The 68297-nt window shown below is 44.2% G+C and overlaps 3 protein-coding genes across 3 annotated transcripts; 2 read left to right on the top strand and 1 right to left on the bottom strand.

Annotated features, from left to right (window-relative positions):
* Positions 1-28481: 28481 nt before the first annotated feature.
* On the top strand, positions 28482-30922 carry LOC124685017 (calcium-dependent protein kinase 26-like). The gene is made up of 3 exons (XM_047219289.1): positions 28482-29085; positions 29183-29479; positions 30093-30922. Exons 1-3 carry the CDS (start codon positions 28521-28523, stop codon positions 30761-30763), a joined length of 1533 nt encoding a protein of 510 aa, XP_047075245.1. The 5' UTR covers positions 28482-28520; the 3' UTR covers positions 30764-30922.
* A 448-nt stretch (positions 30923-31370) lies between these two features.
* LOC124685016 lies at positions 31371-42370 on the top strand. The gene is made up of 16 exons (XM_047219288.1): positions 31371-31478; positions 31550-31637; positions 31710-31884; positions 31986-32091; positions 32193-32272; positions 32475-32507; positions 32934-33066; positions 38430-38541; positions 38709-38789; positions 39098-39162; positions 39871-39927; positions 40405-40476; positions 41064-41312; positions 41743-41855; positions 41983-42075; positions 42223-42370. The coding sequence occupies exons 1-16, from the start codon at positions 31413-31415 to the stop codon at positions 42368-42370; spliced, it is 1671 nt and encodes a 556-aa protein (XP_047075244.1). The 5' UTR covers positions 31371-31412.
* Positions 42371-44312: 1942 nt separating this feature from the next.
* LOC124668541 (dehydration-responsive element-binding protein 1C-like) lies at positions 44313-45038 on the bottom strand. Its single transcript, XM_047205664.1, has one exon. It carries the CDS (start codon positions 45036-45038, stop codon positions 44313-44315), a length of 726 nt encoding a protein of 241 aa, XP_047061620.1.
* Between the last annotated feature and the right edge of the window lie 23259 nt (positions 45039-68297).

The following is a 68297-nucleotide window of genomic DNA, read 5'->3' as shown; positions in this document are numbered from 1 at the left end:
ACTGCCGGAGAATCATCTCCCCGGAGGACTCTACACCGCCATGAGGTCGCCTCCCGGAGTGATGGTGAGTAATGCCACAGCTATGGGTACATAGCGGTAGCTAGATGGCTGTCTTCTCCCCCATTGTGCTATCATTGTCGGATCTTGTAGGCACCTATCATGATCAAGATCATCTATATGTAACTCTATATGTTGCGTTTGTGGGGATCTGATGGATAGAGAATACCATGTTATGTGTTGATTATTACCCGAAATTGCTAAAACCGTCGAAACCGCTTGTGATAAAACTCGCTGAAATTTTTTCCAACCTTGGAAACAATGGTCCCATTGCTGTAGCTCATAATGATTTAGATTTTGATGATTGCCACATCTCTGAAGTTATAAAGTTCTTACAAAAACTTGCTAAAAGTCCTAATGCTAGTGCTATAAATTTAGCCTTTACAAAACATATTACAAATGCTCTCATAAAAGCTAGAGAAGAGAAACTAAAACTTGAAACTTCTATTCCTAGAAAGTTAGAAGATGGTTGGGAGCCCATCATTAAAATGAAATTCAATGACTTTGAATGTAATGCTTTATGTGATCTTGGTGCAAGTATTTCGTTATGCCTAAAAAGATTTATGATATGCTTGACTTGCCACCATTGAAGAATTGTTATTTGGATGTTAATCTTGCCGATAATGTTAAAAAGAAACCTTTGGGGAGGATTGATAATGTGCACATTACGGTTAACAATAACCTTGTCCCCGTTGATTTTGTTGTTTTGGATATCGAATGCAATGCATCTTGTCCTATTGTGTTGGGAAGACCTTTTCTTCGAACCGTTGGTGCTGTTATTGATATGAGGGAAGGTAATATTAAATATCAATTTCCTCTCAAGAAAGGTATGGAACACTTCCCTAGAAAGAGAATGAAGTTGCCTTTTGATTCTATTATTAGAACAAGTTATGATGTTGATGCTTCTACTCTTGATGTTACTTGATTTGCACTTTCGCGCCTAGCCGAAAGGCGTTAAAGAAAAGCGCTTATGGGAGACAACCCATGTTTTTACTACAGCAATTTTTTTGTTTTGTTGAGTCTTGGAAGTTGTTTACTACTGTAGCAACCTCTCCTTATCATGTTTTTGTGCCAAGTAAAGTTTCTATGTCAAAGTTGATGTTATATTTGGGATCGCTGCGCAGAAACAGCATTGCTGTCTGTCACGAATCTGGGCACAGGCCTCTGAAGAAAATTCGAAAAAATCTGCCAATTTACGAGCGTGATCCTCAGATATGTACGCAACTTTCATTAGTTATGAGTTTTTCCATTTGAGCAAGTCTGGTGTCAGCTTTAAATTCGTCTTTACGGACTGTTCTGTTTTTGACAGATTCTGCCTTTTATTTCGCATTGCCTCTTTTGCTATGTTGGATTCATTTCTTTGATCCATTAATGTCCAGTAGCTTTATGCAATGTCCAGAAGTGTAAAGAATGATTGTGCCACCTCTGAACATGTGAATTATTAATTGTGCACTAACCCTCTAATGAGTTTGCTTGAAGTTTGGTGTGAAGGAAGTTTTCAAGGGTCAAGAGAGGAGAATGATATACTATGATCAAGAGGAGTGAAAGCTCTAAGCTTGGGGATGCCCCGTGGTTCACCCCTGCATATTTTAAGAAGACTCAAGCGTCTAAGCTTGGGGATGCCCAAGGCATCCCCTTCTTCATCGACAACATCATCGAGTTCCTCCCCCGAAACTATATTTTTATTCAGTCACATCTTGTGTTCTTTACTTGGAGCGTCGGTTTGTTTTTGTTTGAATAAAATGGATCCTAGCATTCACTTTGTGGGAGAGAGACACGCTCCGCTGTTGCATATGGACAAATATGTCCTTAGGCTTTACTCATAATGTTCAAGGCGAAGTTTCTTCTTCGTTAAATTGTTATATGGTTGGAATTGGAAAATGCTACATGTAGTAATTCTAAAATGTCTTGGATAATGAGATACTTGGCAATTGTTGTGCTCATGTTTAAGCTCTTGCATCATATGCTTTGCACCCATTAATGAAGAAATACATAGAGCTTGCTAAAATTTGATTTGCATATTTGGTCTCTCTAAGGTCTAGATAATATCTAGTATTGAGTTTTGAACAACAAGGAAGACGGTGTAGAGTCTTATAACGTTTACAATATGTCTTTTATGTGAGTTTTGCTGCACCTGTTCATCCTTGAGTTTGCTTCAAATAACCTTGCTAGCCTAAACCTTGTATCGAGAGGGAATACTTCTCATGCATCCAAAATCCTTGAGCCAACCACTATGCCATTTGTGTCCACCATACCTACCTACTACATGGTATTTCTCCGCCATTCCAAAGTAAATTGCTTGAGTGCTACCTTTAAAATTCCATCATTCACCTTTGCAATATATAGCTCATGGGACAAAATAGCCTTAAAAACTATCGTAGTATTGAATATGTACTTATGCACTTTATCTTATATTAAGTTGCTTGTTGTGCGATAACCATGCTTCGGGGAACGCCATCAACTATTGTTGAATATCATGTGAGTTGCTATGCATGTCCGTCTTGTCCGAAGGATCTATCATTTTAGTGGTTGGAGCATGCAAAATTGTTAGAGAAGAACATTGGGCCGCTAACTAAAGCCATGAATCATGGTTGAAGTTTCGAGTTTTGGACATATATCCTCAATCTCATATGAGAATAATAATCATTGTTACATGCTTACGCATTTAAGAGGAGTCCATTATCTCGTTGTCCATGTTGTCCCGGTATGGATGTCTAAGTTGAGAATAATCAAAAGCGAGAAATCCAAAATGCGAGCTTTCTCCTTAGACCTTTGTACAGGCGGCATGGAGGTACCCCTTTGTGACACTTGGTTGAAACATGGCATGCAAAGATCCGGTAGTCCAAGCTAAGTAGGACGAGGTGCGGACACTATTAGTATACTATGCATGAGGCTTGCAACTTGTAAGATATAATTTACATAACTCATATGCTTTATTACTACCGTTGACAAAATTGTTTCATGTTTTCAAAATAAAAGCTCTAGCACAAATACAGCAATCGATGCTTTCCTCTTGAAGGACCTTTCTTTTACTTTTATTGTTGAGTCAGTTTACCTATCTCCCTCCACCTAAGAAGCAAACACTTGTGTGAACTGTGCATTGATTCCTACATACTTGCATATTGCACTTGTTATATTACTTTATGTTGACAATATTCATGAGATATACATGTTATAAGTTGAAAGCAACCGCTGAAACTTAATCTTCCTTTGTGTTGCTTCAACACCTTTACTTTGATTTATTGCTTTATGAGTTAACTCTTATGCAAGACTTATTGACGCTTGTCTTGAAGTACTATTCATGAAAAGTCTTTGCTATATGATTCACTTGTTTACTCATGTCATTACTTTTGTTTTGATCGCTGCATTCATTACATATGTTTACAAATAGTATGATCAAGATTATGATGGCATGTCACTTCGAAATTATCTTTGTTATCGTTTTACCCGCTCGGGACGAGCGTAACTAAGCTTGGGGATGCTGATACGTCTCCAACGTATCGATAATTTCTTATGTTCCATGCTACTTTATTGATGATACCTACATGTTTTATGCACATTATATGTCATATTTATGCATTTTACTGGAACTAACCTATTAACAAGATGCCGAAGAGCCGATTCTGTTTTCTGCTTGTTTTTGGTTTCAGAAATCCTAGTAAGGAAATATTCTCGAATTGGACGAAATCTTCGCCCGTGGTCCTATTTTTGCACGGAGCTTCCAGAAGACCGAAGAGGGAAGGAAGTAGGGCCACGAGGTGGCCACACCATAGGGCGGCGCGGCCCAGGCCCTGGCCGCGCCGGCCTGTGGTGTGGGCCCCTCGCGCCGCCTCCTGACCTACCCTTTCGCCTACTTAAAGCCCCCGTCGCGAAACCCCCGAGTACCGAGAGCCACGATACGGAAAACCTTCCAGAGACGCCGCCGCCGTGAATCCCATCTCGGGGGATTCAGGAGATCGCCTCCGGCACCCTGCCGGAGAGGGGATTCATCTCCCGGAGGACTCTTCATCGCCATGGTCGCCTCCGGAGTGATGAGTGAGTAGTTCACCCTGGACCATGGGTCCATAGCAGTAGCTAGATGGTCGTCTTCTCCTTGTTGTGCTTCATTGTTGGATCTTGTGAGCTGCCTAACATGATCAAGATCATCTATCCGTAATACTATATGTTGTGTTTGTCGGGATCCGATGGATAGAGAATACTATGTTATGGTGATTATCAATCTATTGTTTATGTGTTGTTTATGATCTTGCATGCTCTCCGTTATTAGTAGAGGCTCGGCCAAGTTTTTGCTCTTAACTCCAAGAGGGAGTATTTATGCTCGATAGTGGGTTCATGCCTTCATTGACACACGGGACGGTGACAGAAAGTTCTAAGGTTGTGATGTGCTTGTTGCCACTAGGGATAAAACATTGATTCTATGTCTAAGGATGTAGTTGTCGATTACATTACGCACCATACTTAATGCAATTGTCTGCTGCTTAGCAACTTAATACTGAATGGGGTTCGGATGATAACTCTGAAGGTGGACTTTTTAGGCATAGATGCGGTTGGATGGCGGTCTATGTACTTTGTCGTAATGCCCAATTAAATCTCACTATATTTATCATATCATGTACATGCATTGTTATGCCCTTCTCTATTTGTCAATTGCCCGACTGTAATTTGTTCACCCAACATGCTTTTATCTTATGGGAGAGACACCTCTAGTGAACTGTGGACCCCGGTCCTATTCTTTACATAGCATACAATCTACTGCAATTGTGTTTTACTATTTTCTTGCAAACAATCATCTTCCACTCGATACGCTTAATCCTTTGTTACGGCAAGCCGGTGAGATTGACAACCTCACTGTTTCGTTGGGGCAAAGTACTTTGGTTTTGTTGTGCAGATTCCACGTTGGCGCCGGAATCCATGTTGTTGCGCCGCATCACATTTCGCCACCATCAACCTTCAACGTGCTTCTTGGCTCCTCCTGGTTCGATAAACCTTGGTTTCTTTCTGAGGGAAAACTTGCCACTGTGCGCATCATACCTTCCTCTTGGGGTTCCCAACGGACGTGTACATTTACGCGCATCAGCTACCCGCCACGACCTTCCGGCTGATTCTCTCAAGAGGAGATTCAAGACGCTCGTGAAGATAGGCCGGGGTCAACCGATCCCGGAATTGATCAAGGATATCTACACAAACGACCAGTGTCCTCCGGTAAGCTCTGATCCCTTCGTTACTTCAAACTTCACAAGTTTTTGAATGTTGACTAACATATAATATCTTTCCCTCCAGCTCGCTACTTTGGCGGAGGAAAACTTGCGCGCCGTACTTCGCGTCCCCGTCAGTGGCGACACGACGGAGGAGGTTCCGGATGACGAAGAGGAGGAAGAGGAGCAGGCACCCCGCAAGGCAGCCCGCCGAACTTCGAAGCGTCCCCGCGCCAAAGCTTCCGGCTCTGAAGCCGGAGCCAGCGGCGAGGCCTCCGCCAAAAAGCCCAAGACCATCAAGCCCCCTCCGCTAGACTCAAGGAAAGCGGAGCGGGAACGTTTGAAGATGCTTGCCACAGCAGGCAAACGCTCGCGCCCCATCATCCCCGGCGCCCCGTAAGTTTCCGAGTATGGCACGTATCTACTTTCGTGCAAGTGTTTCTTATGCGAATGTCTTTTACTTGTTCGCAGAATTCCGACTACCGCTGCCACTCGGACCACCAGCCAAGAGCCCATCACAAAATATATGAAAAAGTCTCCGGCTGTTGGTCCTACAACTCCAGCTCCGCCAAGCGCTTCCCACACTGCTCCACCGCCATCTCCTCCTCAGGCGGAACAATCTCCCCCTCCTGCCGCAAACACTCCACCGGAAGTAATTCCGGTCAGCAGCGAAAAGGTGGGCGGAGAGGATCCTAAGGCCAAAGGCCCTGCCCGAGAAGAAATAGAAATTCAAGGCCAAGGAGAGGCTGAAGTTACTTCCTCCGAGAAGGTCGGAGCCGGTGCTGGCGACGTCGTCGTTTTTCCGAAAAACTTTGGAGATCCGGCTGACCTCACTTCCACCCCCAAGGCATATGCTACCAAATTTTTCAACAAGCTAAATGAAGCGGAGAAGTGGGAACTTGAACAAGACCTGCTCAACGTCATGTTGAACAACGCCTGGGGGAAACCGGATGCCGCAACGTCGGAGATCCAAGAGTTTAAGAAGGACGTCGGCCAGTTCTTCGACAAACTTATCTGCAAACAAAAGGTACTTCCCAGTAGCCCCCAAGCATGTAGGCGGAAACTAGGTATTAGTTATCGCTTAGATGCTTTAGAGTAAAGCCACTTTTGGAAAGATTTTTTAAATTGTCGCAGTAGCCCCCAAGCATGATGTCGGAAGGATTCCGGCAATGATGGTTCAAAGGACCCCACTATTTGTAGGCGGAATTTTTACTCCTGCTCTGATCATTTTTTACAGGAACAGCAGGCGCTGCACTATGAGCTGCACAAGAACATTGCCCTGCAGCGCCGCGTTACCTTGGGTCAGGCGGAAAATATCCGGACCCTTAAGGATGAAAATGCAGAACTGAACAAACACCTGGCGGACGCCCAAGGTTGGTTTCCGCCCTTTCTTGTTATTAATTCACGTTCCGACTTTGAACTGTATTTGACTTGAATCCTTATAGGCGCATCTTCTTCCCTGGCTACGACCTCCTCCGAACTTGAGAACCTGCGCTCCTCATACCAAGAGTTGGAGACGAAACTGATGGAGGCGGAGCAAAAGAAGGAGCAGGCTGAAAAGCAACTGGCGGAGAAAAACTCCGAGCTCATCAGGGAGAAGGGCGAATTCCTGTTAAAGCGCAATGCTGATAGCGAGACCATCAAGAGGCAGCAAAAAGAACTCAACGGACTCCGGAAATTCATGGAAACCGCGGAGCACCATTGGGACTTGCTGGCGGAAAACATCCTGGGTACTTATACTCGGAGTTTCGTATCTTGATGTATAATTTTTTGTGCTCAACTTGAATGTTTATTCTTGTATTTTTGTGCAGAGCCGCTTGGATACTCTGAAAGACGCCGGAATAAATTTCCCCGGGACGATGTTCTTTCTCTTGCTGGCGATGATTGCAATGATCTTATATCCGCCTCACGGAAGATATGCCACAACTTGTCGTTGAAGAAGAGCCGCACCTGCGGTCTGCGCAAACTGGTCAAGAAAATGGACATTCTTCCGGAGCTGGTGACGGATCTGCAAGCTTCATCAGCCCGAGGCGCGGCTGCCATGACTTTGACTATGTGCTTGGCGCATAACCCGGAGATGGATCTTGACCGGGTAACTACTGGTGTTCCTCCGACAGCAGATGTCGGTGCACTGCTAGATGCAGTAAGTGGCTATGACACCCGCATTGCGCGGAGGATCCGTCACGAAGAATTCTACGACAAGGTGGTTCTCCCAGCGGACGAGCCCCTTGAAGCCGAACTTCAAAAAGAGCGTGACGCGGAAGCCCAACCTGCGGAATCCGGAACTCAGTTTACCTGGACCAGCTCCAAGGATGCTCCCCAAGAGGAACCCAAGTCCAGCGCTGCAACTTCTGAAGAAGAAGAAGAGAGCGAGGAAGATGTATCGTCTCCGGCTGAGGACGCCAAGGGGAAAGATCCAGAGGGCAATGCTTCTCCGTCCAAGGCGGAGTGAAAACTTTTATGTCCTGCGGGAGAAAATAATGCATCATTTTGGCCCCAGCGAGGGTTTGTAATATAACTTCAATTCTTAAGTAGTTAGGGACGAAACAAGCATGCATGCGTGGGCGGAAAATACTTATCCTGCTATCCGTTTTAAGATTATTTGCATGTGTTGTTTCTTGAAAGCAAGTGCTGGTTTTATAATTTCCGGCTTGCCCACTTGACCTTCCACGAGCCGGAAAACCCGTGCCGGAAACGCTCGCCAGCGGCGACGAAGCCCAATGGCGATCCGTCAATAACCGCGGAAACAAGCCCCCAGCCCAAGTGCCGGAAATCGCTACCAGGAATCCATGGGTTTGCAACAGAAAAATTTTCGCCAGAAAACTTAAGCTTACGTCCTAAAGGACGATTTTGAAAATCACAACTTTCATACACGCCTAGGCGGAAAGATCCAGCTCTGTGGTTTTAGTCGGAAAAAACATACACGATCCAGAAATGAAAAATTAAAGGAGGTAAAAGACTCTAAGAGTGAACCAAAAGCTTTATTTCATTGATCATGTATCATAGATATTACAAGGTATGTAATGCGTAAAGCGCTAAGTGTGGACCTCGTCCTCCGGCAACTTTCGATCAATAAGATAATCCAGAAACGGCTGAGTCCAGGCCGGAATGATTGCCATCACTTCCTTAGCCGGAGAAACTGCCAGGTCGGGATTTTCCGGGTTTGCACCCTTCACTGAGGGTACTCGTAGATGCTCGAGGAAAATTCCAGGCGGAATTGGTTTCCTGCCGGATCCGAGCTTGGACAGCATGTCTGCTGCTGTGTTATCGTCTCTCCTGACGTACTTGACTTCGTATCCGAGGAAGCACTTGGCGATCTCGTCCACTTCGTCTCTGTAAGCCGCCATGACGGAGTTTCTGGCGTTCCAGGTTCCGGCTACTTGTTGTGCCACCAGGTCGGAATCTCCGCAGCATATGATGCGTTTGATCCCAATTTCCTTCGCGATGCGCAGACCATGTAGTAGAGCCTCGTATTCCGCCATATTGTTGGTAGCTTCGAAGTGAATCTGCAGAACGTACTGCAGTTCTTCTCCGGTAGGTGACTTCAGGGTAACTCCAGCCCCCGAGCCTTGATGTTGCTTGGATCCGTCAAAGTGCATGACCCAGGCTTCAGGTTCCGGCACAGGTGTGCCCTCCGGTGCTTCAGTCCAATCTGCGATGAAATCCGCTAGAACTTGAGACTTGATTGCAGTTCGAGCTTCGTAGTTGATGTCAAAGGCCGATAATTCAATGCCCCATTTTGCTACGCGCCCTGTTGATGTCTACGGGTGCTTCTATTCTTGTAGACAGTGTTGGGCCTCCAAGAGCAGAGGTTTGTTGAACAGCAGCAAGTTTCCCTTAAGTGCATTACCCAAGGTTTATCGAACTCAGGGAGGAAGAGGTCAAAGATATCCCTCTCATGCAACCCTGCAACCACAAAGCAAGAAGTCTCTTGTGTCCCCAACACACCTAATAGGTGCACTAGTTCGGCGAAGAGATAATGAAATACAAGTGGTATGAATGAATACGAGCAGTAGTACGGCGCCGAAAAATAGCTCGCCGGCGTGCGGTTGATGGTAGTAATATTGCGAGGAAGTAAACATGCGGTAGTAACGCAGCGAGTAGTAATTCGAGTAAAACGAGTAAACAAGCAGCGATAGCGATATTTAGGAACAAGGCCTAGGGATTAGACTTTCACTAGTGGACACTCTCAACATTGATCACATAACGGAATAGATAAATGCATACTCTACACTCTCTTGTTGGATGATGAACACATTGCGTAGGATTACACGAACCCTCAATGCCGGAGTTAACAAGCTCCACAATTCAATGTTCATATTTAAATAACCTTAGAGTGCATGAAAGATCGAAACGACTAAACCAAGTACTAACATAGCATGCACACTGTCACCTTCATGCTTATGTAGGAGGAATAATACACATCAATACTATCATAGCAATAGTTAACTTCGCAATCTACAAGAGATCATGATCATAGCATAAACCAAGTACTAACACGGATGCACACACTCGTCACCATTACATCGTGCGGGAGGAATAAAACTACTTTAATAACATTGCTAGAGTAGCACATAGATAAATTGTGATACAAAACACATTGCAATCATAAAGAGATATAAATAAGCACTTCACTATGCCATTCATAACGGTGAATAAGTATTCACGTGAAATATAGCCTAAGAGACCCACACGGTGCACACACTCTGTCACCTTTACACACGTGGGACAAGGAGTCTCCGGAGATCACATAAGTAAAACTCACTTGACTAGCATAATGACATCTAGATTACAAGCATCATCATATGAATCTCAATCATGTAAGGCAGCTCATGAGATTATTGTATTGAAGTACATAGGAGAGAGATGAACCACATAGCTACGGTACAGCCCCGAGCCTCGATGGAGAACTACTCCCTCCTCATGGGAGCAGCAGCGGTGATGAAGATGGCGGTGGAGATGGCAGCGGTGTCGATGGAGAAGCCTTCCGGGGGCACTTCCCGTCCGGCGAGGTGTCGGAACAGAGACTCCTGTCCCCCAGATCTTGGCTTCGCGATGGCGGCGGCTCTGGAAGGTTTCGCGTACCGTGGCTTCCTCCGTCGGTGTTTTTAGGTCAGGGACGATTAAATAGGCGAAGAGATGGAGTCGGAGGGGCCACGGGGTGCCCACACCACAGGGGGGCGCGCCCCCCCTGGGCCGCGCCGGGGTGTGGTGTGGGGCCCCCCTGGCTCCCCTCTCGTCCTTCTCCGGTGCTCTGGAAGCTTCCGGGAATTATAAGGTCCTCGGTCTTGATTTCGTCCGATTCCGAAAATATTTCTTTACTAGGATTTCGAAACCAAAAACAGCAGAAAACAGACAGCGGCCTTTCGGCATCTCGTCAATAGGTTAGTTCCGGAAAATGCACAAATATGACATAAAGTGTGCATAAAACATGTAGGTATCATCAATAAAGTAGCATGGAACATAAGAAATTATCGATACGTTGGAGACGTATCGGCATCCCTAAGCTTAGTTACTGCTCGTCCCGAGCGAGGTAAAACGATAACAAAGATAATTTCTGAAGTGACATGCCATCATAATCTTGATCATACTATTTGTAAACATATGTAATGAATGCAGCGATCAAAACAATGGTAATGATATGAGTAAACAACTGAATCATAAAGCAAAGGCTTTTCATGAATAGTACTTCAAGACAAGCATAGATAAGTCTTGCATAAGAGTTAACTCATAAAGCAATAAATCAAAGTAAAGGTATTGAAGCAACACAAAGGAAGATTAAGTTTCAGCGGTTGCTTTCAACTTATAACATGTATATCTCATGGATAGTGTCAACATAGAGCAATATAACAAATGCAATATGCAAGTATGTAGGAATCAATGCACAGTTCACACAAGTGTTTGCTTCTTGAGGTGGAGAGAGATAGGTAAACTGACTCAACAATAAAAGTAAAAGAATGGTCCTTCGAAGAGGAAAGCATCGATTGCTATATTTGTGCTAGAGCTTTTATTTTGAAAACATGAAGAGAGCATAAAAGTAAAGTTTTGAGAGGTGTTTGTTGTTGTCAACGAATGGTAGTGGGCACTCTAACCCCCTTGCCAGACAAACCTTCAAAGAGCGGCTCCCATTTTATTTTATTTTTGGGTGGCACTCCTTCCAACCTTTCTTTCACAAACCATGGCTAACCGAATCCTCGGGTGCTCGCCAACAATCTCATACCATGAAGGAGTGCCTTTTTATTTTAGTTTTAGTATGATGACACTCCTCCCCACCTTTGCTTTCTCAAGCCATGGCTAACCGAATCCTTCGGGTGTCGTCCAACAATCACATACCATGGAGGAGTGTCTATTTTTGTTAATTAATTTGGGATTGGGAATCCCATTGCCAGCTCTTTTTGCAAAATTATTGGATAAGCGGATGAAGCCACTAGTCCATTGGTGAAAGTTGCCCAACAAGATTGAAAGATAAACACCACATACTTCCTCATGAGCTATAAAACATTGACACAAATCAGAGGTGATAAATTTTGAATTGTTTAAAGGTAGCACTCAAGCAATTTACTTTGGAATGGCGGAGAAATACCATGTAGTAGGTAGGTATGGTGGACACAAATGGCATAGTGGTTGGCTCAAGGATTTGGATGCATGAGAAGTATTCCCTCTCGATACAAGGCTTAGGCTAGCAAGGTTTATTTGAAACAAACACAAGGATGAACCGGTGCAGCAAAACTCACATAAAAGACATATTGTAAACATTATAAGACTCTACACCGTCTTCCTTGTTGTTCAAACTCAATACTAGAAATTATCTAGACCTTAGAGAGACCAATTATGCAAATCAAATTTTAGCAAGCTCTATGTATTTCTTCATTAATGGGTGCAAAGTATATGATGCAAGAGCTTAAACATGAGCACAACAATTGCCAAGTATCACATTATCCAAGACATTTTTTAGAATTACTACATGTAGCATTTTCCAATTCCAACCATATAACAATTTAACGAAGAAGAAACTTCGCCTTGAACATTATGAGTAAAGCCTAAGGACATATTTGTCCATATGCAACAGACGGAGCGTGTATCTCTCCCACAAAGTGAATGCTAGGATCCATTTTATTCAAACAAAAACAAAAACAAAAACAAACCGACGCTCCAAGTAAAGAACACAAGATGTGACTCGAATAAAAATATAGTTTCGGGGGAGGAACTCGATGATGTTGTCGATGAAGAAGGGGATGCCTTGGGCATCCCCAAGCTTAGACGCTTGAGTCTTCTTAAAATATGCAGGGATGAACCACGGGGCATCCCCAAGCTTAGAGCTTTCACTCCTCTTGATCATAGTATATCATACTCCTCTCTTGACCCTTGAAAACTTCCTTCACACCAAACTTCAAGCAAACTCATTAGAGGGTTAGTGCACAATTAATAATTCACACATTCGGAGGTGACACAAACATTCTTTTCACTTCCGGACATTGCATAAAGCTCATCTGGACATTAGTGGATCAAAGAAATTCATCCAACATAGCAAAAGAGGCAATGCGAAATAAAAGGCGAGAATCTGTCAAAAACAGAACAGTCCGTAAAGACAAATTTTAAAATGGCACCAGACTTGCTCAAATGGAAAAACTCAAAACTAATGAAAGTTGCATACATATCTGAGGATCACGCTCGTAAATTGGCAGATTTTTTCGAATTTCTACAGAGGCCTGTGCCCAGATTCGTGACAGACAGCAATGCTGTTTCGCGCAGACGATCCCAAATATAACATCAACTTTAACATAGAAACTTTACTTGGCACAAAAACATGATAAGGAGAGGTTGCTACAGTAGTAAACAACTTCCAAGACTCAACAAAACAAAAATTGCTGTAGTAAAATAAACACATGGGTTATCTCCCAAGAAGTTCTTTCTTTATAGCCATTAAGATGGGCTCAGCAGTTTTAATGATGCTCTCATGAAAATAGACAATGAAGCAAAAGAGAACATCAAGAAGAAATTTCAAAACACATTTAAGCCTAACATGCTTCCTATGCATAGGAATCTTGTAAATAAACAAGTTCATGAAGAGCAAAGTAACAAGCATAGGAAGATAAAACAAGTAATTACTTTCAGTAGCAACATGAGCAAACTCAACAATATAACTATCACATAAAGCATTCTTATCATGAGTCTCATGCATAAAATAATTACTACTCCCAACATAAGCATAGTCATTCTTATTAATTGTAGTGGGAGCAAATTCAACAAAGTAGCTATCAAATATAGGAGGTATATTGTAATCATAATCAAATTTATCCTCCATAACAGGTGGTAACAAAAGACTACTATCATTATAATCATCATAAATGGGAGGCAAAGTATCATCAAAGTAAATTTTCTCCTCAATGCTTGGGGGCCTAAAAATATCATGCTCATCAAAGCCAGCTTCCCCAAGCTTAGAATTTTCCATAGCATTAGCAACAATAGTGTTCAAAGCATTCATATTAATATGTTCCATGGTTTTTTTAATTTTCGCATCAAACCATCCATGTCTTAAATCAGGAAATAGAATAAAAAGGTCATTGTTGTCCATTATGCCTAACTAGTGTAAACAAGAAACCAAATGTCGCAATTGCAGAGCCTAAAGGAAATAGCTTCGAGCACACACACAATGGCGCCAGAAAAGTACTGTTACCTGGAACCGAAGTATGAGTGCCTTTTACCTTTCCTCCTCGGCAACGGCGCCAGAAAAGTGCTTGATGTCTACGGGTGCTTCTATTCTTGTAGACAGTGTTGGGCCTCCAAGAGCAGAGGTTTGTAGAACAGCAGCAAGTTTCCCTTAAGTGGATTACCCAAGGTTTATCGAACTCGGGGAGGAAGAGGTCAAAGATATCCCTCTCATGCAACCCCGCAACCACAAAGCAAGAAGTCTCTTGTGTCCCCAACACACCTAATAGATGCACTAGTTCGGCGAAGAGATAGTGAAATACAAGTGGTATGAATGAATACGAGCGGTAGTACGGCGCGGAAAATAGCTCGGCTGGCGTGCGGTTGATGGTAGTAATATTGCAGGAAGTAAACATGCGTAGTAACGCAGCGAGTAGTAATTCGAGTAAAACGAGTAAACAAGCGAGCGATAGCGATATTTAGGAACAAGGCCTAGGGATTAGACTTTCACTAGTGGACACTCTCAACATTGATCACATAACAGAATAGATAAATGCATACTCTACACTCTCTTGTTGGATGATGAACACATTGCGTAGGATTACACGAACCCTCAATGCCGGAGTTAACAAGCTCCACAATTTAATGTTCATATTTAAATAACCTTAGAGTGCATGAAAGATCGAAACGACTAAACCAAGTACTAACATAGCATGCACACTCGTCACCTTCATGCTTATGTAGGAGGAATAATACACATCAATACTATCATAGCAATAGTTAACTTCGCAATCTACAAGAGATCATGATCATAGCATAAACCAAGTACTAACACGGATGCACACACTTGTCACCATTACATCGTGCGGGAGGAATAAAACTACTTTAATAACATTGCTAGAGTAGCACATAGATAAATTGTGATACAAAACACATTGCAATCATAAAGAGATATAAATAAGCACTTCACTATGCCATTCATAACGGTGAATAAGTATTCTGTGAAATATAGCCTAAGAGACCCACACGGTGCACACACTCTGTCACCTTTACACACGTGGGACAAGGAGTCTCCGGAGATCACATAAGTAAAACTCACTTGACTAGCATAATGACATCTAGATTACAAGCATCATCATATGAATCTCAATCATGTAAGGCAGCTCATGAGATTATTGTATTGAAGTACATAGGAGAGAGATGAACCACATAGCTACCGGTACAGCCCCGAGCCTCGATGGAGAACTACTCCCTCCTCATGGGAGCAGCGGCGGTGATGAAGATGGCGGTGGAGATGGCAGCGGTGTCGATGGAGAAGCCTTCCGGGGCACTTCCCGTCCGGCGAGGTGCCGGAACGAGACTCTGTCCCCCGGATCTTGGCTTCGCGATGGCGGCGGCTCCGGAAGGTTTCGCGTACCGTGGCTTCCTCCGTCGGTGTTTTTAGGTCGGGGACGATTAAATAGGCGAAGAGATGGAGTCGGAGGGGCCACGGGGTGCCCACACCACGAGGGCGCGCCCCCACGGGCCGCGCCGGGTGTGGTGTGGGGCCCCCGGCTCCCTCTCGTCCTTCTCCGGTGCTCCGGAAGCTTCGGGAATTATAAGGTCCTCGGTCTTGATTTCGTCCGATTCCGAAAATATTTCTTTACTAGGATTTCTGAAACCAAAAACAGCAGAAAACAGCAACTGGCCTTTCGGCATCTCGTCAATAGGTTAGTTCCATAAAATGCACAAATATGACATAAAGTGTGCATAAAACATGTAGGTATCATCAATAAAGTAGCATGGAACATAAGAAATTATCGATACGTTGGAGACGTATCACCTGTTGCGTCGGAGTTGTTGATGATCGTTGCCAGGGGAGCCTTGCTCACCACTGTCATTGGGTGCTCCTGGAAGTAGTGTCTCAGCTTCCGGCTGCCTAGGAAGACTCCGTATGCCAGCTTCTGAAAGTGAGGGTACCTCTGCTTGGATTCCGTCAAGACTTCGCTAATGTAATAGACAGGCCTTTGGACTCCGTGCTCATATCCTTCTTCCTTTCGCACCACCACGATTACGAGGCTGATAACTTTGTTGGTAGCCGCCATGTAGAGGAGCATAGGCTCTGACTCACCTGGAGCTGCCGGTATAGGTGGGGAGGAGAGTATGTTCTTCAACTCTCGAAGTGCTTCGTCTCGTCGCCTCATCCCGGACAAATTTGTCCGTTTTCTTCAGCAGCTTGTATAGAGGTAAGGCTTTCTCGCCAAGACGGCTAACAAATCTACTGATTGCCGCAACGCAACCAGTTAATCGTTGCACATCTTTGAGACAAGTTGGTCTTTTGATGTTCAGGATAGCCTTGATTTTTCCGGGTTAACTTCGATGCCCCTGTGAGAAACAATGAAGCCAAGGAGTTTTCCTGCTGGTACGCCAAAGACGCACTTCAGCGGATTTAACATCATCTTTTACCGTCGGAGATTATCAAAGGTTTCCTTAAGGTCGCTCAGCAGGTCGGATCCATTTCGGGTCATGACCGCGATGTCGTCGACGTAGGCGTGCACGTTCCGGCCAATTTGGTCCTTCAGGCACCGCTGCATCGTACGTTGGTATGTGGCACCTGCGTTTTTCAAGCCGAAAGGCATGGTAACATAGCAGTATGTGCCAAAGGGTGTGATGAAAGAGGTCGCCTTTTGGTCAGACTCCTTCATCAGGATCTGATGATACCCGGAATATGCGTCAAGAAAACACAGAAGTTCCGCCCTCGCCGTCGAATCAATGACTTGGTCAATGCGCGGCAAAGGGAACGGATCTTTCGGACAATGCTTATTCACGCCGGAGTAATCGATGCACATTCTTAGTATTTCAGAATTCTTTTTGGGTACAAGGACGGGGTTTGCGACCCAATCAGTATGGATAACTTCTACTACAAAACCTGCCTCTAGTAACTTTGCTAATTCCATTCCTATGGCGCGGCGCTTCTTGTCTCCAAAGCGTCGCATAGCTTGCTTCACCGGTTTTGCACCCGGATTTATATTGAGGTAGTGCTCGGCGAGTTCCCTTGGTACTCCGGACATGTCAGAAGGTTGCCATGCGAAGATATCCATGTTAGCTCTGAGGAACTCGACGAGCGCGCTTTCCTATTTGGGGTCCATGTTGGCTCCGACTGAAACCTGCTTGGAGTTGTCACCTTCAACGAGGTCATGCTTCTTGGTTTCTATCACGGCCTTGAATGAGGTCTTCTGTTCGGAGATCTGCTTCTTGGTGGTCTGCATCTCAGTCGGATCCACCGCGGCTCTGTAGCCTTGCAGCTCCTCTCCAGATATGACGGATTACGCAAAGGCGGCCTCGCCTTCCTCGCGAGTCCCTAGCTTTCTTGTAGTCTCCGGACACGGTGATCATACCGTTAGGGCCCGGAATCTTGAGCTTGTTGTAGATGTAGCATGCCCTGGCGTGGAACTTGTGGTAGGTGGGCCTGCCGAAGATCACGTGGTAGGAGCTTTTGAAGGGCACTACTTCAAACGTGATCATCTCTTCGCGGTAGTTGTTCACATTGCCGAAGGCCACGGGAAGTTTGATGCTGCCCGAGAGAGTTTGCCTTCTTACCCGGAACCACACCATGAAATTCAGTGGTGCTGTGTTTGAGTTGTTCCTTGGTGAGGTTCATCTTCTCCAGGGTCTCCAGGTACATGATGTTCAGGCTAGCTCCTCCGTCCATAAGACACTTGGAGAAGTCATACCCGTCTATGCGGGGACTTACAACCAGAGCGTAGCACTCTTTGGGGATGACGGCCAGGTGATCCGACCTGTCAAAGGTAGAGGCTTTCTCCGACCACTTGACATACTGCGGCATAGCCGGAACTGTGGCGTTCAAGATCCGGAGCGCTGATTTTTTCGCGCGGACAGTTGGGGTTCCGAGGAAGGTGTGGTAAGTTCCGACACTCTTCTTGCCAAAGGGGTTAGACTTGTTAGCTGCGGTACCCTCCTTGGGTTCCGGCGAAGCGTCATCCTCATCCATGGCCTCGGAACTGTCCTCCTCTTTGTCCTTGTTCTTGCCCTTGCCTCCTTTGCCGCGCGGGCGGTGCTTCCGGGCTCGCTTGTATCCTGCCTCCGGGTCGTTCTTCGGATCGTTGACCCACTTGCGGTTGCGATTGGTATGGGTGGATTTGCCCGTAGCCGGATCCGGATGGGCCGAGCACGGCATATCCCTGTATTCTTCGTACGTTTGGGGGGCGCGGGATCCGGCTGCGGTGACCTCGTCAGCGCGCTGTTGGCCCCTGCCTGCTCCGCCTCCACGTCCGCGGCCTCTTCCGCCTCCTGAACCTCCGCGTTGGAACGTCATGGCGACCATGTCGGATCCTCCGCCCTTCTGGTCTTCAGGGGGGGTTCTTCCGCTTATTGCTGTTGCCGACGCCGTTATCACGGTTTTTCTTTTGTTGGTGCAGGGGTATGGATGTAGCTGCGAGATCTCCGCCTGCGTCGTCATCGGCGGCAGTGTGATCACTGGCGATGTTTATCATCTCATCAAGAGTGAGCTTGTTTGCGTTCACCAGGCAAGTAAGTTTGTGGCGCAGCAGCCCCCCGCGCTGCAAACCACCAATGAAGGCGTGCATTGCTGTGCGGTTATCTACGTTCTCGCACTCGTTTCTGGTTGCCAACCATCGGGTGAGGAAGCTCCTGGATGTTTCACCCTTCTTCTGGATGCAAGCTTGAAGATCGCTGGTGGTGGCCGGTCTCTTGTAGGTGCCCCTGAAGTGGTTCTCGAAAGCCTTCTTCAGGTCCAACCAGCAAAAGATAGTGTTTTCCTCAAGGTCACTGAGCCAAACACGAGCTGGACCAATAAGGTACAACTGGAGCATGCGGCATGCTATATTCGGGGTTCCTCCGGCGAAGGTTACTGCATTGTAGTAATCCTCAATCCAGGTATCCGACCTCTTGCTGCCATCATAATGCTTCAGGTTTCCTGGTAGCTTAAGGTTCAAGCTTCTTGGCTTTGGTTCCTCTCGGATCATCTGGCCAAAGCACCTTGGACCAATGTAGTCGGATCAGTACTCGTTGAGGCGCTCCCGGGCATCGCAGGGACCGCCGCCAGGTGATCTTGAGCGGGAGCGGGATCTCCGGCCTCTGCCTCCGCCTCCACCTCCGCCTCCACTGGGTGGTGGCGAGGGAGATCTGCGAGGGGGCCTGTAAGATGATCTTCCGCCTTCGGACTCTCGGCGTGGTTCTCGCGGCTGGCTCCGGCTCCGGTGACTCCCTTCTTCTTGGTGGTGATCGCCTCCGTCGTTCCGGCTCCTGCGTGGCTCAGGTGCGCGCTCTTCGTTCCGGCTCCTCCTTGGTTCTGGCTCGCGTCCTTGGCTTCTGCGAGGCTCAGGCTCGCGTTCTTGGTTCCGACGAGGCTCAGGCTCGCGGTCTTGGTTCCGGCTTCTGCGTGGTTCGGCGTACGCTCCTCGCTCCTGTCCCTAGGGGGCGGCATGTTGTCGCGGATGTTGATTCCACCTGGCCCATGGGGCCTGGTGTTTCCGGCGGGACTGCGACGTCGAGGAGGTAGCGGAGGACGCGAAGCTCGGGGTGGCGGTGATGGAACACGATACTTGTCTCTGCCAGTATACATCGGGTCCTTTCCTTTTGCCGGATTTTTCGGGGTTGAATCCGAGGACACCGGGATTGGATTCGGATGTTCTCTGACTTTCCTCCTGCGCTCCGTGGATCCGGTGCGTGACTCGCCATCACGGTGTTGACCTGCTGTGGCGTCCTTCTGCGCGGTGGATATGCGGTGCTCCGGATTGGATTCCAACTCCGCGCGAAGTGTCCGCCTTGCTCTGTTCGCTGCATTGCTGAGGCAACGAGCTTCGGACGTAGTTGATGTCAATCTCCTCGTCCTTCTTTTTCAGAGCTCCGCAGCCTTCTTCATGTTATCCTTTGGGGTTGCGAGCGGTCGTTGTTCCGTGGGTGTTGCAAAGGTAATCCTGCGGGGAGGGATGGCTTCTCGAGTGATCCTATCGGCCTCCGCTCGCGCGAGGCTATCCTTTTCTCCCACTCCTTTCGGAGTCCCTTGGCTGTCGCCATCATTTCGTCGACTTCGCGATCCTTTTTAGGGAGTAGTCCACAAAATTTGCAGCTAAGGTTCTTTCTTCCAAGCATTGCGGCTGCGGTCTCGGCAAACTTCCGAGCTGTTGCCGGCATCTCCTGCCGTTTGGCTTCTAAGGCCTCCGGGTCCGCAGCCTCCTCGGGAGTTATTGGTTTGTTGAGAATATCGATCGCGCGACTAAATCCATGCGCGCTTGCTCGACCATCTCTTCTGGTGACAGGACATCCTTTTGTGGTCGTGTCCGACCTAAGGGAGGCCTTACGTTGGATGGTCCTGGGCCGGAGTTGGAGGCTTCGTCTTCCGTTTCCTGCTGATCCAGCGGTGCTACGGTTGCTAGAACCTGCATCGGCTGGGCGGATTCTACTTCAGCTTGCTCACCGCCTCCGAGTTCCTCGAGCTTGCGGTTGAATTCCTCTGTATTCATGGATGAGGCGCCGTCAGCCTCTTCCCCGATCTCGAGCTCCTTCGTCAAGCGATTGTATTCTTCTGTGCCTATTGAGGAGGCATCGTCGGAATTTGGGCTCAAGTTACCGAGGATTGATTCCTCAGGGTTTCCGGCTTCCTCTTGCCCCGGGGCGTCGCTGTCTCCGACTGCTTCTGGCAGATCCGGAGCAACGTTGTTTCCGGGTGCCTCAACCTGCAAAGGATCGGCCTCGTCCTGGTGGAGGACGTCTCCTGCGGTATGGGCCAAGAAGTGCATGAAGTGACACCTTTGCTTTTCTAACACCTGGGAGACCCAGGCGGATCTGCATTGGTCTTCCACCGTTTTCTCCTGCTCAGGGGCGGATTGGGTGGGCTTTGATTTTTCCTGATCTAAGGCGGAACCTTCCTTAGGAAGCTCCTGCGACTCAGATCGGATTTTCGCGACGGTGTCCAGCTCAGCGGCGGACGCGTCAGTGTTACTTACCAGTGCGTTTCCGTCGGAATCGACGGTCTCGCCGATGAAGATATGGATTCCGCCGATTGGGACGATGGAGAGATTGACGGGGTTTGACCTAGCCGGAATCCAGAGTTCGTCCGGAGGGACGATCGGAAAATTCCCGGCGTAGAGTACGCGCCCCACAGCGATCGAGTCGTCGTAGCTTCCCATGGCGGAGCCCTCCCGGTTCCGGCCTCCGGACGCCTCGAGGCCCCACGGTGGGCGCCAAGCTGTCGTTGCCTATTCGACGGTACCCCGAAGGAGGGATCCTCACGAGGGGAGAAGAAGTAGGGGCCATAGGGCGGAGTGCACACGGGACGGTGGTACGCGAGTTACCTAGCTTCGGAACACCCGCACGATGACGGGGCCTACTCGCTGCTTGTCCGGAATTATCCGGGCGCTTGCGCGTTGTTACAATGGTTGTGGTTGTGCCTCTAGGGCTCCCGAGGATCCGGCTTATAAAGGCGCACGGATCTAGGGTTTACATGGAGAGTCCTAGCCGGAATACAAGTTGCCTAACTACGGTACAATATCTTGCCGTGTACGTCAAGGATCCGCCTTCCTCATGGTCGTGCTGGATCCGGATACTTTATGGGCTTCCACGGATCCGGCCTTCTTCGTAGGTCGGTTAGGATCCGGCTCCATGTTCCTGGGCTGGACTTCATCCTTCATGATCAACAGCAATCGGGCCGCCCGATGGGCCCCATGCCACCATCACCGTCTGTGGGCCACCCGGGCTTGCCGGATCTAGGCCATGTCGTTGATATACCCATAAAGTATACCCACAACAGCATGGGAGGACCAAGCTATGGAGGAGTGTTTGGAGGGACCATGAGAGGCTCCGTGAGTGGTGTGTATGGGAGTATGGGAGCACCACCGGGAGGCTTCGTGTCTTCCATGAATGCTACTATTCCTCCTTCAACCCAAGATGACGAGGAGGAAGAAGAAGGTGTTGACTTGGAAAATGCGGAAGTGTGATATGCATTTGTGATATGCATTGTTCCACTTTGTCCATTTGAACCATATGTCGTGTGTCATTGTTGAACTACGTCATTTTGTGTGTCCTTGTTGAACTATGTGATGTTGTTGCACTTTGTGTCATTTGTTTCATGAATTGTGAATGCAATTTATGTGTGTTTATTTGATCTTTGTGAATGCAAAATAGTCTAGAAATCTGTTTTCCGCGCCCGCGCGCGCTGTATTTTGCCGCGCCTGGCGGAGGACCATTTTTCCTGCGCGCACGCGCTGCATAATAGCGCGTCCGGCGGAGGAAAAAACGGCACAGCGCGCGCTATCTGTTTACCGCGCGCAGATTCTTAGTTTTAGCGCGCCGCGATATAGCGCGCCTGTTGGAGATGCTCTAACGGACGCATAACTTTAGCTGGTTTCGAAAAGGTCACGCAGGTAGTTATTTAGCTTAGAGCAGGTCTAACAGGCCCCTTATAACCCGCCCACCCCGTAAAATTCCGGCGACATACGGGGCAGGCGCGGTTTGGGCCGTCTAGCAGGCCCCGTATTCGGGCCGCCCCGTTTCGGCGGAATACGGGGCCCGGGAAATCGGCCCCTCCGCCCACTATTTATGCTGGCCGCGGGGAGCGAGTGAGGGGTTAACCCCTCACTCGCTACCCTAGCTCCGCCGTGCGCCGCCGCCGCCTCCACCCCGCTCCGGCGAGCAATTCCTCCCTCCCCGCGCCGCATTCGACCCCGGCGCCGAGATGGACGCCCGCCGCCGCAGTAGCGCCTCCCGGCGAGCGGATCGAAGCGATCCCGCTCGCCGGACAACGTGGAGGACGCGTGGCGGCTTTTTTGCAAAAGATCCGCCGCCGGCAGCCGCCGCGCGGTCTGCAAGTACGACGACGGGGAGTTCGTGCCGGAGACGCTCGTCGACTTCACGCGGGGCGGCCGCTGGTACCACGAGGACCCGCCGCTCAAGCCGATGAGCGGCCCGAAGTTCTCGGCGTGGCTCGCCGAGTGGGAGCGCCAACGCCGGGTGAACGAGGCGTGGAGGGCGATGATCGGGAGCACCAGCGGCGGAGGTGCCCCGCTCGCCGGCGAGGAGGAGGAGGAAGCCGAGGAGGAGGAGGACCCCGCCTTGTTGAAGGCGATTCAAGACTCCCTCAAGGAAGCCGCGGAGAAGGACAAGGCGGAGGAGGAAGAAAAGGCGGCGGCCATCGCCGCCGTGAAGGAGGCGGAGGCGGAGGCGGAGGCCGATGGGTTCATCATCGACCTCTCCGACTAGAAGTCGCGATCCTATCGCGCATTTTGTATGTATGTAGGTACGTCGATTTCTATGTATGATCGACGAACTATGAATGAAACTTTCCCGCGGTTTTAAATTTACAAATATACGGGGTCAAATACGGGTTCTGCTAGACGGAGCGGTGTCTGATCGACCATTTTTTTTATACGGGGCGAATTTCGAGCGTTATACGGGGCAGAAAAGTAATGGGAGACATGCTCTTACCTGCTCATGTACATCGATCTACCCAAAAGTGGAATTTGTTAGCGACTACGGCCGTGATCGCTTTTGAGGTTGACATCCGAGAATAGGGTAGGCTCGCTGACGCTTCGGGCCCACATGTCCCGAGCACATTTGGCTGGACTCTGCCTACTCCCTCTCCCGGCGATTAAGTTACTTCTAATTTTATCCTAAGTCAATCTCGTCTAAATTTAACTAATTTTTGTAGAAACGAGTACCAACATATGTCTTTTTCGAAACAAGTGGAATACCAACAAATATATTGTCAAATTAATAGATTATGAAATTATATTTTAGGATGAATCTTGTGATATTGATTTAGTCATAATATTGATAAGATTGATTAAATTTTAATAAATTCGATTTAAGAGAAAACTAGAAGTACACTTATCCGCGAACGGAGGAGGTAGCTCGAACATGTGGTCAGCGGTTTCATATCGATTTGGTATATGGTATGTGGTTGATATTATATGAACCCGTAATGAAATGGTATTGTAGACTTTTTACAAAAGGGATTAACCTTGATATAGTTTGATTGAGAAATAGATAAAATAGTAAAAAAAAAATATGTTGGATCTGTGAAGACTGTCTATGAAATAACAAGATTCCATTACAGGTTCATTTAAATTAAATAGATTTCGACGAAATGCCTCATATCCATATAACAAGCTAAATATGAGACCTGATACAAATCGCGATGGACCTTTGACGATGGAATCATGACCTGTGTGCGTACCAGCTCCACTAGACATGCATCTTCGACATCACATGATCCTTCAATTTGTGTGCTTGTAAACCCAATTACATGCCTCGAGGAAGAACAAATCAATCTGGCATATATAGCTTTCCTTGCAAACAAAGCTGGCTACCATGCCGCAAAGACCGGAGTTGGAGGAGTAGTGCGGCTCTACTGATTTGCCAAGAAAGAACAGATACCGGTTCAAGCACATCCGTCAGATTCTACTACTGGTTCTTACGGCTATAAGAGGAACATGACCGTTGCACACAGTCGCAGTAGTAAAACAAGTCATTAGTTAGTTAAAAGATGCATGTGGTGCATGTGCGGTGATCAGTCAACCGTAGCGTCACTAAACCCAAACCCCAAAAGGACAAAACATGGTTCCAAATTTGACATATGAACACCGCATGGTCCAACACAACCGCTACACCCTAATTTTTGTTTGCAAAAGGAGTTTTTTTTTGAAAAAAACAAACAACCATCTATAAACAAACCCTCTTCCTGGGCGGATCTGGCAGGCGTGGAGTTGTACGGATGGTGAATTGGGCACATGAATTTTTGTGAAAAGTAAAATATTTTTATGTTTGATTAATATAAAATATTAATATTTGCAATATTAAATAAATACATGATGAAAATATATTTTATGGTGCATATGCTACCCTCAAGACATACTAAAAACTAAAACCATGATAATTACTGTGATCTTCAAGGCTGCTTCTTCCAGTGTCTACAGATGTCGGAAAAAGTTTAAAGATGTGCTTGCTCTTCTTATTCACAAAACAAAGAAGAAAAGAAGAAGTCTTATCATGGCATAGTTTCTTGGGTGGAAGATTTTAGATAGCTTTCTCTTTTTCTTTGGGCCTAGAGCCTTTTTTTGTGTTGCTCTTCTCAAGCAACTGATTTATTTTGTAGACTTGTTTTTAAACTATATAAATAAAATGAAAAATATAGACTTCTCAAGCAACCCACTGTTTAGCTTCAATTTTTTTATTGTGGAATGGGTGGGTGGGTGGGGGGGGGGGGGGCAATATTGATTTGTATCTAAGTGTCCATGTATTTATCTACAACATTGCTCGGACATTGATATCGTCTACTTTTTCGATAAAGCTTTTTTCCGATAAAGTGATATCGTCAACTATTAAGTAAATTTATACACATTATTCATTAGAATAGTTTTTTCAGATAAAGTGATGTCGTCGATTATTTACTAAATTTATATGGCTTATTCATTAGAACAGATAAAGAAACTAGTACATGTAGGTGGAAGGTGCCGCCTATAGAGAAGGCGAGTTTCTCATCGAAAAATGGGAGAAAAAAGTTGCGGGAGAAGGAGAGAAGAGAAAGGGAAGAACAAGGGGCCGGATGAGGAAGAAATATGAGGCAAAAGAGACGACAGGCAAAAGAGAGGAGTAAAAGCTGTAAGTTTTTTTTTGCATGGGTAAAAGCTGTAAGTTAGAGAAGGCGATAACTGCCTAAACATAAGCTTGAACATTGGTTCTAGCATTTCTTTGTTGACAAGCAGAGCTAGGAAAGCTAGTGTGTATGCCACCTGCCCTTAACTTGCCACCAGGTCACGGGTGAGTGAAGTCACATAGACGTGCAGCAGGTCAACTCCCCTAAAAGGCAGAAGCTGATGCTGAACCTCGCCAGTAATCCCTACACAGCGTACGCTCATCTAACCAGTGAGGACAAACATACCAAACCAGGCAACCACCGTTGACGTGTGTGTGAGCAAGAACGGGGCAGTATAATCTGCTTACTCGGGTGTGGGGCCTGTGGGCCACTAGTTCCGGTGCAGCGTGAATGTATCTACTTTTCCGCGTATAGTATATAGCTCGAAGAAGATTTTTTTTAAAGTTGATCAAATTTAGATAAATTTTATTTTGAACATAGCTAAACGTTGGAAGCAAAGCCCCTGCGCCAGGGCAGCCACACATTGCATCCCATATCCGTAGCTTTTTTTAGGTTGATCCGTAGCTCAATTAACTAGGGACAAGTGCCCTGTGGGCTGTGACACAACTTGTCCAGAACTACCTTTTAAAGCAAGTTCAATAGTAGAGACAGTTGTTTATAACATTCTATCATATTATCTAGAGTTAGCTTATAACCAACATGTATGATAGTTAGCTATATGAATGTACTACTTTTTTGGTAAATGACCCACCTTTTACTCTCACAAAGTGTCTAGAAACACGTTTTATAGCTGCTCTTGCATAAGAGCTCACTCCCCCTACTTTTTCATATCTTTGTCCTCCACATATGCAAAATTGCCACATAAGCGGGATATAAGCACACTATTGTACTTGCTCTTAGCCACAACATGTATGCATGTTTCTTCTAGGTTGTATATTAAGGACCTCTCTTGCTTCAGTGTTCCTCATCTTCAAACTTTGGCATGGTAAATGATGAACCATCAAGATTTTTCGATATCCTTTGCCGTCTAAATTATCCATTCAACTTTGGTGGAGCACAAGTCGTAAAGAACATACTAGATACAATTAAATTTAAACAAATCTAAGATATCTTTAATGGAACGGAGGGAGTACTAGTTATTTTGATGATTGGACCTGACTTTGGGCATTCCATCTTTGCATTATTGTATTATTGTGAGAAAGGGAAAAATATTGCAACATGTAAGTGGCTCAAACTCATCCATTAGGTTGTAGTTGCAATTAGAAAATGTTTTAGGTGTAACCATTGTGCAACTAGAGAAAACCACTGTTGCACCCGTACGAAAGGAGTTGAGGTACTTTTCATTGCGAGAATTCACGCAATCCCATACTTATAGAGTCGGCTAACACACTAAGGCTCCTTTGATTCATAGAATTTGTAAAAGAATTGTGTAGAATTTGGATCTTATGGAAATTTTTTCTATATAAGTTGTTTGATTCATCCTATAGAAACTAACCCTATAGGAATCTTGTACTAGTGTAAAGCTTAGACCATCCACTATGTGTGTAAAAAGCGATTCATCTTAGCTTTGGAACCGGTTCAATACATAGCACAACATCGACTCATCCTGTCTGACAAGAAAAGCGACTCAAGTTCTTGGTTCGATTCATTGCAATTAAATAATGGTATCTGTAACGATATGAGCATGCATGTCCAGAAAATGTCAGGTCCGTTCAAGCCAAAAGATTAGAAAGGGAGTAAAAGAACCTTACTTTATCTAAGCTGGACCCCATTGCTAGACTTTGGTGCGGTTCTATACATAGTGGGGATTGGAGATCGATTCAAAGTCTTTTAGAATGAATCGGCACCACATAGTACATGGTCTTATAGGAAAAAACATTAGGTCATACCTAATGAAAAAATTCTTTTACTACAATCAAACACACTCCATCTTCCCATAGGATTCACATAGGCATGGCATCTCAATTCTGTGATTTTTCTATTCATATATTTTTCCTATCCTATGAATCAAAGGAGCCCTAAACATGTACTAAAACCCTACCCAAATATAATAATATAAATAAGTATACAAAGCCAGTCCTTTGGAAATTAAACAAGTGTTAATATAAATAAGTATTCATATGTTTTTCCTATCCTATATAGAGTACTCTATATAGTAATACTCTTCCCTCCTCTAGTCTATTTGAAAAGTGCCCAAACATAATGGAGGGAGTAATAATAATGTACAAAACCAACAACTATTGTTTATTGTGTTGCCTGATGACGGTGATGATTAGCTGCTAATTACAACTGGTCTCCCTTTCTACCTGCTCCTCCCTCTAGTCTAGTCCTAGCTAACTAATCCCCTCCCTATCACAGGTGGGGGCGGCCTCCCCACCAACGGAACAAATCTCTCCCTCCCTCCTCCACTTGCGCGGCCGAGCTGGTGGGAGCTGACCTCGCCTCGCCGCCGGCGACCGCGCCCGCCCGCCCCCTCCGCCGCGCCCCCTCCGCGAGGAGTAAGCGGTAAGTGGCCGGCTTCCTCCCCGCAGCCGTTTCTCCCGGCAAAACACCGCGATTTCCCCGCCGCGGTTCCGGGCCTGCCTCGAGCGAGCAGGTCTGTCCCCGATCTGCGCCGCCTCGACCGCAGCCGACCGAGCTTAGCTCTTGCTGGGGAGCTCGCGGGGTGCGGTTCCCGCGGGGCTCGCGGTGCGAATTTTGAATTTTCGCGGCGGTTTTCTTGGAGGGCCGCGCGGCTCCCGAATCTTTGCTAGGTTTCCTAGAAGCGATTTGCTGGGGTTTGCTACGGAGTTTCGAGAGCTAAAGCTTGTTCTTTTGCTGTTCTTCCTCGCGGCAGATTTAGTGGCCGAGCGAGTGCCCATGGTCATGGAGGAGAGGTGCTAAGGCTGCAAGATTTGGGAGGCCGCAGCGGCCTCGCTCAGGGACGGCGGGAGGATATCGCGGAGGCCTCATCGGGTTCCGGCGGGATTTAGCGGAGGCCTCGCCGGATTCCAGAGCGCCTGGCGATGGCCGCCGCCGCCGACGGAAAGTACAACTCGTACAAGGCGCCGGGGCTGCGGGACGCCATGCTGGAGGCGGCGCACGTCTCGTGCCTCGGGGACCGCTACCGGCTGGGCGAGCAGCTGGGGTGGGGCCAGTTCGGCGTGATCCGGTCGTGCTCCGACATGGTCACCGGCGAGGCGCTGGCCTGCAAGTCCATCGCCAAGGGCCGGCTGGTGTCGCCCGACGACGTGCGGGGCGTCCGGCTCGAGATCGAGGTCATGGCGCGCCTCTCGGGCCACCCCAACGTCGTCGACCTCAAGGCGGTGTACGAGGACGAGGAGTCGGTGCACCTCGTCATGGAGCTCTGCGCCGGCGGGGAGCTCTTCCACCGCCTCCAGGAGCGCGGCTGCTTCCCGGAGCACGAGGCCGCCGCGCTCTTTAGGTACCTCATGGAGGTCGTCGCGCACTGCCACAGCAAGGGCATCGTGCACCGGGACCTCAAGCCAGAGAACATCCTCCTTGTCAGCAAGTCGCCTTCCTCGCCGATCAAACTCGCTGACTTTGGCCTCGCCACCTACACCCAGCCTGGTACATTCTCCACAGTCTGATCACTTCTGTTCCCTGGCTGCAATCCGTTAAGACTGGTGGTCTTTGGAAGCTAAATTTGGGGTGTGGATTTTGTCAGGTCAAAGATTGAGCGGCACCGTGGGAAGCCCGTTTTACATCGCGCCGGAGGTGCTCGCTGGCGGGTACAATGAGGCTGCCGATGTCTGGAGCTCCGGGGTTATACTCTACATCCTCCTGAGTGGAATTCCACCGTTCTGGGGGAAGACCAAATCGAAGATTTTCGAGTGTATCAGGTCGACAGAGCTGCGGTTCCCTTCTGATCCCTGGGACAGGGTTTCGGACTCAGCAAAGGAGCTGATCACCGGGATGCTGCGGCGTGATCCTAGACAAAGGCTCACAGCCGAGCAAGTTCTAGGTGAGACATGAATCATCTTTTCTGAAACAACACAGCGTGACATTCTATTCCTTTCACATATCATTAGCATCATGCACAAACTCAGATGTGACCTTTGATTTTGCACTCCTGTCTACACATTCATGCAACTGAAATGTTGACCAGAATGTAGGGATCAATCAGATTGTTGTTGATTGGTATACAATTGTTTACTTAAAGTTGATTTGCATAAATTAATAAGTCTTCACTGCTAAGTCATGAGCTAGCGCCAGCTAAAGTTCAGTGGCATTCCTAATTTTAAACTGCACGGCTGTGGGGGAAAGGGGAGTTTTTGTTGTAGGATCATGCTTTGTTGTAGGGTCATGCTCTAGACTTCTGGTAGATCCACTATTGTACAAATTAATAAATGTTTTGCTGGCCCTTTATGTATCTTCTTATCAATCATCACATGATTGCTTCTCTGGTGTTGATGATTCATCCCTGTCACCCTTTCGTGGAATCTTGTTTGGCTATCATTGCATCATTTGCAGACCTTAGTACTGTACAAATCAGCTGTTAATTGTTTCCTTTCTCCTAATTGTAATTTACTACTGCTCACCATGTGACTATTGTCTAAACAACTGCTCTTTTGCAGGGCATTCCTGGATACAAGAACACGCTGACGATTCGCGAGAATCCTGCGGCCATTGCCATGAGATTGGCCTCCGGAGGGAGGAACCCGGGTCATGCTCGTTCTCCACGCCGCTGGCGTCACACAGTCGTGATGTGAGCTTCAACACCGGCGTCCCGATCACCTTCCAGAGCCTGTCGGAAGAACCCTGTTCTCCCACATTCGCGTGCAAATCTTCCTTCTCTGCTTTCGCCGCCGCAAGTGCTCCACCTGCGTCTTGCGCAGGTTCTGGGTTCTCATTCAGCGACAGCCCAGAACCTAGGAAGAATGTCGTCTTCCCATTGCCTGTCATGTCGATGCCAAGCTTTTCATTCTTCTGCAGGCTAGGATCTGACGAGACAGGGCCATCGGCGGCGCCAGCCTCAGACGATAAGGGAGCTCCTTGCGACAATGCCACCACTGCCTCTTCTTCATTGGCTTTGAAGAGGACGGCAGAGGCGTCCCTGAGAGGGGTGGCGACGAGGGCAAACCCGTCGTCACGAGGTGCCATCGGCAGTGGCAGGAGGAACCACACTATCGGCTCCAGCGAGCGGGAGCATCCCCTTGACACGATGGTCACCGAGTCGGTGATACGGTGGGCGTCGTGCACGCACCTGTCCACCACTCTCTCACTCCGGGCCTCGCTGGTTTGCTAGCATCTCCCGTAGTGTGTCCCTGGTAGCCGGTGAAGTGAGATGATATGAGAAGAGATGAGATGGGAGATGAGCGTGTCAGTGTCACTTGTAGTAGAATGTAAACTGGACATGATATCTATATATTCTTATATAGTGATATTGTGGTTTTTTCCGTGTCAATTTTGGTGCCTGAATACATGAATTTCGCACAAAAGGGATGAATTCGCGAAGAAATCGTGGCAAGGAAACTGTGTTTTCAAGCCTCCGTAGCTGTAGAATCTGGAGAGAATTGACCAATAAATTTATGAACACGAGAGTTCGAAAGGTTTCTCTTTGTTTTTTTACTTCTAAATAAACATTCCGACGGCGTCATTGAATCTCAGTTGCATCCCATATTAACTCAGCCAGGAATCCCAAACCAAATCGGGGCATATTTTAGTTACAGATTCCATATTGCAACTCAGTCATGAATCCCAAACCAAATCTAAATTATGGGGCATATTTAGTTACAATTCTACTTGCAACTAAAAAAATTTATATGCAATCCAACCTGTAACTCATGGGTGCACGAATGGCAAAGCAAATCTAGTTAAGCACAGGTTAATTCTGAGCTACCTTCTGGCGTTCGGGCGCCTGTCCCTCCATTCAGTTCCGCATTCCGTCGAACACCATGTCGTCCGCCGACGCCGCCTCGTCCGACGATGCGAAGCTCCAGTCTTTCCTGCAATGGCTTCAGGTGGCGCACTCTCCCTCCCCTGCTCTCCGTTTCCCGCGCTCTACTAAACCCTGCCCCCTCTCCCACCGTAGGCAAACGGCGCCGACCTCCGCGGCTGCACGATCCGCGCCTGCGGCCGCAAGGGCTTCGGCGTCTACTCCGCCGCCGCCGCCACCGACGGTAACCATCACTCATCTTCTTTTCTCCCCCAATCGAAGGTGCCGGCCGCTGATCAGACAGGCTGTCGTGCAGGGGTGGTGATGGTGGTGCCGCTGGACCTCGCCGTCACCCCGATGCGGGTGCTGCAGGACCCGCTCGTCGGCCCGCGGTGCCGCGCGCTCTTCGAGGAAGGCGGCGTCGATGACCGCCTCCTCGTCATGCTCTTCCTCATGGCCGAGCGGCTCCGCCCTACCTCCCTCTGGAAGCCGTACGACCATAATTCACTTCTTCTCCGCACCTCAGCATAACAGAGGTCTGAAAAGCTGAAACCAATGCTAATGTTGGAGCTTCTGCTCTTTGCATCTATAGGTACTTGGATATGCTTCCGAGCACCTTCGGGAGCTCCGTTTGGTTCGATGACGAGGAGCTTGCCGAATTGGAAGGGACGACGCTGCATCGTGCGACGGTCATGCAGGTTCATCAGTGCTAACTAAAAACTGTAGCTTTCACTTCTTTTGTGTATTTATTGAGTACATTAGAGGGTACACTGGTGACACGCTGGGGGTTTTGTTACAGAAAAGATCATTGCAAAAATTGTTCGACGATAAGGTGAAAGGCCTGGTCGAGGAGCTTCTACAGGTTGATGATTCGGGAAGGTTTGTTGTGTTTTTTTCCTCCATACCGCCATTCTTAGTAGTTATATGTTTTCTCCAAGCTTGCTGCATACATAGTTTCTTTATTATTTTATTGAATGTTTTTATTCTGTGGTTTTGTGGTATCTCGGATCACACCTAAACCTACTTTACAGACTAGCTTTCATATAGAAACCTCACAACTGTCAAATGTTCTATTTTGCAGCTCGATTGAAGTGCAGTTTGAGGACTTCCTTTGGTATGTATCACCATGGCTTGCATTTATAGTATGAGCGGAGTAGTACAGGTTTTACTTGATATCGTCCTACCAACATGACTAATCATGCTAATATGGGGAAAGTCTCAATTTGTAAATGATTTAGCCATATCAACATCAGGGTCAAATAAGGCATTTCTCATGCAAATAGGTGAACAAGTTTTGACACCGAGCATCAATTCGTCGACTAACTTCTTTTAGCAATGGTCATTTCAATGTGACATGCTTATTAGTAAGAAATGTGTAATTTGTTAAAGCAATGTTTGAACAGCCAGTCCTTCCCTCAAATATGATGGTTTAACAGCTTTCACACTACATAAATGAACATGCAGCTTAGACAATGAGGCCTTCAGGTTTATCTCCTATTATTTTATCCCCGCTTTAATCCGCAGTATGATTTTATGACAGGGCAAACTCAATTTTCTGGACTAGAGCGCTGAACATCCCATTACCTCATTCTTATGTTTTTCCGGGCTCACTTGATGAACAACAGACCAGAACTGTGGGATCTTTGGGTGATTCTGGTCTTACCACCCAACAGGTTAGTTGCAGTCTTCCTGAACAAGAACATGCTAGCAACTCTGAGTTTCTTCTTAATTATTTCTCATTCTCTTATTGTACGCGCGGATCCTGGATTCATTTCTTCTGGACAACCTTGTGGAATATACTCATACATTAATTGAACTAGTAAAAGGCACGTGCCTTGCACGTGTGTCGTTTTGTGTTCCTAAACAAACATCATAGAATAAAGATTCTAATTGACAGAAATATATTAATATAGTAGGTGATTATCTGAAGAAAGCTAGATATGTGCTATTTGAGAAATAATATTTTTGGCGCATTTGTTACAAGAACATAATGAAAATATTTGTGTTGCTCGTGTTTGGAAAATGTATAGCTATCTCAAAGTTCATTGCTTGGACTTATTATGCTAATCAGATCTTACTCGATAAGATAAACAAAATACCTTAAGAATGAATGGCGTAGATAAACAAAATACCTTAACAATGAATGGATTACAAATTACGAAATATTCAACATTTCTCTCTGATCTGATTGACAAAGCACTTTCTTCTGCAAAAAAGATGTTTCTAGGCAATGAAACTCCTGTTTTCCAACTACATGGCCTACCGATTCATTTTCTATTGCATTCCCTTTTGTAGATATCATTAGCTCCCAATATATTCCCCGAATAGGCATCATCATCTCCATGTACATACCTCGAGAGTGGTACAACACCTAGGTCGCTATTTGTTTTTTTTTTTTTTTTTTTTTTTTTTGCGAATGAAACTTGTATTACTCAAGACATCAGAGATTACAATCTGTATGGCATATGCTTTCTAAACCCTCTGGACCAGAGGCAAGCCATACCGCCGTACGAGAATTTGTTCTTGCAAACTTAGCTAGAAAATCACTACAAGAATTCTGACATCTTTTTACTTGAGTAACACAAGCCTGACGGACTTTCAATAAAGCTTTAATCTCCTCTATTACTGAAGTGTAGATTGACCGATCCACCTCTTCATTATTCAGCAAACTCAGAACTTCAGAACAATCAACCTCTATGATTAGCGGTAAATTACACCACTGCAGTGCCAACGAGAGCCCTTCCAAGACCGCATTCAGTTCTGCCCCCAAAGCATCTCTACAATTAGATAGCTCTCGACATGCGGAAAAAATTATTTCTCCATTATGATCACGCACGATCATGCCAGCCCCCGCACTACCGTCCGATGAGAAAGATCCATCTGTATTTAGTTTATACCACCCAACAGGAGGTGCTATCCATCTTTTAACCGGCTGGACAATCACTTCTTTAATTGTATGAAAATTTCTTTCCTCCACATCAAGAATGAACTTTCCTTTGCTAATATCCTCACTGGGGTGATGATTGATCTGAATCAAAGACTCCAAATAGCTAATCAAAAAGCGCCTGGAAGCATCAATTGGAGGAGGGGGTTTACCATGGACGACTTCATTACGGACATGCCAGATCCTCCAGAGTGTCATTAGCACCATACTTCTACTACCAACAGAAAGATTACACAGAAGATTAAGAAGCCAGTCCTTCCCTGTATTGTGGACAGATTCCAGAGTTGGTATCTTCCACTTTTTCGCCATATAAGCCCACAGCTGCTTCGCTAGATTGCACCGGAAGAAGGGATGGAAGTTATCTTCAGTTTCCAGACCGCACAAAGGGCATTGATCCGTTACCTCAAGCGAACGCTTCATTTTATTTTGCCAAGTTGGAAGAGAGTCAGTAGCCAGTCGCCAAGCAAAATGCTGAACTTTTGGTGGCACCTCCGCTTTCCAGACAAGATCCCATATCTTCCTAGTACCATCAGGAGCTGCACTAGAGGCCTCACCAGTTAATATCCATCCCTCGTTCATAGCGAGATCATACGCACTTTTCACCGTAAACAATCCGTGCTTCTCTGGTGCCCATGCAAGGTGGTCTGGCTGTAGTCTTGGGGATGGTCTAATTTTCATGATCTCAGCTATATCCATCGGAATGAAATATTGCAACAACACATCTCTTTTCCATTCCCCAAATTGATCGATTAGTTCAGAAACAAATCTTAGTCTGCACCTCCTCTTCGACGACACTGGTTTATAAGTTGTAGGCCTGGGAATCCATGCGTCTCTCCATATACGAATACTCTGACCATTTCCTACCCTCCATATCAGCCCTTTTTTCAATAGGTCCAACCCATACGTTATAGCTTGCCAAGTAGATGATGCATTACCACTGAACACTGTGTCCTCTAGCCTTCCGTTCGGATAATACTTGGCCTTTAAAACTCGAGCACATAGACTGTCAGGTTTGATTAACAATCTCCATGCCTGCCGAGCAAGGAGTGCTTGATTGAACAACCGAAAGTCCCGAAAACCGAGACCGCCTTGGCTCTTTGGCTTTTGGAGCTTTTCCCAAGAGCGCCAATGTGTTTTCCTTTTACCATCTTTAGCTCCCCAATAAAAATTTCTAACCAGTTTTGTTAGATCATCACAGACAGATAATGGTAGCTTGAAAACCCCCATCAAATATGTGGGTAGAGCTTGTGCCACTGATTTAATGAAGACCTCACGACCAGCCTGAGCAAGGTGACCGTCGCCCCACATAAGCAGCCTCTTAGTGAGCTGTGCTTGGAGGTTCTGAAATTTTCCTCTTGACATGCGCCCATCGGGGGTTGGTAGTCCTAGATATTTATCCTCAAACACCGAAGAAGTCACATTCAGAATTTGACGAACACCTTCCTTTTTATCCATAGGACAGGAATCACCAAACAGCAAGGAGCACTTAGAAGGGTTAATAAGTTGACCCGTCGATGAAGCATAAGTATCCAGGGTCTGTTTCACCCATGTAGCTTGTTCACTTGATGCTTTGAAAAATAGTAGTGTGTTCTAATGCTTGTAAACACAACATAAAATAGAAGAACCAATATTAGAAATAACATTGACCATTATACCTGTACATGTATGTGAATTTAATCAAAACATCATTGTAGACAATATTCTTGGTATTTTTGCATAATCAAAACATCACCATCTATTAAATAAATCGAAATTCCGAAGAAAATGATAGAAAATCTAATCCTTAGGCTAAGAACATGTGTTGGCAGCAGATAAATTTCCCTAAAAAGTAGGGGATGGTCCATGAATTAATCTAACCATCAACTAAAAAAACTCCTAGATAAAAACATAACGGAAAAGTAGGAAAAACATTGGGTGTGACTTGTGAGCGAGTTCAGAAACTGGTGGATAGTAATGTGGATCTTCCATTGCTGAATCAAAACTATGCACTCAATTATTATGGCAATAATAGTGAAACATTAATTTTCCATGACGTAATTAATAAGTAGGTTTAACCAAAAATCACTCTTTTTATCAGTGGTAAACAAAGGATTTCGTTGTTCCTGTAAAATATCTATCGGCGATGAGTATCCAAAAGATGTCGCAAATGTGAAGAATAATAATGAGCATGCGTCTTCCAAAGAGGTCACAAATTTATCTTTCCTTTTATAAAATAAATAAGAACAAATAATTATGCAGGAGACAGTTAAAAAGAATTCAAGAAATGAATCAAATCACTTTATCCCAGTACTTACTGGATTTTTTTAACCGACACCGGATCAGACCAAAAGACAAACACCTTGTGTGCAAATAAAAATAACAGGGACTACACACCGGATAACCTACTGTACTAATTCTACTTTCAGGACTAACACGAAGCATCATCTATTCATATGTGCAGCAATGTGACGTAAACAAATCATGCATGCTCATAACCATCATTAAGAGGAAAGTAATAAAGAGAGGGAGCGACTCACATGGGTTTCCAAATGTGGCGTTGGCTTCGGACACGATGAATGTGGCTTGTACAGCGCAGGGTTGCCTGTATACAGATCGTATTCGTATACATACGTATACGACGGCGAACATATGCGGACGCCTGCAGCCGGAGAGAAGGAAGAGGTGCCAATCTGTACGTAGTATGTTGCAGACAGGAGATGCATCGTAAGTGCTGAAACTTGAGCTCATTCAAGCCCTGTGAGCTGTGATCGATCTGACTACAGCAAGGTCGTCAACACGGTGCATGGGAGACGAAAATAAAGCAGTACTGTAGTAAAGTGTGAGCGGCGAGACACAGATGATTGGATTGTGATGTGATGGAGTGTATTCAGTACAAGACCGTGGGCTGTCAGTAGTAGGTCCTTTTTTTAATTGGCTGCAGCCTGTGGAACCATCGGGAAGGGGTGAGCTGCTTCCAAAAATGTGCGTGGAGCGGGAAGGAAGTAGAGGCGAATCCAGCTGACTACAACCGTTCGATCTAACCCAGCTTGGCGAAGATGAACGGTGGATACCAATGCACGCGGTGAAATCAACGGTTAAGAGTGATTCTCCATTGCCTGGCGGGAATAGAGAGTGGGATCGAAATCAAATTTCAAAACTGCTGCATTATAGTAGTAGAGACTAGTTAACTCACAAATGTTTAACCACAAAGAGAAGAAGCGAAATTACTATTCGTATCGACATCACCACCCAATGTGGTGACTGATGACTAAAATGTAACTTATGCTACTACTCATACTAGAATTACTGTTGTATCATTTACTTCGGAGGCTGTACAGGTAGTTCACCAGAGGCCGTGGCCAACAGTGTCGAGTAAGCGCCATGGTCTAGCGGTAGGAAGCAGGAGATTGGGGAATTAGAGAAGTAGATAGATTGGACCGGGAGAGCATACAGGGTAGAGAGACTTTTGTATATTGCTTGATCAGAACAATATAGTGGCCATGCTTTTATAGCATTGCCTAAGAGGCTAAGACTTGATTAACTAGTAGTACTAGGCCTCTAACTTGATGAGGACACCTATTGTACTTCCCAACTTAACATCAATTCCATATGGCTGGACTCCTCAAGCCTTGACTGCTCCTTGCTGAATCGAAGTTGGTATCTGCCTCTGATCCTGCCTTGCCGGCTGGCCGGCCGTGACTCTGTTCGTGGAACCTTACCTGAATCTTCTATCTGAACTAACTTGACGCGGCAACAATTACATTGAAATACCATATACCATACTAGTGGCAGTTATTTTTCTTCATAAAATAATTATCTTTGTAATAAGAGGCCTGTTTGGGGAATAGCAAACAACTTTAAAACAATTGGCTTAAAACGTACCATCTCCTAGAACTTACAATGCTGAAAATGAAATAATGGTTTCCGTAAATAGGTGAATAGTTAACCATATTTCGATCATTACATAAATCATGTGTGTCAATTGAGCTTGTAAAATATAATCTAACTATTTATGGACTAAATTGGCTTAGATAGGGATATCCAAGGACTAATTAGGATCTTCATCATTATCTTTGTCTACCAAACCACATAATGTTTTATGTTTATCTGCAGGAAAGCGATACCGCAGTGAAGAATACTAGGGGTGATGAGAATTCCGAATCTTGTAAAACGGAGTCAATTTGGGTTGAGGGCCTTGTACCAGGAATCGATTTCTGTAATCATAGTAAGAATCCAAACACAAAGTACATGAATAATCTAAAATTTTGTACTCAGCTGATAGAACATATTGAAGTATATCCTTATTTCAATTAGAAACACTGAAGTTTGTATTTACCAAAAATTACATGAGTTTTACTACTGAAGAAAATGAATCTTGATTGTCCAATCCAGATGTAAAGGCTCTGGCGACATGGGAAGTTGATTCTGTGGGAAATGCAACAGGAATTCCTGCTTCAATGTACCTCAGACTTGGTAATTATACCCGATACAAAATTGTATCTGATAGTTCTTTTCATTTCATCTTTTTTCCCAGCTTAACTTTGTTGTAAGATTATAATCCTGGTATGATTGTGTGTATTACTTTTTAAGGCAAACTGCTAAGTAACGCAATAAAAGTCATGTCAGTTTTAAAGCAGCATCAGGGTGTTGTATCTTACTGACTCACAGATGGTCCCAGAGATCAATTTTCAGTCTCACAGTAAATTGTGTTTTCCAATTCATACAGATTTGCAGTGTGACTGGTCTAATTTCCCCTTTATTGTTTCTTTCTCTAGCACAAGTTGATAAAAGCTCTGTTGAGACTGGGACAGAGATCTACATAAATTATGGCAACAAAGGAAATGAGGTACTTACATAATCATTAGAAAATCTTAGCCTTCGGTTCATAATAATTGCTCGATTGCCCTCAGTTCATTATAGTTGCTCGATTATCTTCGGTTTAGATACTATTTTTTACTTGTCCTATTTGTCAATTTTTTCATATTAGTGGTGTTAGTATTTGTCGCCCCTTTTTCTTCAGATTGTCTACCACAGTTTAGCTATTACAGCACCATGGTACATATTCTTTTCTAGAACTTCTCACACGGAGTTTCTTTCAAGCTGCATGCACAGTTACACATCAGAATTATCATCTTCCTGAGGCCTGATAGCCTTAATAAAAGAGAGATGCTCCAAACGTGGGAGCTACATTGCTCCATGTGTTCTGTGGACATTTTGTTTCTCCATTGGATTTATTATTTTCTACATGGATTCACAAAGCCTTTACTGATTTACATTTAATACATATATGCTAGATTAAGATTACATACTTCATACTTGCACTAGGCCTTACAGAGTACTGAGAACCGAGAAGATACTTCTCAGGCTCGGTGAATCACAATAAGTTGCTGTGCTATCATATTTGTATTGAGAAAATGTAGTATCTCATGATATACTATTTTTGTTTTGTTTAAAGTAGCATGCAGTCATTAAATATAGCAACAAAATCTTCATGATTTTTGTTTGGTTATTGGAATGGAGTTACTGATGAATTGTATTTTATGTTTACCCGCAGGAACTTCTGTATCTATATGGATTTGTAGTTGACAACAATCCAGATGATTATCTTATGGTAACCCTCGTAGTGATGTATGTGCTTAAAGTTTGTAATAATATTTGTAGGATATATATTTTGCAATTTCATTTTTTGTCAGTATATAATTACTTACATGCTAAACGTGAACATGTGATCCCATTCAAGTGGTCAACCAAATGTAAACTCATTGACATCGATTGAAACAGAAAGACCATGCTCAGTAAATAAAAGGGAAAATATGGAAGTTGTTATCCATTGAGAATTTAGAATTTAGGAGTTGATTTTTGATAAATGGTATATCCATTTCTTCATCGTCGTCTAAGTTTGATAAATGATTGATTCAAAACCTTTTTTCAAGACCTCTGATAACATACTTATGTAAGGCCTAGCTGCTTATCATCTGGTTTTGTTTTGCTTCAACTGCAGGTTCAAAACCTCTTTTCAAGACCTCTGATAGCATACTTATATAAGGCCTAGCTGCTTATTATCTGGTTTCTTTTGCTTTAACTGCAGGTTCATTATCCAATAGAGGCTCTTAGACAGGTCCAATCCGCTGACGTTAAGATGAGGCTAATTGAGATGCAGGTACTATTAAGTGTTCATCTTGCATGGTTTCTACTATGTTAGAGGAACTTACCCAACACAAAGTTTCTCTGGGATCGAGTTGAAAACAAATTGCATTTAATTAGTTATACCGCCTGCTAGAAATCCAATTTGGCTCACGCACGGGTGCATATAAACCCATTGTTTGGAAACAGATTTCGAAATGTCGAAAAAATCAGAAATAAAATTTCACATGTACATCCAGACATTCTATGTTGGCACACGAGTTTTTTGGAGAACAAAACATTTTTTTCGTGTCCAGTGTAAAGAAGACAAATTTTCATGCACCAATATGACTGTTCACAGGATATTCTTTTGTTTTTTTACACAGGCCACATAAAATGTTCATTTTCCTGAAAACTTGTGTTCATATGCACCTAGGAGCCAAAACACCCCTTGCCACCTGCGGTATTCAATATTTACCCTATTCAGAATGGCTAAAGTTATTTTCTTTCCTTATGAAATATAACTCGAGATTATGATGCTTGATCCAACAAATTCAAGTACTCTAAGAAGCTGTTGCCACATGCCACCATGGATCTCACTTTGTATGTGTTTAATGTTTGCAGAAGGCTGAATTGAGATGCCTTCTACCTACAAGTTTGCTTGATAGTGGATTTTTTGGTACCAGTACCAGTTCTGGCGAAGAAGATAACAAGAAAAACGCTAGTCATTTTTCTAGTTACAGTTGGAGTGGTCAACGCAAAGTTCCATCATATCTCCACAAGAATGTTTTCCCTCAAGAATTTTTAAGTACTCTTCGAACAATCGCAATGCAAGAACATGAGCTTGAACAGGTTGCTTCCTTGCTTGGAGAGGTTAGTGTTTTTACACACTGTATTCTGAAGTATAAACAGCCTGACTTCACTTCTAAGATTACAAACTGGATATTCTCAAAACAAAAGATACATGGTAACAAGAGAGCATGCTGTAAAGTGAGCAAAGACACACAATCAATCCTGTGTATTCTCCTTTTCTTGTAAACAACTGCTCAGGAAGCAATAAGCCCATAATGCTCTAGTTTCACATCAATTTGCTCCTTTGCTGATCTATCTAACTCATTTAGGAATTACATTTTTGTTCTTAGCACTATAATATACTACTATTTTATATTTACAATAATCAGTTTTTTTTTTTAAATGAGTGAGTCAAGGAACTTGTTAGGATGCATTGCATCTGGTCTTCAAGGATACTAAATACTGTAATTTTGAGATAAATGAGTCCCTTCTTTGAACTTGATTTTACTAGGTTGGATCTAGCGAGGATACAGAACCATCTGATGCAGAGATCCGAAGTGCCATATGGGAGGTCTGCGGTGATCATGGAGCACTAGGATTGCTTGTGGATCTTCTTAAAGTGAAGTAATACTAGGATCCCTCTTGACTCTCTTTTTTCTTCTCCTTTGTGCATTATCCGCTTATTATATTTGATAAAGCACTGTCAGGCGTGAACAGTTTGTTGATCAATCCCTTTCGTTTTTTTTGCAAGAATGGCTGAACTTGAAGAAGGCACTGGAACAGAAGCGTCTGATGGCCAACTGCTTGAGAAATTTGATTCCAATGACACTGAAGACTCCTTGAGGTATGTGTGTGTGCTACTAGATCTCTAGCAAAAACAGTACCCTGGTCTTGTATCTTGCCTGGAGCACATAGTATGTCGCCATTACACGTAACAGACCAGCACAGCCTCTTTTATTTTTTTACTGTTGCTGCTCTCCTCTTTTCGCAGCGCAAGTGCCGAGTGCAACGACAAAACAAAGTCAAGAGCAAACAGCCGGTCGTGTATAGTGTACCGAAGAGGGCAGAAGCAGCTGACGAGGGCGTTCCTCAGGGAGGCGGAACGACTTCTGGAGCTGTCTGCAGATGATCAGACCTGAGAAGCTTATCTGGTACATCTGCTTCCTTATTTCATCAGTAACGAACCTACGGAAAAGGGGGTGGCCTGTAGCATGTAGCCTGTCTGACATTGTGGTCGAATCAGGAAAGAAATGGGCGCAGAAGTGGGGAAGGCCACGCAGCAGGAGAGGCGAGGGGTGGAGCAACTGGTGGTGGCAGCGGCGATAGTTGGGAGAAGAAGATGGCTTCTTCAGATAATAACTGAAGAATAGTTCTGCATGCCGTAGTTTTGTCGAGAGTATGGTTTCCTACTAGAACAGCGTGGTCTGTTTGTTGCTTCATCTTTGCGTCTGGTTGGTCTATTGTTTTTTCCTATTGTAACACCCTCTACTAGGCTGGCAGTAACAATTGAAAACAGTTGGTTTACTTGTAAGTGTAAACAGGTCCGATAGTTACTTTCTTTGTAGTAATAAAAATCCTTTAAAAAGTTCTGTAGGATGTTAACCTTACTCATCAGGTATACCGCTCTGTAAACTAGTATACTGTAACACGTTTTGGCAGCTTGCCAAAACTAAGTTGGTGCCGTGAATGCTTTTCCATTTTGGTCTCGTGACGTTTTCTAAAGCTAGAATTAAACAAATCTTGTCGCTTTTGTTCTGGAGAATCGGTGGAGAAAACAAATACACGTGTCACATCGAGAGGGAAAGCATCGCTCCCTGGACTCCATCGCTGGCCCAAAAGCACAACAACACCTGTAAGAGTACTATCATCATATATTCGCCGTTGAGAGTGACCGAGACTTAACTCGTCTCGTTTTCTTTCTTTACACCGACGGTGACTCCGACTCAACACGATCTCGAGAGTCCAAACTGACGTATCCAATCGACGTGCAGGAGATGGATTCACCGACCGAATCCGAATCCGTCTGATTCCGTACGTCACGTGACAGTTGGCGCTCCGCTGGCCGAGCCGCCCGCGCAAACGCGTTGTCTCGTGCAAGATTATGGTCGGCGCGACTAAATAATTAACTAGCAACACTTGTGTGCGATTACTAAGAGTAGTGGTACACTCACGACTAGATCACCTGCACGTGCGTGCGCCGACTCTTCGAAGCAAGCAGACAGCACCTACCGGCCGCCACTCTACCACGTCCAGCTCAACCCCGAACCCGGTGTCAGAGTCTGGAAGATCAATTATTCTTGCAATTAAATATCACAAACTATCTCTTTTTTTCATGTACATTGTTAGTAGAAGATAAGACCTCTTCGTCGACAAATTTATACGCTATTGTTTTCGCTTCAGCCTTCAGCCCACCCGCGACTCAAACCTGCGGGCGCGAGCTCAGCCACCAAGCCGGTGCTTGGTTTTCAAACTGAACTCCTATACCCATTGATAGTGGCGGACCTAAGATTTTCATCAAATGTAGGTGTACTTTAAACCTAATTAAATTTTTATTAAAATATTCATCAAAATAGGTTGCGTCGTCGGCTGAAAGCCTAGACACGTGCTCGGGATTAGAGACGGTTGGGTCCGCCTATGCCCATCGAAATAAAATCCATCTCTCGTTCAACCATGAACTCCTGTTTTGTCCTACTCCAAGTTATGTTAGAGGTTTGATATCACAAATTTATTTAAATGCAGGTTATTTTTTGAAACGAAGCAAAAGATTTACAGTATCTACTAATTAGGAAGAAATTTTAAAAAGTGCAGTTAAAAACGGAGCTGGTCTCTTATTCCTCGATTTCACCACATGTTACAAAATTTTCTGGCAAATGAAAAAATATACGGAGTACTATAAAAACTAAAAAGAAATTTAAAAGAAAGAAAGACAGGGCGATGCATTTTGCATGCCTGTCCTCTGCTTTACGGCTACTACAGAAAATATCTCTTCTTCCCGCGCTCCAAACTAATCAAGACTCAAAACCGACCAACTCTGTTTCTGCTTCTTCGTTATCCTACACTGACGTACTGAATCACTCTCGATCAGTAGCTCCACAGCGTGACCTCGCCGGCGCCGTATCCGCTGCCGTCGTCGTCGACTCCGTCCATATGCGAGCTGCTCTGCCATTCGCCACCCGCGGCCGCGCCGGCGCCGCCCATCCCGTCGTACTCGTAGTAGTACGAATGCTGGTCCAAGTCCCCCATGTTGCCGTACATCGTGTAGTCGTTGTACTGCGCCATCGCCGCGGCCGCGTCCTGCATCCCCATCCCCATCCCCTGGTGCGTCATCGCCGGTGCCGGCGCGGACGCCTCGGCCATCGACGACGCGGAAGACGCCGACGCGTCGTGGGGGCAGGCGGCCTCGGCGAGCGCGATGGCGGCCGCGCGGATGTCCTCGGGGGTGCGGAGCGTGGCCGGGTCGATCTGGAGCAGGTCCGCGGAGTCGGCGAAGTTGAGGCAGGCCGCGCGGCCGCGCAGGGCCAGCGCGGCGACGTCGTGTGCGCGGGCCGCGGCCTCGGCGGAGGCGTAGGTGCCGAGCCAAATGCGGGACTTCTTGTTGGGCTCGCGCACCTCGCACACCCACCGCCCCGCGGGCCCGCGCCGCCGCACGCCCTTGTACACCGGGTGCCGCGTCTCCCGGAACTTGGTCCGCCCCGCCGGCCGCTTGGGCGGCGCCGACGTCACCGTCGCGTACTCCGCTCCCCCGCCGTTGAACTGGCCGACGTCGGCGGTACCGGCGCCGTAGAAGCTCACGCCGTACTGGTCCATCTTGAGCGAGCTTAAACTGGTGTTCTTGATCGGCAGTTGCTGCTGTTATGCGCGGCAATGTTGGTGTGATGATGAGTGGTGCGTGGAAATTTGGGTTGGCTGGGAGGAAGTGAGGTGAGCGAGATGTATATATAGGATTCGGCGGCGGAGGGAGAGAGCGAGGGGGCGGCGGGTGGTGGGGTGAGCTGGAAGCTGGACTTGAGGTGTTGAGGGCGCGGGGAGCAGAGCGAGACGGCTGGATGGGGAAGACGTGTTGGCGTCAGCATGATCCCCTTTTACTTCGCGCGGGATGCAATGCAATACTACTTGGGGAACGGGATGTGAAGCTGGGGTGGTGTGGTGATGCCACGTGGAGGCGGCGACATGGACGGCCTTTTCTGGTTTTGTGGGCGGCTGGAGAACGGTGCTTCTGCCCGTACCGTGTGCCAGTCTCCTGCGTCATGCTCCGGTGTTACAGTGTTTAATTTAACTTCTCTCTTTTATACTAAGTGACAAAATTATAGCAGTTCAAAAAAAGTGATAAAATTATAGAACGTGGTTTTTTTTTAGCTCGAGATATACGCAGCTCTTTGTTTATTATCGAACTTATAAAACTGTACTATTCTAAAGTTTCAAAATATATGAAAAAATCTAGACATTGAAAATATTGTGTTCTACTGACATGCAAAATTTAAACTCAAAATATACCTTACTCGGGGCTGTATAAAAATAACAAAATTTGACAGATTTTAAGGTTTTGAAATTTAGCACCGTTCGCTGACTGAGTAATCTAAGAAAAGAACAAGTCCTCGATCAACAATTGCCTAGACTACTTCATATGCATGGTAAAAGTTGTGTCGAACTTTTTTGTATTTTCCAGACACCGTAAAAGCCAAATGTAGGCATCTTCAGCGGAACGACACAAATGGATTGCCATTGTCATGTTTCGGTCCCCACGGACTTGAAAAACACGTCCTAGCTGTGCGATCCAAATAGACGCGGGGTGACGCGAATCTACCCACTCTTGGCCCAAATTGAAGCTATAAATGCGGCAGTGTAGACGCACCACGGACACTCTGTTGTCCGCGCCGAGCCCGCATATTTATGTGACTCAAAAAACAACTTAAGGATGTTCTGATTTCAGCTAGCAAAAATAACCTACATTACATAGAGATTTCAAATTAAACTACGACATATGTATCTACTTGTCTTCGTGCACCCTATGATGGATGGTTGTCATCCTCGGCCTCGGCATTGCTGGAGGGGTCGTCGAGTTGCACCTCCACCCCCGGGTGTGCCTCATACATTGCCTCCTCCGCTCGGTGCCGCTCCAAGGCGGCATATCGATGTTGGACCTTGGCCATGGTCGTGAAGGCCCCATGTTGGCCGCCTCATGGGGTCTCGCCCTCTCATTCTCCTCCTTCTAGTGCTAGCTCAACGCCTCCATATCAGCGTCCCACCGGGCTTTGTGCCTTCTGATGTCTACGGGAGCTTCTATTCTTGTAGACAGTGTTGGGCCTCCAAGAGCAGAGGTTTGTAGAACATCAGCAAGTTTCCCTTAAGTGGATCACCCAAGGTTTATCGAACTCAGGGAGGAAGAGGTCAAAGATATCCCTCTCAAGCAACCCTGCAACCACAAAGCAAGAAGTCTCTTGTGTCCTCAACACACCTAATAGGTGCACTAGTTCGGCGAAGAGATAGTGAAATACAGGTGGTATGAATAAATGCGAGCAGTAGCAACGACACCCGAAAAGTGCTTTGCTGTCCAGGACTGGTGTGTGGTTGATGGTGGTAATATTGCAGGAAGTATAGATGCGATAAAACGATGAAACAAACAGCGATAGGAGTATTTAGGAACAAGGCCTAGGGATCATACTTTCACTAGTGGACACTCTCAACATTGATCACATAACGGAATAAATAGATAGATGCTAGACTCTACACCCTCTTGTTGGATGATGAACACCACTAGCTGTGTAGGATTACACGAACCCTCAATGCCGAGTTAACAAGCTCCACAATATTCAATGTTCATATTTAAATAACCTTAGAGTGCATAACAAATCAACATAACCAAACCAAGTACTAACATAGCATGCACACTCGTCACCTTCACACTACGAAAGGAGGCATAGATCACATCAATACTATCATAGCAATAGTTAACTTCATAATCTACAAGAGATCACAATCATAGCCTACGCCAAGTACTACACGATGCACACACTCGTCACCATTACACCGTGCGGGAGGAATAAACTACTTTAATAACATCACTAGAGTAGCACACGGATAAATTGTGATACAAAACACATTGCAATCATAAAGGGATATAAATAAGCACTTCACTATGCCATTCATAACGGTGAATAAGTATTCCGTGAAATATAGCCTAAGAGACCCACACGGTGCACACACTGTCACCTTTACACACGTGGGACAAGGAGTCTCCGGAGATCACATAAGTAAAATCCACTTGACTAGCATAATGACATCTAGATTACAAGCATCATCATATGAATCTCAATCATGTAGGGCAGCTCATGAGATTATTGTATTGAAGCGCATAGGAGAGAGATTAACCACATAGCTACCGGTACAGCCCCGAGCCTCGATGGAGAACTACTCCTCCTCATGGGAGACAGCAGCGTTGATGAAGATGGCGGTGGTGTCGATGGAGGAGCCTTCCGGGGGCACTTCCCCGTCCCGGCGGCGTGCCGGAACGAGAGACTCTGTCCCCCGGATCTTGGCTTCGCGATGGCGGCGGCTGCGGAAGGTTTTCTCCGGTTTCGTCGAACGTGTCGAGGTTTTTAGGTCGGGGACCTTTATATAGGAGAAGAGGCGGAGTCGGAGGGTCGACGAGGCGACGACACACTAGGGGGCGCGGCCAAGGCCCGGGCCGCGCCACCCCGTCGTCCGGGGCCCACGGGGCCCTCCTCCGGCGGCTCTCGGGTGTTCGGAAGCTTCGTGGAAAAATAGGATGCTGGGCGTTGATTTCGTCCGATTCCGAGAATATTTCCTTACTAGGATTTACGGAACCAAAAACGACTAGAACAAAGAACTGGCCCTTCGGCATCTTGTCAATAGGTTAGTTCCGGAAAACGCATAATAATGACATAAAGTATGCATAAAACATGTAGATATCATCAATAATGTGGCATGGAACATAAGAAATTATCAATACGTCGGAGACGTATCAGCATCCCCAAACTTAGTTTCTGCTCGTCCCGAGCAGGTAAACGATAACAAGGATAATTTCTGAAGTGACATGCTACTATCATAATCTTGATCAATACTATTGTAAAGCATATGAGATGAATGAAGTGATTCAAAGCAATGGTAAAGATAATGACTAAACAACTGATCATATAGCAAAGACTTTTCATGAATAGTACTTTCAAGACAAGAATCAATAAGTCTTGCATAAGAGTTAACTCATAAAGCAATAAATCAAAGTAAAGGTATTGAAGCAACACAAAGGAAGATTAAGTTTCAGCGGTTGCTTTCAACTTATAACATGTATATCTCATGGATATTGTCAATGTAAAGTAATATAACAAGTGCAATATGCAAGTATGTAGGAATCAATGCACGAGTTCACACAAGTGTTTGCTTCTTGAGGTGGAGAGAGATATGTGAACTGACTCAACATAAAAGTAAAAGAATGGTCCTTCAAAGAGGAAAGCATCGATTGCTATATTTGTGCTAGAGCTTTTATTTTGAAAACATGAAACAATTTTGTCAACGGTAGTAATAAAGCATATGTATCATGTAAATTATATCTTACAAGTTGCAAGCCTCATGCATAGTATACTAATAGTGCCCGCACCTTGTCCTAATTAGCTTGGATTACCGGGATTATCATCGCAATACACATGTTTTAACCAAGTGTCACAAAGGGGTACCTCTATGCCGCCTGTACAAAGGTCTAAGGAGAAAGTTCGCATTTGGATTTCTCGTTTTTGATTATTCTCAACTTAGACATCCATACCGGGACAACATAGACAACAGATAATGGACTCCTCTTTAATGCATAAGCATGTAGCAACAATTAATGTTCTCATATGAGATTGAGGATATATGTCCAAAACTGAAACTTCCACCATGATTCATGGCTTTAGTTAGCGGCCCAATGTTCTTCTCTAACAATATGCATGCTCTAACCATTAAATGAGTGGTAAATCTCCCTTACTTCAGACAAGACGGACATGCATAGCAATTCACATGATATTCAACAAAGGGTAGTTGATGGCGTCCCCAGGAACATGGTTATCGCACAACAAGCAACTTAATAAGAGATAAAGTGCATAAGTACATATTCAATACCACAATAGTTTTTAAGCTATTTGTCCCATGAGCTATATATTGCAAAGGTAAAGAATGGAAATTTTAAAGGTAGCACTCAAGCAATTTACTTTGGAATGGCGCGAAATACCATGTAGTAGGTAGGTATGGTGGACACAAATGGCATAGTGGTTGGCTCAAGGATTTTGGATGCATGAGAAGTATTCCCTCTCGATACAAGGCTTAGGCTAGCAAGGCTATTTGAAACAAACACAAGGATGAACCGGTGCAGCAAAACTCACATAAAAGACATATTGTAAACATTATAAGACTCTACACCGTCTTCCTTGTTGTTCAAACTCAATACTAGAAATTATCTAGACTTTAGAGAGACCAATTATGCAAACCAAATTTTAGCAAGCTCTATGTATTTCTTCATTAATAGGTGCGAAGTATATGATGCAAGAGCTTAAACATGAGCACAACAATTGCCAAGTATCAAATTATCCAAGACATTTTATCAAGGGATTTCTATTTTCGTGCCCTCCGGTCCTTAGTTGTACTCAGTTTTCCCCAGCTTCTTAGTTTTTCCTCAGTTTTCCCCAAGCCCTTGTTTGAAACCCGCAGAAGCAGCTCAGACGGCAGGATTCCCGTTTAGTTGACCGTTCCGTCACGTGTGGGGCCGCGTCTTGTGGGGCCGAGTCGTGTGGGCCCGCGTCGCGTGGGGCTGGTAGAAAGGGCCCGCGTGGGACGGGACGAGAAGCGTTTGGTTGCACGTGAGCAGGAGCTGGGTTCGTCTCTCTCGGCCCCAAATTGGCATCCCTATTAAGTGCACCTTTTTCCCCTCTTTCTCTCTGTCCTTTTCACCAAATTAGTATAAAATCTAGAGAAGCTTGCATTTATGACTTTCTTCAATTATTTGTGCCTTTTGGCCCTCGTTGTTTGCCCAATATGGCAGCAAATCTAGTACTCCCTCTGGTTCATATGTATGTAGTTAAATCTAGAAGCAAATCTCCGGGATAATGTACGATAAATTCACGGTCATAGTAAATCAAGAAAACTAAGTACGGCCAACAAAATATAGTAGACTAGGGATAGATAATCCCTAGATAATATGGATAGATAATAGGCTGCATACACGGCAGCCAACATAGTAACGAGGTTCTTCACGAGCACCATCATACTAACATAACAACAAGGGATCCCTAGCTAACAACAAAGGGATCCCAACAACAAACTAGGAGGCAGCAGCGGCAGCGAAGACACGTCCGGGACTCCGCCTACCCCATCCGGCTCTCCCTCCACTTGTTGCTCTTGCTCCCCTTGGGAGCCTTGGGCTTGAGCGGAGGCATGCGCCCGGCGGAGATCTCCACCCGCCGCAAGCCGCGGAGGTGCATGCCGAGCGCCCCGTGCTTGGCGCGGAAGGAGTGGACGTTCACCGTCGTGCCGACCTTGGGGAAGGTGTTGCTGATGTTCTCAGCATGCGTGACGAGGCGGTTGAAGTCCGTGGCGCCGAGTCTCCTGGTGCGAAGGGGCACCTGTACACCTCCTTGGCGAAGTAGGAGATGTATCGGCCGACCTGCAGCCTCCGCAGCGCACTCGGCGAGTCTTGACGTCCTCCTCGCTCTTCGTCGGCCGCCGACGTCGGCCGCTGGACATCCGATCCATATCAAACGTAAACTAGTGAATGAGTTGCAACGATGACTAACGTACATGATAACAAAGTTAAGAAAAACGAGTCAGCCTCGGTTAGAGTGGACATGATTATATATCTACGGGGAAGGGGTAAGCGAACTAAAGCTCATGCACAACGATTTGTACACAGCAATGGTTCACCGAACCCTCCTCGTAGAAATTTATGCCCAACCATTCATCATAGGCAAAGAAACAGATTCTAGATCTGAACTAGATCTGAACTTGAACACATTCGAGATTATTTGCAAAATTAAACGGTTGATATCTTTTGATTAGTGCATAAAATAACTGATTGAGATCCCATGATTACTTGCATAAATTAACCGATTGAGATCCAATATTACTTGCATAAATTAACCGAACAGACCGAACCCCAAATCAAGAAGTGATCAAAACAAAATGGAATAAAATCGGCGCAAATATTAGCCCAATACAGATCCATCTACAGATCCATCTACACCAGCAAAAATAGGGTTCAAAAAGGAATGGGGAACAAAAAAGGAAGCAAACCGTAGTTACCTCGTTCCATGGGTCCTCCAGGGAGGTGTCGTAGGGGTTCGGGGGCGGGACGTACGGCACGGGGTCGTAGGGGTCCCATCCCGTCGGGATCTGACTGCCACCGGCGGCAGCAGCCTCCGATGCACCGGCGGCGGCGGCGGCGGCGTCGTCCGTCGAGGGGACGGGGCCGAAGATGGAGGCGTCGCGCTTTGAGCCAACCTCGACGATGGGATTGGCATTCTCCTTGTCCATCTCTCCGGCGGAGGAAGAGGAAGAGGAAGAGGGAGAGGGAGAGGGTTTTTGCTTTGGAGAAGATGATGGGACGTGGGAGAGAGTTGGCGATGCGTGAGCGAGTGAGAGTGACGAGAGACAAGTGGGAGGAGGCGTCTATAAAGGCGAGGGGTGGTTAATGCGACCCGCGTCCTACGCGTGCACGAGTGCACGTACGCACGTCTTGGACTTCGCAACGCGACACGCGTCCACGATTGCACGTCTCGACTTCTCCACCGCGACCCGCGTCTACGCGTCAACAATTGCACGTGTCCTCGAGTCTAACCCCGGAAATTTAGATATACTCAGGTATACCCTCGAGTCTTATACTAGCATTTTTTGTGTGCTCAATTTTCCCCTCGAGTGCTAATATCGGCTAGTGCAATATACTCAGTTTTACCCTCAAGTGGCTGGTCAACAGAGAGTCAACAAATGGGATTAACTAGTTAAATGAGTCATTTAATGTGCAAAAAAATCCTAAAAAGAGTGGCACTTACTCATGGAGTCTTTACCACAAATTGACACTTCTCAAATCATAGATAAATCATAGATAAATCAAGTTTTACCACAAATTGCCACTTCTCAAATCACCTAGTAGCTATGAAGGTGCATGGTTTTCCACAATAAGCCCTTCCCAAAACAGCTTCCCCCAAATCATACTTTGTCTAAATGAGGCCACAATTCTCACACTTGATGTATATTGGTATTGCAAATAGTTTGAGGTAGGCCAAGATGGGTTTCATTGTACAAAACACGCATTTTCCATTTTTTAAATCTCATATTTGAATCCCTTAGTCTATTTACTACTCAGGTGCCCTTGGTTTCTTGATAGTACTCAGTTTTGCCCTCTCTCTTCACAAATTCTCGCGGACGTGCATCATCGCTCTGATTGGTCTAGCCCATGTCACGCGGATCGTGCCCACCGACCGTTGATCGTATGATATAGGGAACGGGCAGGATAACCCCTCTCTCTCTCGTTGGCGGTTAATTAGCTTGTCTGAAGGGCGGTTTTCTGTATTATTTTTCACGCGCTAAAAATTATAAACTGTTTTAGGCGTTATTTTTCACGCAAAAAATGATAAACCATCACCGATTTGTTGTTACCATTACTTTTCACGCAAAAAAAATGATAAACCATCACCGATTTGTTGTTGCCATTACTTTTCACGCAAAAAATTGATAAACCATCAACAATTTGTTGTAGCCATTACTTTTCACGCAAAAAAAAATGATAAACCATCACCGATTTGTTGTTGCCATTACTTTTCACGCAAAAAATGATAAACCATCAACAATTTGTTGTAGCCATTACTTTTACGCAAAAAATGATAAACCATCAACAATTTGTTGTTGCCATTACTTTTCACGCAAAAAATATGATAAACCATCACCGATTTGTTGTTGCCATTACTTTTCACGCAAAAAATGATAAACCATCAACAATTTGTTGTAGCCATTACTTTTCACGCAAAAAATTATAAACCATCAACAATTTGTTGTAGCCATTACTTTTCACGCAAAAAAATGATAAACCATCAACAATTTGTTGTAGCCATTACTTTTCACGCAGAAAAAACCTAATTTGTTACAAAAGCTGGTTTCGGTGAGACCTAACCAAGTTTGGCATACATGATGGCATACCTATAACAACAAGGAATATCTAAAAGGGAAAGTTTCAGAAAATTTAGGGTGAAAATGATGCCATACATGATGCTGTTTTTCGAGGTTTTGACCCGAAAATCAATTGGGTATTGTAAAAGGGAAATAAAAAGTTCGAAAAATGTAAAAACGAAACAATCTATCTATCTATGTATAGAAGATCAGCTGTATGAAATTTGAGGTTATTTAGAGAAGGTAGAAAAAATCACCTTGTTAGAAAAGCTGGTTTCAGCGAGACGAAACGGCATGCGCTTAAGCAAAGTGATTTTTCGAACATCTCCAAATGACCCCAAATTTTCCATACATGATGCCATACGTGTAACAACAAGGAACCCTATCTAAAAAGTGTCAAAAAAGTTTGCCCAACCGTATAGCTCTATCAAAAAGAACCTCACCATGGCGCTAGTATAATTTTGGGATAGTTACAAACTTTCGTTACCTAACCTTCAACATGAAACTTGTTTCAAATTCATTTTGGCCTACAAGAAACAAATCCCAACTTGATTCGAGCACCACAGCCTCCAAACGATGCCGATGCCGATATCGGCATGGTCGAACGGCTATGCTCGCCGCCATCTGCTAGGTCAACGTCGGGATGCACCCTCAATCCCGTCCCCTCATTCGATCAACGACACACCGGAGATACCGCCGAGGCCAATGCCGAACGTACATGCCGATGCCAATGCCGATCATGCATGCACGCCGCCGTGGGCACGGCCACGCCGACCCGCTATGCCTGGACGCCACGGACCGCCGCGAGATCTTTCCCTTCGCCACCACACTCTCCTAGCACCCACCTATACACGCCGGAAAGGAGAGACACTAGTTTTCTCTACATTGCTCGCGTTCGTGTCCGACACGGTCGATCAAAGTTTTGAGGTGGTCGTCGATGTCGTCGACCATTTCTTCTCTTCTTTGCATGGTTAAACGCGTCTAGTTCATATCTATCTAATGCGTCCGGTCTCGCCTCATGCGGTTCTTTGTGGACGTCGATCTCATCTCGGCACCCCGCATGCCACCTCCTCCGTGCCATCGTTGTAGAGCTCCGTTTAAAAATCTAATCCTACCCGTGTATTGCCCCTTGTATCGGCGTCATGGCCGTACTTGTCATTTGATATACCGAAGCCCCACTCGTTCGCGTTTTGGTCGGGGATACGGCGATGCTTACGGTCAAACAAAGATGGATGGTCCGACGTGTCTTTGCGGGCTCTACGTGGCCCCACTAGTCGGAAGATAACGGTCAACCGTCGGGCAACCGGCCGTTACATCACGTCTGATGGTTTCAGACAAACGCTTGGGTAAAACTGAGGAAAAACTAAGGAGCTGGGGAAAACTGAGCACAACTAAGGACCCGAGGGCACGAAAATAGAAATCCCTTTTATCAATTACTACATGTAGCATTTTCCGTTTCCAACCATATAACAATTAACGAAGAAGTTTCAACCTTCGCCATGAACATTAAAAGCTAAGAACACATGTGTTCATATGAACCAGCGGAGCGTGTCTCTCTCCCATACAAGCATTTGTTCAAACAAAAACAAAAACAAAAACAAACAGACGCTCCAAGTAAAGTACATAAGATGTGACCGAATAAAAATATAGTTTCAAGAGAAGAAACCTGATAATTTGTCGATGAAGAAGGGGATGCCTTGGGTATCCCCAAGCTTAGATGCTTGAGTCTTCTTGAAATATGCAGGGATGAACCACGGGGGCATCCCCAAGCTTAGACTTTTCACTCTTCTTGATCATAGTATATCATCCTCCTCTCTTGACCCTTGAAAACTTCCTCCACACCAAACTCAAAACAAACTCATTAGAGGGTTAGTGCATAATCAAAAATTCACATATTCAGAGGTGACACAATCATTATTAACACTTCTGGACATTGCACAAAGCTACTGGACGTTAATTGTGGTGACCCGGCATACCACTGCATGGTGTAGTATGCAAGTCTGATATAACACCAATGAAACACCGTTTCACTAGTATTATATCGCTCAGAGTGGTACAACAGAAACATATGCGAGTCCAAGGCATGTATATAGAATTACAACACCGACTCTGTTACATAAGATCATCATAGCCTCCTACTTTACAATGAGGTAAAACCGCAAATAAACTCCGGAAGATCGACTCGTAGTCTAATCCTAACACGAACTCGTTTGAAGAGTATTTAACTAGCTACAGAGGCTAAGAATAGATTCTAGCTAAAATAGGAGCTAGGTTTAGGAAGCTAGTTCCCTTCTACTACTTAATCTAGGTTTTCTCCATGGTAGTTGTGGTGTTTGACTCTTTCGGCAGGTTCCTGTTCCCTTGAAGTATTTGTAGACTCCTCGGTCTTCGAGTTGCACGGAGATCCTCCTTCGATGCCTCCATATCTAAGCAGGGGATTTAAGAGTGGGATGAGTACGAGCGTACTCAACAAGTTCATTATAGGAAAGAGGTGTTTAATGCACTAGCTACAGCATTAGACCAGAAAGTCTAATACCAATGCAGGTTTTCATAATCATTTCTTCAAGAGGTTGCTTTTATTCAGAAGAGCTATGTCCGTCAGCCTTCACCGGTTTACTAGAACTTCATGGAGCTCCTTTCCGGCCGCGTTCGCAGTTCCATATCCCGGAACAGGGAGTGACTGAGTCACGGTTCTTTACACTCTGCAGAGGTGTGTTGCTTTACCCATAAGAGATCTTAACCTTGGTGCCAACCGAGCTTAAGTTCTCGTCCACACTTCCTTTGGTGTGAGGCCCGGTATAAGGTCTAGCCAATCATGTTCCTCCGCTACCTCGAACACCCACCCGTTGTTGCATGCGCCGACCCTGGGTCCACGTCGGTCCCATTATTCCTATAGATTTCAAGGTGGACCCCGACCACGACAACAGTGCTGGGCTCTACCATACACTCCTACGCCGGTGGCTGCAACCCATCATAGACCGCAATACCGTGGGGACTTAAGGCTTCCCCAGCCTACCGCTTGTTCTTCGAACGACAAGTGTCTACGGACCGTGCCGTGGGGACTTAAGGCTTCCCCAGCCTACCGCTTGCCGCCGACGGATACAAGTGTCTACGGTAAAGCGCATCCGTTGATGAACGAGAGGTGGAAACACTTTTGACTACTCCGTCCCACTCCGGATCTTATGGTTAACACGGGTATTACGGCACAAGAATCATCTGGCGACATTTGTTGTTTAATCCTAGATGGATATAAACCCGTGCAATGGAACCTCCACCATATCAACACAATCCATGGTTCCATTGCCCACCACATAGTCATATTCATAGTTATGAAAGTAGTGGTTTTGGTTTTTATGCAATAGTGATAACCATAATACTTTGCAAGTAATTTGATAGAAATACTCAAATGACATGAGCAAGTGATGAACTTGCCTTTCTTGACTGCAAGATTATGCGGGCAAGGTCTTCGATACGCAATAACTCCAAATTCTGAAATAGCATCATCGTCCGGTAAGGACGATGTTTAAAAGATTGGCAAGGATGCAATAATGCATAAGTATGAGATGCAATCGCTCTAAGCGTGACCTAACCCCGATGATTTAGGATTAGTGAGTGGTAATGATTAGTTCAGGGTGTGTTGCACTTTTAGAGTGATTCACGAACAAGGTTCTTATTCAGGTGTGATTACTTGGTATTATCAACAAGTATGTAATAAAGCATAATAATCAATTAAGCACACAGAAGAAATAATAATTGGCATAATGTTAACAAGTAAAGAACAGTGGTCAGTTTTAGTATTATATGGCATGGTTAATGATTAATTATCATATACTTTAAAAGAATAACTTTTGAAGAACATGTTCTTTATTAAAGAACAAGTATGATAATTAGGTTGAGGGGTTTCTATGGTTGACTATGGTTTCATTTAGTTTCTGGAGTAAGTGTTAGATAGATCACAACCTAGGTGGATTCCTCGGTTACTAGGCTTGTATTGTTGAATTAAGCCTAAACATCTTAATTATCAATAGTTGCTATCAAGGTGGCATACCTTGTTGGTGATAGTTGGCTAGGGTTTATAGATCCTTATAAGCGGGGTTGGTGATGATTCCTTATTTTCTTCAAAAGAATAACTTTTGAAGAACATACTTCTTAAATAATAAGAAGTATTGTAATTAAGGTTGAGGTTGTCTTGTATTAGCCATTGGATTCACTAAATAAGGGATGGTGCTTTCCTAAATAGGATGTTAATAATTATCTCTCACTAATAGGGTTTAGTGTGTATGGGATATGATGTCAATTTTAGAATGGTTGCTATTGGAGTTCATCACAATGGTGTGATGCTAGTTAAGGTTAATTAAGGATGAGATCCTTGTGATAGGAACTAGGTTTGATTAAGATGAACACATGGGATGCTAATTAGTAGTGATAGGGTTCCCATATGTTATGTGGATTTGAACAAGCATTTAGTGGCTAAATATGAATCTATGGTTACTAATGAAGTAACATTATCACATGTTACTTAGGGTTCTTGTTTGGGAATAATTTAGGGTTCATATGAAGTAATGGATTTGGGGTTCCTAATTGAAGTAGGGTTTTGGGTTTCACATGAAATGATGAGTTCCTGGTTCTATTACTTATGAAATTAGGGTTTTCTAAATACCCTAAAGTTCTTGAATTAATAACTTCACTTTAAGGTTGAAGTTATTAATAACTTTAAAATAAAATTGATATTGGATTTGACATTTTTTTCTATTTTTAAATAATTAATAATTAAGATAATTATTAATTAGGGTTTAAATCCTTCTAATAAGGATTTAACAAAATAATAAATAAAGAAATTAGTTTTAGAGTGTTCTTTATTTCTTTACTGGTTTCTATTTAATTTTTAAAGTTTTCCTTATTTATTGAATTTTAATTCAATCAAGTATAAAAGAAAATACTTAATTAATGTGTTAAAAATAATTAAATTTTTATTAACTATAAAAATTCTATATTATATTTTTATTGGATAGATTTTCTTTTTAGGAACATTTGGATATCTAATTTGTATTTTTCTGAATTGTAATGAATTTTCTAAATTTACTTGAAGTTGCAGCGAGTTTTGAATTTAAATTAAAATGAACAGAACTGTTAAACGCACCCAGTTAGATCTACCCGTGGTCACTGACCTGTGGGCCTTGGTCCACGTCAGGTGCCACGTGAGCGTGGACTAGGTCCAAATCGTGGACGTGGCCAATGGAGCTCCTGGCCGACGGCCAGTCGACGGCGGCGTCGGCACGGGAGGGCTCCCGCGGGGCTCTGCTCGTGTCTAAAGGAACTGGGCGACGCGGTGAACCAATAGGTGGCGGCGCCCCCACGGAAAGGTCGCCGGAGTTGCTCCGGCGAGCTATGTCTCGCGGCGGGGCACAGCGGTGATCGACACGACGGAGCTACGGGTGACCATTTGATGCAATAGGAGCTGCTAGAGACGCGGAATCTCACCCTGATTCTTCCTAGATGGTCGACGGCGTCGATTGTGGGCGGAGACGAGCTCAACCTCGCCGATACCGGCGATGAGCTGCGGAAGAGAATCACCAAATTCGCCCAACTCCGGCCATCCCAGAAGCTATCTTCCTCCCAGAGGAAGTAGAAGACGAGGCGCACCTCCAGGACCTCACCGTTGGGCTTGAGACGGCCCCAATCGGCGGCGGTAACCATGGCCGGTGTGAGCTAGGGTTTCGAAATTGGGAATAGTGAAGAAGAGAGAGGGAAAATTGAGCTTCCGTGCGTTTTTATACCACCACCGGTGTGCGCTGGAGGTCAACGAAGCCGGCGGCGACCGCGGGACGTGGAGGTGGTCGACGCCGTGGCGTCCTCCCGTGGCGCAGAGACGAAGGAGACGAAGCTCTCCTCGTCCACTTCGTATTTATCCGAAGGGGTATCGTGGCTGTGTTGGGCTGCGGTGTGGGCCGTGTTGTTGGGCTTCCTCCTGGGCCAGTGTTGGGTTGCTCCACGGGCTTCACGACCAGGTAGGTCGCGGTAAGCTTTTTCTCCACTTTTTCTTTTATTTTCTGTTTTCAATTTTTTTATTTTCAATTCTGGTTTTTATAATTCAAATTTGAATCTTCTTATTCTGCAGGTGTTTAACAATTGGAATTTCATGAAGACTCATAAGGAGAACATCTTAATACTGAATTGTTTTTAAATGAGCAATTACTATATATGAACCTTTATTGCAATTTTAGTTAAGCATGATTTTATGCTCTCATTTAAGTTTCCATTTTTCTTGTGAATTCAATTTGTTTGAAATTATTGGGTTGATACTTTCAACTTAATGTATTTCAGAGGTTGTGTTAGGACTTGGTTTCCATTTAAGATGGAATGACTTACATATTATTTATGAGTGCCCAACTAATTAGGGTTTAATAGTTTCTAATTCTAACCCTTTCTGAGATTAACCTAAACCTTATCCTTGAAAGTATCTGATATAAATATTGTTTCAATCATAATTTGATATTAATTATAAGGATAAGTGGTGGATAAGTGTTTCATCTCCACATATGGGTTTAGATTATGGAATTTGAGCATTAGGTGTTTCTTATGTCTAATAATTGAAGCATAAGCTTTGATTAATGAACTATTAGGGTTCAAATGCTGATTACCTAAGGACACATGGTTTGAATCTTAATTATGGTTTAGGTTTTATATCATGATCCCCATATTGCATGTGCTAGGGTTAATATCCCCTAACCAGGATGAGGTGGTGGCTTAATTAACATTTTATGTGCTCCTTTAGTTTCTAAGATATTGAGAATTGGTTTTATATTCTACCAATTATCTTCTATTACTATCCTCAATTTATCATTAAAGTAACTAAAGTTGTTATGGTTCTTTTTATAGTTAACTTTGGTTATATTAATGTATGGTTTCCCACCATATAGATTATAGGCCTTAACTCTAAGCTTTTATTATGGGCTTATATCTTCTACTTCAAGTTCTTAGGGTTTATGATCACTACACAATTTTTATTTATCAAGGTTTGGCTTCCTAAGTTATCTCACATTAAATGAGGTTCTCACTTCTAAAATCAAGTGTTATCTTGGTCAATTAAGGTATAAAACTTCTGTTTAACTTTCTAGGATGGACATACTATGGTTGTCTCAATAACTTATATGCCAGGATAATGACTGAGATATTAAGTTAGGGTTCTACTTGATCAAGGATGATATAATCATATGGTATATGGATAGTTCTCTCCCTCACATTCAAGTGTTGCCTCAACTACTTAAGTGTAACACCATAGCTTGGGCTCTCTTATAAAGGAATGGTTTATTCTAGGGTTTATGGTGTATTCACAATATCCCAATAGGGATCAAGTCTATAACTCCACTTGGATATCTTGGTTGAATTAATCTCCTCCTTTCCTTATCAATTCATAGCTATGGTATTATCCCATGTGGTATTAGGTTGTCTCACCACTCCAAGATAAAATGGCTAATCTCCTAATACTTATGTTCAAAAGTTGTCCTTTATTCATAAATAGGTAAATCTTGGATTAGTATGAATGGTCTCACTCATTTGGGAAGGACTTTAATACTAACCTGAGGTTAGGCTCCATAGAGATTGATGTGATCATCAAAATCTATGTTTACATAATTGGTTTCTCTCTCTAGGGATTGTTTTGATTAACATCCTAGGGTTTCTCTTAGAGATGATTATTTGAATACTTGGATGTATATCCAAGGTTTAGCTCAAGGTTTATTATTGCTTCTCTACTAATTATAGTAGAACTCTCACCTCTCTAGGTTTGGTGCTTAACTATTTGGAATGGAGAAGGATATATATTTCTAGAGTTGCTCTCCTTGTCATGATTCCATGTTTTAAGTGGAATGTATACCATGGGATTTTATGGTAAGATTATGGATTAGTTTTAAGACATGGAGAAGATAAGTGAATAATAGTTTCTCCAATTATTGTTACTTGATTTCCAATTAAATGGATGTTCCTATTTTGTGGCAAGGATTACCATGCTATAATCTTTTATAAGATCAAGCAATGGATCATTGTTTAAAGTGTTGTTGTGTTAGTTCCATTTGATCTAACCCCTTAGATCAAATCATCTCTACCCAAAACAAAGTTTTAACAAAGTCACATTGAGGTTTATAGCGCTTGACTTGATGAGCTACTTCAATTCCACCAAGGTCAAGTGAAACTTCGATTCATTGTGATTGTTTTACTTTAAAGCGCGAAAATTCCCAGATTTTCTATGCATGAATGCAATGCACACATCTGTTTCCTCTAATTTTTGTAACCCCATTACCTGGGATATTACAGTCTCTACCCCTTAAACTAAACTTCGTCCTCGAAGTTTGATATCTCTCACGTTTCGGAGTGTGGATCTGACTTGTGCAGACTACATCTTTTCTCAAACTTCTTGGTGATCTCACTGGATATAATTGAATATATCCCTTGTCCAGATTCTTCCTGGAATCCATTAGTGTTTGACATCAAACAACTATTACTTCCTTTACTTCCATGATTTCCTCCAATATTATAAGCTTGTTTCCTTTCTCATTGAATATTCCATGATTGGGACTTCTTCTTGTCCTGACAGTCTTAATTTAGGACTAATTGGATAACAATCTCCTGTTTGATAAAATAGGTCTTTGTTTTTCCCTTACTACCAAAATTGCAGTAATGGTGCTTAATAAGGTACTAACTATGGAATTGGTCATGATGGTTTATTTTTTTAATAATGGATTAGACTCATTTAGTCCATCCAATCATAGTTTATAGTTGAATCCTATAACTATTTTGGGTTATTTAGGTTCCATGAAAGGAATCATTCAAATAGACTTTAGTTTTGGTATAGTCAATCTCCTTCTGTCTTTGGTCTATTTGAGCTTTATTAGGTCTTCTATATTTCCTTCTTCCAACTTCATTAAGCTTAGATTACTTGAGCTTTCGTACTTCTGAGTAAATATTACTCACTTTCTCCAGTTATAGACCACTCTTACTTTCTCGAGGTAGGAACCTCGGCTTCTGGTCTGACATCCTTCTGAAAGTAATGTCCAACAATCTTATGAAAATAAGATTGAACTTCCTCTCAGTTCAGGCCTTCTATTTCTTTCAGGCTTAAAGTATTGAGTTATTGTATACCTAACTCAATCTTTACTCTACCCCTTAGAATTTTCTTATGGTCTTCAACTCCTTTTCTTCCAACTATTGGACTTAGGATTAGAATATTGGTTTGGTTCTAACTTATGGTTTGTACTAATTCTGAGGTCTCGCAAAGAATGTTTGTGGTGTATCCACTCAATTGTGGACATCCAATGTGGATCCTTCGACTAAATGTTTATAGATCTTAATTATTTGGCTAACAAAATTTTATTTGTTCACAACTTTTTTTACAAACAATTAAATCGTGGACTATTAGTAATACCAACTGATACCAGCTGTGGTTATTATACCAACTGTGGCTATTAGCTATCTAAAAATGGATTCTATTATAGGTTCTGATCAACTGGACGAGACATCTTCTGCTTGATCTCGCAGTATTGATACTACACCAATTGTGGTCTTCTGATAACAACTATGGTCTTAGTATGTCTGCTATGATTTCATATATCACCTTCCTTCATTTAGGGTTTATTTTGCAAGAAAACCACTAGCTGACACTATGATTATAGTATCTTAAGTGATTTCCCATGCATTCCCTCTTCTATGTTGACTATGGATCTACTTCAGCTTCACCATAATAATTATATTTCTCACCTTCATGCTTCTTTCGTACAAAAGTACTCCTCTGTTGAGGTAAGCATGAGTTTCTGATTGTACTTCTTTCAGAGTATTGTGGTTACTTCCCACAACTTTACTTCATTTCTCCGATGATACTTCATCTTGTCTCCGGAATTTCTCCAGAATTCGTCACTTCCTCACACGTTTACCATTACCCTCTAGATCTATAGCACCAAGTAAGGACTTGATATTGCAACATGCATTTGCATATCAAAGTCAAACTTCATGTATGGATCTAGTCAAACAATGAAATTCCAATAAAATCCAAGAAGATTCAGCTTTGTGCATATAATACACACCATCATAAGCCTGAATAAAATAGTTGAGTAATACATCTCTAAACATCAGGCTCGATGTGTATTATAGAACACCGCATAATATAGGTTTATATCGTGATACTTAGCACGAATATAGGGAATTCTACTATTTGTCTCAACCTTTACCTTAATTGCACATTTGCAATGAGATAAACTTGAAACAAAGTGATCTAGGATAGTTGTGGTTCACCTAATTTTCTTAGGAAATACTACTTAACCTTTATTTTATTAAGGACTATCTCACATGAGATGTCTAGGTTCTAGCATTGCTATTCTAAACACATAACTATGGAAATATAGCTCATATACTTCCATATGTTCTTACCATATAGCTAGGGTTCGATGTACTAGACACAGTTCCCATGGTTTTGGAATATAAATCTTGCACTATTTGTTTAGCACTTGACTTCTTATTGTTCTCCTCTTAAATGTTTATGATGTTCTATTCCATCACATAATGAATCTCAAGTGAATCATATATGATTAACAACTCTTCCATGTAAGTAGACATATATTATTCCTATCACTCTTCCTTATCTCCCATGATTGACTCATCATGGTCTATACTACCTCATATAACTCAGAGTTATCACTTACTATCAATTGTTTCACATGTCTATAAAATTTTAATTACTCATTACTTAACTTGGTCTACATCTACTATTAGGATTTCTTAACTATCTTCATCACTTGATTTACTCCTATTACAGGTCTGGATAATTCTTACTTAATCATGACTCGTGTTGGTACACATCTTCCAATAGGATAGCTTCCTTATGGTTGTATCCTCTCTTTGGACTACCATGTATTGTATACCAACTGGGGTCTACTCATCTATTGTTTTAAGGACTTATTGATATGCTACATGTTTTGGATTAGCTACCTAACTTCACTTAGGAAGGATAGGTAGGAAATGTTGACTCAAGTGTGTCAGGATTATTCTCAAGTGAATATCCATCTCAAGTCATAAAAAGATTTGGTTTACCTAAGACAACTTCATATAGACACTACCAATCCTATAGGTCTCCTTTAAAGGGTTTTAATCCTAGGGTCAAAGCATTTGCTTCGATACCAACTCGTGGTGACCCGGCATACCACTGCATGGTGTAGTATGCAAGTCTGATATAACACCAATGAAACACCGTTTCACTAGTATTATATCGCTCAGAGTGGTACAACAGAAACATATGCGAGTCCAAGGCATGTATATAGAATTACAACACTGACTCTGTTACATAAGATCATCATAGCCTCCTACTTTACAATGAGGTAAAACTGCAAATAAACTCCAGAAGATCGACTCGTAGTCTAATCCTAACACGAACTCTGTTTGAAGAGTATTTAACTAGCTACAGAGGCTAAGAATAGATTCTAGCTAAAATAGGAGCTAGGTTTAGGAAGCTAGTTCCCTTCTACTACTTAATCTAGGTTTTCTCCATGGTAGTTGTGGTGTTTGACTCTTTCGGCGGGTTCCTGTTCCCTTGAAGTATTTGTAGACTCCTCGGTCTTCGAGTTGCACGGAGATCCTCCTTCGATGCCTCCATATCTAAGCGAGGGATTTAAGAGTGGGATGAGTACGAGCGTACTCAACAAGTTCATTATAGGAAAGAGGTGTTTAATGCACTAGCTACGGCATTAGACCAGAAAGTCTAATACCAATGCAGGTTTTCATAATCATTTCTTCAAGAGGTTGCTTTTATTCAGAAGAGCTATGTCCGTCGGCCTTCACCGGTTTACTAGAACTTCATGGAGCTCCTTTCCGGCCGCGTTCGCAGTTCCATATCCCGGAACGGGAGTGACGAGTCACGGTTCTTTACACTCTGCAGAGGTGTGTTGCTTTACCCATAAGAGATCTTAACCTTGGTGCCAACCGAGCTTAAGTTCTCGTCCACACTTCCTTTGGTGTGAGGCCCGGTATAAGGTCTAGCCAATCATGTTCCTCCGCTACCTCGAACACCCACCCGTTGTTGCATGCGCCGACCACGGGTCCACGTCGGTCCCATTATTCCTATAGATTTCAAGGTGGACCCCGACCACGACAACGAGTCTTGGGCTCTACCATACACTCCTACGCCGGTGAGCTGCAACCCATCATAGACCGCAATACCGTGGGGACTTAAGGCTTCCCCGGCCTACCGCTTGTTCTTCGAACGACAAGTGTCTACGGACTGTGCCGTGGGGACTTAAGGCTTCCCCGGCCTACCGCTTGCCGCCGACGGATACAAGTGTCTACGGTAAAGCGCATCCGTTGATGAACGAGAGGTGGAAACACTTTTGACTACTCCGTCCCACTCCGGATCTTATGGTTAACACGGGTATTACGGCACAAGAATCACTTGGCGACATTTGTTGTTTAATCCTAGATGGATATAAACCCGTGCAATGGAACCTCCACCATATCAACACAATCCATGGTTCCATTGCCCACCACATAGTCATATTCATAGTTATGAAAGTAGTGGTTTTGGTTTTTATGCAATAGTGATAACCATAATACTTTGCAAGTAATTTGATAGAAATACTCAAATGACATGAGCAAGTGATGAACTTGCCTTTCTTGATCGCAAGATTATGCGGGCAAGGTCTTCGATACGCAATAACTCCAAATTCTGAAATAGCATCATCGTCCGTGAGGACGATGTTTAAAAGATTGGCAAGGATGCAATAATGCATAAGTATGAGATGCAATCGCTCTAAGCGTGACCTAACCCCGATGATTTAGGATTAGTGAGTGGTAATGATTAGTTCGAGGGTGTGTTGCACTTTTAGAGTGATTCACGAACAAGGTTCTTATTCGGGTGTGATTACTTGGTATTATCAACAAGTATGTAATAAAGCATAATAATCAATTAAGCACACGAAGAAATAATAATTGGCATAATGTTAACAAGTAAAGAACAAGTGAGTCGAGTTTTAGTATTATATGGCATGGTTAATGATTAATTATCATATACTTTAAAAGAATAACTTTTGAAGAACATGTTCTTTATTAAAGAACAAGTATGATAATTAGGTTGAGGGGTTTCTATGGTTGACTATGGTTTCATTTAGTTTCTGGAGTAAGTGTTAGATAGATCACAACCTAGGTGGATTCCTCGGTTACTAGGCTTGTATTGTTGAATTAAGCCTAAACATCTTAATTATCAATAGTTGCTATCAAGGTGGCATACCTTGTTGGTGATAGTTGGCTAGGGTTTATAGATCCTTATAAGCAGGGTTGGTGATGATTCCTTATTTTCTTCAAAAGAATAACTTTTGAAGAACATACTTCTTAAATAATAAGAAGTATTGTAATTAAGGTTGAGGTTGTCTTGTATTAGCCATTGGATTCACTAAATAAGGGATGGTGCTTTCCTAAATAGGATGTTAATAATTATCTCTCACTAATAGGGTTTAGTGTGTATGGGATATGATGTCAATTTTAGAATGGTTGCTATTGGAGTTCATCACAATGGTGTGATGCTAGTTAAGGTTAATTAAGGATGAGATCCTTGTGATAGGAACTAGGTTTGATTAAGATGAACACATGGGATGCTAATTAGTAGTGATAGGGTTCCCATATGTTATGTGGATTTGAACAAGCATTTAGTGGCTAAATATGAATCTATGGTTACTAATGAAGTAACATTATCACATGTTACTTAGGGTTCTTGTTTGGGAATAATTTAGGGTTCATATGAAGTAATGGATTTGGGGTTCCTAATTGAAGTAGGGTTTTGGGTTTCACATGAAATGATGAGTTCCTGGTTCTATTACTTATGAAATTAGGGTTTTCTAAATACCCTAAAGTTCTTGAATTAATAACTTCACTTTAAGGTTGAAGTTATTAATAACTTTAAAATAAAATTGATATTGGATTTGACATTTTTTTCTATTTTTAAATAATTAATAATTAAGATAATTATTAATTAGGGTTTAAATCCTTCTAATAAGGATTTAACAAAATAATAAATAAAGAAATTAGTTTTAGAGTGTTCTTTATTTCTTTACTGGTTTCTATTTAATTTTTAAAGTTTTCCTTATTTATTGAATTTTAATTCAATCAAGTATAAAAGAAAATACTTAATTAATGTGTTAAAAATAATTAAATTTTTATTAACTATAAAAATTCTATATTATATTTTTATTGGATAGATTTTCTTTTTAGGAACATTTGGATATCTAATTTGTATTTTTCTGAATTGTAATGAATTTTCTAAATTTACTTGAAGTTGCAGCAGTTTTTGAATTTAAATTAAAATGAACAGAACTGTTAAACGCACCCAGTTAGATCTACCCGTGGTCACTGACCTGTGGGCCTTGGTCCACGTCAGGTGCCACGTGAGCGTGGACTAGGTCCAAATCGTGGACGTGGCCAATGGAGCTCCTGGCCGACGGCCAGTCGACGGCGGCGTCGGCACGGGAGGGCTCCCGCGGGGCTCTGCTCGTGTCTAAAGGAACTGGGGCGACGCGGTGAACCAATAGGTGGCGGCGCCCCCACGGAAAGGTCGCCGGAGTTGCTCCGGCGAGCTATGTCTGCGGCGGGGCACAGCGGTGATCGACACGACGGAGCTACGGGTGACCATTTGATGCAATAGGAGCTGCTAGAGACGCGGAATCTCACCCTGATTCTTCCTAGATGGTCGACGGCGTCGATTGTGGGCGGAGACGAGCTCAACCTCGCCGATACCGGCGATGAGCTGCGGAAGAGAATCACCAAATTCGCCCAACTCCGGCCATCCCAGGAAGCTATCTTCCTCCCAGAGGAAGTAGAAGACGAGGCGCACCTCCAGGACCTCACCGTTGGGCTTGAGACGGCCCCAATCGGCGGCGGTAACCATGGCCGGTG

Source organism: Lolium rigidum, chromosome 1, assembly GCF_022539505.1.
Source record: "Lolium rigidum isolate FL_2022 chromosome 1, APGP_CSIRO_Lrig_0.1, whole genome shotgun sequence".
In the NCBI taxonomy this organism is placed as follows: Eukaryota; Viridiplantae; Streptophyta; class Magnoliopsida; order Poales; family Poaceae; genus Lolium; species Lolium rigidum.
Note: the sequence above shows the minus strand (reverse complement) of the source record. Positions and strands in the feature narration are given on the sequence as shown.

Bases quoted from the DNA above. Each gene is read 5' to 3' on its own strand.
- LOC124685017 (XM_047219289.1), top strand. From the start codon at position 28,521: ATGGCCGCCGCCGCCGACGGAAAGTACAACTCGTACAAGGCGCCGGGG. The intron at 29,086-29,182 runs GTACATTCTCCA...GGATTTTGTCAG, and splicing joins CGCCACCTACACCCAGCCTG to GTCAAAGATTGAGCGGCACC. The intron at 29,480-30,092 runs GTGAGACATGAA...GCTCTTTTGCAG, and splicing joins CACAGCCGAGCAAGTTCTAG to GGCATTCCTGGATACAAGAA.
- LOC124685016 (XM_047219288.1), top strand. From the start codon at position 31,413: ATGTCGTCCGCCGACGCCGCCTCGTCCGACGATGCGAAGCTCCAGTCT. The intron at 32,092-32,192 runs GTTCATCAGTGC...GTTTTGTTACAG, and splicing joins ATCGTGCGACGGTCATGCAG to AAAAGATCATTGCAAAAATT. The intron at 40,477-41,063 runs GTACTATTAAGT...TAATGTTTGCAG, and splicing joins TGAGGCTAATTGAGATGCAG to AAGGCTGAATTGAGATGCCT.
- LOC124668541 (XM_047205664.1), bottom strand. From the start codon at position 45,038: ATGGACCAGTACGGCGTGAGCTTCTACGGCGCCGGTACCGCCGACGTC.